A 72089-nucleotide genomic window follows, 5' to 3' on the forward strand; every position below is an offset into this window, starting at 1 on the left:
ATGATGTGATCCCGTTAATCAAATAACAACTCTTTGTCCATGGTTAGGAAACATAACCATCTTTGATTAATGAGCTAGTCAAGAAGAGGCATACTAGTGACACTCTGTTTGTCTATGTATTCACACATGTATTATGTTTCCGGTTAATACAATTCTAGCATGAATAATAAACTTTTATCATGATATAAGGAAATAAATAATAACTTTATTATTGCCTCTAGGGCATATTTCCTTCAGTTCCTGGACGTCCAAATTGCCCACATGATAGTAACAATTTTCGCTTGATCCGCTTCATCAAATCTAGAATCACACAAGATGTCCCTAGACCACGTTTCTGTATGGAGCTCTGGTAGTTTGACAGACAAAATTTCCCTCGCCTCCTTCTAGAATAGCTTAGCATGAGCGCATGTAATGAAAGCATGATACATGTCCTCGTCTGCATCAAGGCAGACTTTGCAACGTGCCAATACAGCAATGTGTCGGTGGTTTAAAGCGCTCTCAATGGGGGAGAATTCCCCTTAGCACTCGCCACCAAAACACTCTCACCTTTGGCACAACTTTTAGCTTCCAAAGTCTTGTCCACAACTGTTTTTGCTGCTCTGAGGATTCCGTAACCGTCCCTTCCCTTTGAGCAGAATGCTCGTTCAAGGTCATAAGAGAACGGTACGCTGATTTCACAGTGTAGATGCCCGACTTTTCAGCATTCCATGCCCAGTAATCCTCTCCCCCCTCCGCCCTCAACGGGATATTGAGAATAGCATCAGCTTCGGGGGCGATGAAATAGTGCCTCACTAATTCCACCTTCCATAAACCTCGATCTCCATCGATCAGCTCAGACACAACAATAATGTTGGTGTTACCGATGTGAGCAGTTGGCCGTAAGGAGAGTAGGCCTGGCACCCAACTATCATTCCAAATGGACACCAAGGTGCCATCTCCAATTCGTTTCACAAGGCCGGCTCCCAATGCTTGCTTGCCCGCACATATAGCTCACCATGTGGCCGAGGCACACTTTGGGACAGTTGCAGCCATGAAGTCACTTTGCGGGAAGTATTTTCCCTTAAGTACACGAGCACAGAGAGAGTCCGGGTTCATAATCAGATTCCACCCATGCTTTCCGAGCAGGGCTAGGTTGAACAATTCTAGATTACGAAACCCCATCCCTCCAGCAACCTTGGGTTCAGCAAGTGAAGGCCAATCGATCCAATGGAGTGATCTGCGATCGATTGAGCTACTCCACCAATATCTAGCCATAACTGAAGAAAGGCCTTTGTAGACCTTCTTAGTGAGTTTGAAGCAACTCATAGAGTGTGTTGGAATTGCTTGGGCCACAGCCTTCAGCCTGACCTCCCTGCCAGCACATGAAATGAGGCGTTCCACTCCTCCTTGTAGCTTGCTTCTCATCCTTTCTCTGAGAAATTCGAAAGTACCACTAGTGATACGATCCACAACAGTTGGAAGTCCCAAATATCGTTCACTGAACGCTTCGACTGAGATGTTCAGAAACTCCTTCAACAAAAGGCGCACTGGTTCGGGCGTGTTAGGACTGAAATAGATTGAGCTCTTGTCCCTATTAATACACTGACCGGAGCAGTCACCATAAATCTGTAGCACCTCATTCAGCCTGATTGCACTAGTTGCTTGTGCATTCATAAAAATAAAACTATCGTCCACAAATAGTAGGTGATTTACCCAAGGGGATTGATAGCTTACTCGAATACCTCGATCGATATTGGCCCCTCCATAAAACTTTAGCAAGGAAGTGAAACCTTCTGCACAAAGGAGGAACAAATACGGTGAGACGGGATCCCCTTGACGAAAACCTCTTGAAGGTGTGAAATGTGGCAGCAATCCTCCGTTCACCCGTATAGTGAATCGAACAGACGTGACACACTTCATAATAAGTCTAACAAATTGTGAGCTAAATACGGTCTCCGTGTGCGGTGGGTATATCTGAAATAATGACATACTTACGGGCTACGTGCGTACGGTATCCCCCTCCTCGAATACTCAGCTGCCGGAAACAAGGTCGCCGCCTACCTCCTCCCTCTGCCCCCCACGGCCGGAAAGGAGCTCCGGGCCCCGACCCCGCGCCCCGTCTCTGTGCCGCCGCCGTCGACGACGCCTCTGTGCAGCCGCCGCCGGCCTCTGCACCCGACTCCAACCTGTGCCCCCGCCGTCAACCTCCTCTCCAGACATCCAGCGGCAAGGTGAGGCCATATCTACCTATCTATGTAAAGCACTATATTGGGTTTGTCAATGGGCAAAATGTTGGTTTATGCATGGATATAATGTACACATATTGGATCTGTTAAGTTCCACAATTTTTTTGCTTGGGATGCGGTGAAAAATAGGGATGTGATAAATGTGCAGATACTAGATTTGCGAATGTCTGTTAAGATACTGGATTTGTTTGCTGTAAAGTGTAGACCGTCAGAAAGTTCATACGATTCCTGAAACTGCTGGAGCTAATTACCCAATCTATGCGCACTGTAATTGCTTAATATTCCAGTTTTTTTCCTAGAGAGGGTGTGAGACTGCGAGGGCATGTGCGGTTGGGCACTGCAATCTGTCTGCAGCTTAGCCCCAGAGCCATTGAGCCAAGTACTCCCAACTCATTATGAATTAAAAGATGAGTAGCCCTGCCTCATATCGGGGACATTAACAATGAACTGTCAAGTCTGATCACAGCTTCTTTTACAAAGCAGAGATGTTGAGGTTATACATAGCAGTTCTTGACAGATAGAAGTTTTAAGCTAGGCATATATTCATCGGAAGGAGTAACTCTTACCTTCTTACCTCCCATGTGAAAAGAGGAGGTAAGAGGACCATGTTAAAATTGGTTGCTTGTTTATATTTCTCATCTAGGTATATCTTATCCATGTAAACAAGGGATTTCCCGCGCGTGCACGCACACACACACACACGGAGGAAGACAGGCATCTTCCTGAAGAAGTGTACACAAGGTCTTGTAGTTTTGCTCTTTTATTCTTGAAGCACATCCAAGCCCAAGATAATTTTATAGATGATGAGATTTGTTAGTCTGGTATGTTTGCATTGATCATTGAGGGGCAACTGAGGCCCACTTACGATCTGGATGGTCCTGGCATTTGGAATGCTGATACCACCGTGGGGTGATTGTAAAGTTTTATTACATATAGGTATTGCACATGCACACTGGTAGGTTCCTGACTTCCTGTATATACTCTTTTCTATGGTATACCGGTGTGTGTGCCTTGACCCTTTTTGCATCGAATAATTGCCTGGAAAGTAATTCCATTATTGCCGTAGCCAAACAATAAAGCTTTTAGATCTACATGTTTAAGTAAAGTAATTGTTTTTTCTGTTCATTGACTATCGCAGAGTAAAGGAATATGCCTTCACTGCAAAAAGCTCTGCCTCCAGAACTTGCTGATAATGCACTCAGAGTAAGGCTCCTTTCACACCTTTGTACTCCCTCCGGTCCTTTTCACTCCGCATATTAGATTTGTGTCAAGTCAAACTTAGCAAAGTTTGACCAAATTTATATTAAAAAGTATCAACATCTACGACACCAAATATATATACTATGAAACTATATTTCATAATGAATCTAACAATATAAATTTGGGCTTGTGAATGTTGATGCTTTTTTCTATAAGTTTGGTCAAAGTAAAGATACTTTGACTTTGGACAAAACTTATATGCAGACTAAAAAGGACCGGAGGGAGTAATAGACAGGAACTGACCCTCAACATGAGTTGTACATGGTAGTCACTTCTGAAATTTCACTTCTCGAGTCAGAGTAGCACCATCCATGACTTTATCCTTTTAGCTTCAGCTTTTGCAAAACATATCTGGTACTCCCCGTGCTGCCCAACTCTCAGTATTATGTTTATAACAAGAAATTTTCATGAAAAAGGAAAAAAAATGAAATCATAGAATCTGAGTAAGAAAATGTTTAATTGCTTCTCGCCGCAACATGTCCTCTGAAACTCTTTCTTGCTTTGCAGTGCGGCGAGGGGCCTTATCAATCACATCATATACGAGTCCGAGAAGATGACAGGGCGCAAGTTCTCGGGTTAAGACAGTTCAGTTCTTGGATGTTCCTTTCCTTTTTTATTCTCGGCATACACTGTATGAATAATATATGACCAGCTGATGCTTCACCTTCTTTTTTTGCACTTTTACTGCGGTTCTTGATGTAATTGGCCCGCACATGCTTAGCGCTAGCTGATTTGGTTGATCTTTAGGTCTCTTCCAAGCGTGGAGATGAAGATCTTCAACAAATTTTAATGCTCCAGTCAGTGTGAAAACACATTTGAATTATTATTTGCTTCTGATCTTTTTGAGGGAATTTCCTTCTGATGATGCATTGAGGCAGCCAGCTTCATCATGTTTAATTTCTACGTGGACCTTTTTTTTGAGCAAACTACGGGGACATATCTCTAAGGATATCCGGACTCTGCATCAGCTTCGTCGGCCTTTTGCCAGGTGCTTACCGGCCGGCTATCACTAGTTATAGACCAGGAGGCCCATCCATCCGTTGCCATTTCGAGCCCACCACAGCCAGACTCGCACACAGCGGCACAGCGCTAGCATCTTCACCCACCCACTCTTTAGTCCCACCTCGCTTACTGGAGCAAAGCCAGACCAGCTTATATACCTTCGCGGTTCGCCAGCGGAGCAATGACGAGGGTGAAGTGTTGGTCCAGTCCTAGGGCGAGTGGCGTCAGCGTAATGAGCTGCACTTGCCAAGTGCGCGTGATTAACCCTAAACCTACGCGCTCCCTCTGCCTCTTTGGAGGTCGACGCGCGGGTATGTCCTTCCAAACGAAAGGCTTGTTTCCCTGTGTGCTTTGGCCTTGATAACATAAGCACATACGCCCTGCGCCGGCGCCACTCCCCCTATGGGGTCAATTGGATGAGTTTGCTGGGCTGGCGGTGGGCCTCGGCCCTATATATCCCCGCCCAACAAACAGTAGCCCTCCTTTTGTTATTTTTGTAATAAATTGCAAAATCATCTTCTCTACAAACGGTGCCACAGTTGTGATGCCTTCATGCAATTAACTCTAATAAAAACATTTTAATTGTTGGGCAATGCAAAAACTTCAAGTGCTAGGATTCAAGTATATTTATTAGCATAAAATAGGTAGCTTCGGGATGCAAATTAGGAATGTGCTCGTATTCAATATTCAATTTCTTTGTTTCTTAACTAACTGTTTTACTCCTTTGCTTATTTTAAGGAGTAATACTTCGTGCTTAAGAATCTAGTACTATGCCTAAATAGTTGACCGTCTCCACTAATTCTAATTCTCTCAACATGCAACTACGTCACCTAATCATGCCACCATGCATGTAAGAAGACCGGAAAACGTTTATTTCCATCCGACTTATTTCTCGCGCGCGTAAACCTCCTCCAGAGCCGTCGGATCGCTGCTGATCGTGCGGCTGTTTCTGTCTCGGTCGGGTCACGTGCAGCCCGACCAGGTGCGTTGGTTGACTCGTCGATTGATTGCAACATCGACCCCAGGTGAGATCTCGCTCTGTTTCCTTCCTCCTCTTCCATTTCGTCCTCTTCCCCACCTTCTTCCCCTCGCGCAGATCCAACCATCGTGGGATGCGACGGTCGACGCGGCTGCTAGGGAAAGGAACGGCGGCGCCGGCGGCTGGTGTGGGAGTGGAGACACGCGCATCGTCGTCGCACTCCATGGACGATGACGGCACAGATTCCAGGTTTGTCTTCTAGATCTCAACATTTTTGCCTTCCGCCATCCCAAAACACGCGATGCAGCAGTGGATCCGTGGTAGCGGTGGGGCTTGTTGCATCTGCTTGCCCGGAGGGGGCAGTGCGGGATGGGGTTGGGTTTGTCTCGTCAGATCTGCTAGACAGGAGGAGGGGGAGCGGGTCGGGGTTGGGGATGTGCTCGTCGGAGCTGCTATGCAGGAGGTTGGAGAGCGTGTTGGGGTTGGGGTTGTGCTCGTCGGAGGAGGAAGTGCTCGTCGGAGGTGTGCTTTTTGGTGTTTGAGGGGTGGTGTCCGTAGGTGTGCCCAGGTGTTAGTTGCATTGAAACGTAAGCTGGTAATCTGACTTGTTTTGCTAGTTTAAACCAAATTCAGTTTTGAATCTGAATTTCTTAGTTTTGTTGCAGTAGAGTAATTTTCAGACTAGCAGTAGAGCACACCTCATTTTTTACTCCGTCTTTTGGAGCAGAGCACACCTCAATTTCTATGGGAACTTTAACCGGAAATTGAATGTTAGTTACAGCAGAGTTTTTTTGTTAATTGCATTTTGTACGGATTCAGCCTAGCTAGCTTGCTTTTGTGTTTGTTTTGCTTGCTTGCTTGTTGATAGCCTAACATAGCTTATCCATTCATTCCATTTACTTAACTACCAATTCATCCATTGAAATCACTGCCACACTCATTTTTTCATTTTAGTTTGTGCTTCCCTGGTAGGTAATTTCATAACAATCATAGCATGCCCTCTATACTTTAGTTTTCTGCTGAACTCAACTGAAGCAAATAGGCATCACAGCACGCTGCCTGTATGTGGATGCCCTGCTGCTAAAGGCAGCGAAATGCTCTGCCTCACCCATACTAAGTTTGTTAATTAAGCGGTTTTTCCATGGCAAAAGAAATGTGAGGTCACACTATGCTAGTCTAAAACACGACTGCTCCCACCCATGAGGTTTAGGTTTTTTTTGGAACTTAACTTGAAAATTGAATGTTATGTTCGTCTAGTTAAAATTAAAGTCAGTATGTAACTGAACCTGAATTTTTTAGTTGTATTGCAGCACACCATCTTTTTTCCATTCAGATTCAGCTTTGTTTTTAGAAGTAGGGCTCTGTTATTTTAGTGGTAGTGTTGTGCTGCAATACTACAGTCACATATAGATGATGCATCCTCATGCTCTTTCTTTTTGTTCTTCTTTTTTTTGCAGAATGGACGAGGACGAATGTACTGCTGATGGGTCATTCTCAACACGTTTCTCAGCAACCCGGCTGCGTCAAGTTCCGAATCTTCAGTCTGAAACTAAGAAGCAAATTATTAGCAAAAGCAGCTTTGGGTCCCTCCTAAACATCAGTTCTTTCTCTATGCCGGCTGATTTGCTTGATTGGATAGTGATGAAAATTGACACAGAAAAGGCAATGTTTAGGTATGCATGACAAGCATAATGCACCATCATCTTTTTACCTTTGTATTTGCTTGTCGGTGGTTCCTCGTGTAGCAATTGATTTTGTTGTGTTTTTCACATTAGTATGCTGCATCTATTTTTTGCAGTCACAAGAAGAAGTCTATATTGTTCACGAAAGACATGGTGCGAAAAATTTTCAATGTACCTTCTGGGTCAAGGCCAGTGGAGCTGTTGAGGAGGAATGAGCCTCATGCGCTCCGTGAACCCTATCGAGTAGGGTCAAGGTCTCCAATGAAGCATGCTATTCAAGTGCTGGAGGCAACAGATGATCGTGATGTAGTTTCCATTAACATGACTTGGGTGCTTTTATGCATTGCTCTTGTGCTATCTCCTGGGACTGGCAACATGGTCCCCCTAGAGTATGTTGCGAGCTTGGTTGACATGGACAAGATCAATGAGTTTGCGTGGGATGGCATTTCCTGGCTGCTGCTTTCAAGGAGGTGAAGAAGTACCAAAAGAAGAGGGAGGCAGGGAAAAGTGGATTTTGGATTGGGGGTTGTCTACCCATGTTCGCGGTATGTCAAATGATCCTGTTGCTTTTGTCTATTTTCTTTCTTTTATTATTCACTCCAGTATCATTTGTAGCATCCAGAAGCTTTGCTCACAATGGCATTTTGATTGTTTTTTAGGTAATTTACATGGATTTTGTCGACGTGCCTCGTGGGTTGGTCTCTGAGCATAGATTCAACTACTCTCTTCCAAGGGCATGTTTCATTTGCAACAACGACTTCAAGTTGCTAGAAGAAATTGATAAAAACAAGCTCAGCTCAGCCTTGATAGAATTGAATTTGGAAAACGGAATGTAATACCTCTTTTCTGAACTTTCAATTATCTCAACTCTTTTTGTTTGTGCTGCCTTTATTTTTGATCTGATGACCAACCTTTTTTTGATAATCTGCAGCTTTGTCGTTTGCCAGAGACACCATATGTATCAATTGTGAGTTGCAACGAAGATGATTGCGAGAACAACAATGTGGATGGAGTTAGTGGAGGAGGAAACATTCCCGAGATACCAACCAATCCAGTCACAGATGGGAGCGAGACCGGTGGCGATGTGTGCGGCTCTCTAGATGAGTGGCTGCAGTCGCTTCCTTCTAGTCAAGACCTGGAGGTAAGCATGTTTTTTTATTTGTTTATTTTGTCTTCAATTTATTTTCAGTAAATTAGTAGTAAATAATTAGTGCATGCATTGATGATGTAAAACTCAACTTTTTTCTCTGTTTCATTCTCATTTTTCTCTTTGAAGCAGATCCCACCTCACATGCTCCCATTATATGAGAAGCACAAGAAGTTGCATGCGGCAGAAGTGAAGAATGTTCTGACATCCTTCGGCCAGATAATGCAGTCAATTTTCTGCAAGCGTGTAGCACGTATTTTGGTTGAAGCAAACTCCATTGCTGCAACTTCCAAGGCACAGGTGTCTGAAAGTGTTACTTTTGATGTTCCAACAAGCAATGCAGCAAGAGCATGTGACACCAGGGCTCCACCCCAAACTAGCCCTATAGTTCACATGGGTGCCACAGCACAAGAAGCCGAGATTGAGATGGAAGCTGCAGGTTGTCCCGACACCAACCAGAATGGACATGATCAGGACATTTTTTTGGATAAAATGCAGTGTTGCGATAAAGTTGGGAAGGAAGATGCAGAGTTTGTTCAGGATAAGGGGGACCAGGAGGAGGTGGTAGCCCCTGAATACGTGGCGGGAGATGCAAAAGTCCCATGTGTTACTGATGAAGCTTGGCGGGTGATTTTATCACAAGGTACCGTGGCTGCATTGGATTCACTTGCGTTAGAATTTGATGATGGTCCTTCATGTAGTCTGTTCAAAGAGGGAACCGAAGACTTCGAGTGGTTCAACATGGATCCTGAGACTGCAAGGAAGGTTATGGAAGAGAAAAAGGAAAAGGAAATTAATGGCGTCGCCTCTCCTGATGTTCAACAACCGCTTTCAGCAGGGCCCACCTTAGACAACAGTCCAGTGCTTGCAAGGCAGAGCAGCGGCTCAAAGCTTCCAGTGCAATATGAAGCACCATCCCCATGCTTCGACACTGATCCGAAGCTTCAAAAGTCATGTGAAACCCGGCCACCTATATATGATGCATCTCCAATTGCATTCACAGCTCCAGTTGTATCTTCAGGTTTTTTTGTCTACTCACCTTGAGTCATTTAAAAACTAGATTGTACCATGTAGTTAGTTCATCATGTTTTATGTGTTTTCTCTTTTCTTACTTTTGTCTCATGCCAGTGCAACAAGATCGTTTTGAAGCTGAGTTGCATGAGCCAGGGGAGAAGATTGTCGAGGCTAACAGTGGGAGCAGTGCTCATGTGAAGAAGGCGGTTAAGAAAAGAACGGCCCAGCCTCCTGATGGTGTTCCAAAGATGAAGAGGATCAAGATCGACCGAAAAGATGATGCTCTGTACCAGCAGTATGTGATGAGTAGGTACAAAATACCAAGAGCAAAGAAAGATCTAGTAATGTGAGTCCTTTTTCTGTTTGTTCCCCTTATCCAAATATATGGCGGGTTAGTGGCTTTTTAAAGTACTAATCTCCTGTTCCTTTCTCTTTTCTGTTGTCCCATGTTGAAATGTTTTGCAGCCCTGATTTCATTGAAATAGAGGGCTTCCACACATCACTTCAGAACTTCCATGCTTCATTAAAGCCACGAGCTGATCTTGACAGCGAGGTAATGACACTGTATCTGAAAACTTTCAACTTGGAGCAATTGTACAACAAGAAGAAGCCGAAGAAGTTTGCATTCTCAGTGTTTATGGGGGTTAGTCTGTCCTCCATATAGTGATTCTTTTTTGTCACTTTCTTGCAACATACATAAAATCATCTGGCTGTGCTATCTTGTTGCATTTTTACTCTTTTTTTCCAGAGTCAATTGGCTATGGATCCTGACTTGTTTGATCACAAGAATTGTGAAAGAGAGTTCAGAAAGGCATGTGAAAATAACCATATTTCAAAAAGCGATCTAGTAAGTTTTTTCTCTTGACTGCTATGACATTTTTTCACCTTATTTTTCTGAAGCATGTTATGTTATTTTCATTAGTGTCGTTCAGAATAAGCATTGGGCGGTGGTTGTTGTGAACTTGTTGCACAAGCAATTCAATGTTTTTGACTCGGTCAAGAACGCCACGGATGTTAACTTGCTCCATAAGGCAACCAACAATGTGGTAATGATCTTTGCTTGCTTTATCATTTTGTTTCTTTCATTCTTTTTCAAACCTGTATGCTTCAAAGAAAACAACCCATCTTTTCGTAGTTTTTGATTCTGTTTTATTGTATTGCATCCAATCAGATTGCCAACATAAAGAAAGTTGCAAGCAAAGAATCTTCATTTCATTTTGATCTTGATTTGTTTGAGAAGGTCACCCCAGATCACCCGAAGCAATTAACGCAGTAAGCTTTTTTATTTTCTAGTAATTTTTTGTGCAAATTACAAATATTTGAATTTGTGGGCGGTTAGTGTTTATTGATTTGGTTGTATCTTTCTATGTTTTTTCTTAGTTATAATTGTGGCTTCTATGCAATTCTTTTCTTGTAAAACTTCGATGGTGTTGTCATGAAGCATTTCGATGAGGTGCCAATTTCTATCCCTTTCTACAAATTGAAGCGTACTGTTGTTCTACTTAGGAGCTTACCATTTTCTTTCTATCCATTCCTAATTCTCTGCTTTTTTTCATTTCCATTTGTCACAGAGTTGCATCCCAAACCTCCGGAAACGTATTGCGGCAGATCTTATCAAGCATCCCAGCAATACCTTAGACCCTGCAGACCAGTTGAAGAAGTTGCTGGAACTTTGATTGAAGATCGAAGATCATTTTTCATCATCAACATCTAGGGGGTGGATGGAGTTCGTTCTTCCGGGGAGCTTTTGTGCCTGTCCTTAACTATCTTGTGGGTTGTACTTCACAACTTTTGTTGTAAAAAAGAATGTAGACTCAATGTAACAGACGCAAACCCTCTTGTTGGATCGGTATTCGACGTGTGTTTCATGTCTTGGATGGATGTTGATACAACACATTTTAATGAAAAATTTCTTCTGTACCCTCACTTGCTTCTTTTAGTATACCTTTTTCTTTTTTTGTTGAACTCCGAATGCAACATATGCTCATGTGATGCATATACTATCACTTTTTCGGTATTATTTTTATATAGTTTTGAGTTTATTGAAAACCAATGTCATTGGTTATAAATTCTAACTAGGTTTTACATAGAGGTTCACATTTTTTTCCTTTTTCTTCTTTTTGAAATGCTTCCAGGAAGCAGTCGAGCCCCTATAGCGAATATTTTTAGTTTCCAACTCGTCGCTTCTTCACACAAGGAGCATTTTTTTCTACTCAAGAAATTCAAGTTTTGTTGCATAAATATGTTCACCCAGTAACTCTGTTCTCCCATTGAAGCATCAGGATAGCTTTCCAAGGATGACTCTGCTCTTATTTTTTCAGTTTTGTCTCAGTGGACCATCAGTATAAGGAAGCACAAATATATGATATAGACAAATTTAATAAGACCTCATTATTTTTGTCAAACACCGATATGTAGATAGAAACAAAACTAAATTCTGTGAAATTAAACGCATTATAAGCACTGTAAATATATGTATCCTCAGTTGCCCAACACACAAATTAAGCACAAATGTTGTTCAAATAAGAGACTTCTTTTTACACATTTGAAGCAGGCTTTTTCTCATGTGGAGAAAAACTACCATGAAAAACAGTTCATTTGAGATTGCATACATTCTGGAGGGACACCAAACACTCTAGAGGAAAGCATTTTCAGTCATTTTTCTTCTCTTAATTTGTTCTTCAGAGCCTAAGATCTGTTGCTCTACTGACACCAGCCTCCATTAACATCGCAGCCCTTAGGTAGGGACAATGCTTCATTGCATGATCAGGCTCTTTACAGTAGTTGCATTTCTCAACAGCCATTGCAGCCTTCAACAACTCACATGTTACAACACTGTGATCATCTTCTTTGCAATATGAGCAGATATATGTTTTCTTCTTTGGTCCAGGTTTCCTTTTGGGCTTGGTTTCTTTCTTCTTCTCGTCTGTTTTTGCCTTCTTCTTTTGAGCATCTTCTCATTGCTCAAGTAAAGTCTTTCTTCTCTTAGACTTCTCCGTCGGTCGCCCTTTCTTCGGCACACGTGCTGGGTTTTGAAGCATGGGTACCTCCCCGGTATCATGTGCTACATGTGTGGTAGCCGCTTGTTGCTGCTGCGTGGGGCAATCTGGTTGCTTCTCCCCTGGATGTTTTGGCTGTTGTTGCTTTGGTTCAAGTGGTGTCTGTTGCTGCTGCATCTGGGGATATTTTTGCTGATGAGTTGGCCCCCTTTGATGCATTGCTGTTTGCTGGCTTCCCCCCTGTGTTGTGCTCTGATGATGATCTGGCTGGTGCTGTTGCGCTTCCTGCTGCTCTGGTAGTTCCCCTCTCCTAGCTACAAGTATAATGGGCTCAAGCGCATGAGTTGCATCATTTAGTATTTTGCAGGCAACGTCATTGCTACAAGCTTGGGAGGCCAACCATGTGAATTTTCTGCACAACGAGTTGTACTTGAGTGTATTGTTTGAAGGGAGAGCGAAATCGAGAAGATGGCCACTACCACCTGTTGGTGTTGTTGCTCGTTCTGACCACCTTTCTAGCAAGTAGCGTTGCGGTATAGCTTGGACATTGAGGTGGACCATCACTCTAATGATGTGTGCACATACGATTCCATTCATCTCAAAACAATTGCAGCTGCACTCAAATATCTCTTCTGCCAGCACAACATTCACTGTAAATATCTTGGGGTCTTCATAGTAATTTGAAAAGAGCTCAAATCTCATGCTTCCAATGTCAGGAGAAGGAACCTGGTTCATCACAAACCCTGTGGAGACAGTCACTTCTGCTTGAAACTTGCCAAACACGTTACGGGTGTAGAAACCAACTGCCTGACACTCAGTTCTGTACCGTGAGTAAAGCGGGGCTGTGGTTGCTGCTCCAATGAAAGCTTGATTGTCCTCACGGTCTAGCATAGTCTCTTGCAACACCTCATACTGTTGCACAAACCTCCAGACCGAGTCCTGAGGATTAACAAATGTCTTGAAGTAGGAGTTTAGTCCCTCTGACCTCCCCGTAGTGCTTGTAAAGGGGAAAAACACTTCCGAAAGAATGCTGGAGCCCAGGTTTCACGAGTCTTCCACATGTTGCATAGATGCCTATTATCAACCAAGTCGAAGCAATGTATCATGTGCTGCCAATTCTCTTCAAATTCATCAACCGTGTCAGAATCATTGATGCAAGTGTAGAAAGCTTGCTCAAAAACCTCATCCTTACTCATTATCCTGCCCAACTTCTCACGCGCTTTTCGTTGGACGTGCCATTTGCAGCATCTATGCACCATGTTTGGCAGCACTTGAGATATGGCAGTTTCCATGGCCTTGTCCTGGTCGGTCATAATGTTTAATGGGTGTTCATTGTTCATCGCAAGCAAAAAATGCTGGGACACCCACTTGAAAGTTTCAATCTGTTCATTTGGCAACAGTGCACAACCCAGCAACACCGTTTGCAAGTGGTTGTTCACTCCAACAATCGGAGCGAACGACATGTTGTACCGATTTGTGCAAAATGTTGTATCAAAGAAGATACAATCTTTGTACTTGGGGTACAATGCCCTTGTCCTCCCATCCACCCAAAAGAGCCCTGTGACAGAGTTGGTCTCCTTGTCAACTGTTTTTGCATAGTAGAATTGAGGGTTCTCAGCTTGCCGCCTCTCAAAGTACTGAATTGTGAAATCCATGTCTCGGAGGTTTAGGTTTTGTCGCAGCTTGGACCGAAAGTTTGAAACATCCCTCTTGACATATGGTAGTATCCTGCGGTCTCCGCCACGCACCCTTCCAAGCATTCCCATGCATGACGAAGTTGAGAAGTTTACATCATGCATAGTCATTATGAGATCCTTATCTTCTTCCGGGATTTTGCAGTGTGAGTAGTAGTAGCGGACAAGCTTCGGCTGTGGCATTAGAGGGTGTGTATGCTCTGCAACAAAATGTGATACAACCCATTTATTGCCTTTGATGCCAACAATCAGGTGAGCTTTGCAATCATGTCGCAGTAGCCGATTCTTTCGACGCTTGCTGCCGGCATCCATTTCAAACCAATTCTGTTTGCTAGACGATGCTGCTCCCATTGAGACCCCTTCAGAAGCAGTGCTACTGTTCCCTTTACTTTCCGGCTTCCCTGCATGCACACACTGGAAAACCTTCTTGATAAGTATTGGAGGACCTCTCTTCTGGCTTTTTTTAGAAGCGCAAATGCGTGTGCCAAAGCCCATCTTGAATGCATATTCATTGTAAAATTCCTTGGCATCATCAATAGAGTCAAATTCCATGCCAACATAGGGCATAAGCGGCTGAGATGAAATATCATCATCCTCTTGATCATCATCGTACATTGCAGCGGTTGAGTTGTGCCCGGCATCCGAAGACATCCCTCCATTTGTTGCAACATGTGGTTGTGCATAGCTCTCCTCACCTCCTGTCTCTTCACCAGCAGCCTAAATGTCCAACAAAACCCAATACATCAGGGATTTTAATACTAATACCATTTTTTTGTCTTCTATGCAACAGTATGTAAATGCTAAATTATATCAGTTAGTAATGACCATTTCAACAGAAGAAGGAAGAAGCAAGAAGCAATCATGCACATTTCTTAAGTTCAACACTCCATAGTGGAAACAATGGTTTTTGAATTTTTCAACAACAACAATCTCAATCTACTGAACCACTGTAATCATCTAGGCAATGAAAACTTTCCTGAACTTCTTCATTTTTTACAGAAGGAGTTAAGTCAATGAAACTAAACTTTTCTGAACTTTCGGTTTTTTTATTGCAGCAGCCTACAGTTTCTGTTTCTGTTTTTTTTTCAAATGCACACCACTGGAAACATAATAGTACTAGTACTAATGAAACTGAACATTTTTGTTGAAAATTCCTTCTGAAAATTTTTCATCGACAGTATACTGAAGCTGCATTACCAACTGAAGCTCCATTACTAACTGAATCTGCTGCATTACTACCTGAAGCTCCATTAAAATTCCTTTTCACTGAATGTGCTGAAATATGCTGCATTACTAACTGAATCTCATTTACTAACTGAAACTCCATTACTAACTGAAGCTCCATTGCAACAAATAATGGAAGCATGTGCGCTAGGGGTAAAGGAGCTGACCCAATATGCAGAGGAATTGATGGAATTGACTGTAGCTGTGGATGGTGGTTTTTCTGGGAAGAACACCGGCGGATTTCGGTAGCTGCTCGTCGCGGGTGCTTCGTAGCTCGCCAGAGGTGGATCCGTCCACCTGGATGCAGCGGATCCATGGGAGGTTGGAGCTAAGACGGAGGCGAGCATATCCCTGTAGATATGTTGCGCCATCGGGGTCGATGCAGGGGTCGGGGGAGAAGCGATGCGATGATTTGGGGTGGCGGTGCACTGCCAGATGTCCTGTTGATGTTCAATTTTGGCGGCGGAGCGGCGCCGGAGGGTGGGGGAGCGGCAGCCATCGCCGCCCGCGATCTGCGGGGGACCAGGCGAGGTGCTGTCTGTTTCCTCTTTGTTGCGTTGCAGCATGAGCGTCGTTGCAACGATTTGTCGGTGGCAACGACCGCTCCTGGCCCAGTTTCTATCTGGATCGGACGGCGGAGACGCGTCCGATCGAACGGCAATCGGGGCGACTTAAAACTGGCAGATATAAGCCGACTTTTTTGTAGCAGCCGTTAAAAAGACCAACATTAACATGCATGTTACTCACATTCTTTTTTTTGCGAGGGAAAAAAAAGAATGTGAGTAACATGCATGTTAATGTTGGTCTTTTTACATGCATGGTGGCATTATACCTTCAACAAATGATCTGCAAGTAAACATTATAAAAATGTAATAAATTATATGTAGTTTCAGTTCTCGTATTGTGAACCCAAATACTAATATTCACATTCAACAAATGTTGGTCTTTTGTTGAATGTGAGAGCATGTTACTCACATTCAACAAATGATCTACAGGTATACATTATAAAAATGTAATAAATTATATGTAGTTTCAGTTCTCATATTGTGAACCCAAATACTAATATTCCATACAACCAAATCTCATCAAAATAGTTGTAACTAATTCTCGTAGCAACACACGAGATGCCATATCTAGATTTGTAAATCCTCGGACCCTCCCTCCATGCACATATTCCAAGAGGCATAGCTCCTTCCTACCCTGCCCACAGCCCACACATATCCAATTGGGCATAACCCCTACCCTTCCCCTCACTGTCTTGTGGGGCATAGGTACCCCCTCCCAACATAGCTCCCCCTCGTACCACCTACACACACCTGCTAAACCCAATCCTGCACATACCTAATCTGGAAGCCCTAGGCTAAGCCCAGGGAACCTAGCTAGGTTAGATAGTGAGCATGCCTAAAAAAGACTAGGAAGTGTACGTCATCGGCGACCCTAAATTGAGGTCGAAAAACAAAGAACATAGTACATGAGCTTTGTAGCTTTTCATCTTCATGACTTGCTTGCGTAAACTTGGTAGACCATAATATGACTAGAAGATAAGTATCTCCCATTTAACTCTCTTCTCCCACGTCTTCGGTAAACCAAGACTATAGATCCAATCCTTTTCATACCACCCTCTCCAAGAAGCAGAAGCGAGAGCCCAATCGAGTAGATGAAGCAAGTGCTGGTGATAATTGGTAGTGTGCCTTGAAGGCTAGAAGTTTCAAGTCTATTAAAAATGTAACACTCCGGTCACAGCCACCGGGTTCTCGACCGTTACGCTTGGCGGAATCTATATTGGCTCCACAGGCCCAACACTAGTCTTTTCATACACTTTGTCCTCATTCGTGCACTCATAAGATCAACTTTCAGTTGGTCACTCATCCTCAAAAAATTTCAAGTCAATCACGATTAACTTTGATTGCTTGCGAATGGGCTGCTGAAAAAAAAGAATTCCTTATTGATATGAGTAGTCTATAATTCCTATTTAGCCAGGATGTCGAAACTAGTGGACACATGCTTGTCCCTATGCTTGACCCTATTAAGCTAGGTGCACTACTAGGAAAAGGCCTGCTAGTGGCGCACCTATTTTGGCTACTAATGGCGCACTATATGTGCGCCACTAGCATCACGCCATTAGAATTTTTTACTAATGGCGCGCCATTAGTATATCCCACGATGCACCATTAGTATGCCTCCCAGGGGGCATATTTACCCATGTGCTCTGGCTTACTAATGGCACACTAGTTGATGATGTGCCACTAGTGTGCATTTTGCAGTGCGCCACTAAAGTGCTGAGTGGTGCGCCACTAGTATGAATATTAGGGATTTTTTTTTCTTTTCTGATATTTGCATAGGTTACAAAACATATTACTGCACATAATATAGAGAGCACAACATATAAATAGCAGATTTATCGAATACAATAGAAGATTAGTCTCTGAATACAATTCATCGTATTAGTCTCCGAATTTAAAATACCGAACAAAGTTAGAACATTACAAGTATCGAGACCGCGAGTAGCGAGTTTGTCGAAAGTAATGCTGCATTCAGAGATATTTGAGAGATGTGTCCTCTCTTATCTCCGTACTACTGCTACTGCTATGCCTAAACATGACCTAAATACCCTATTTAAGGTAAAATAGCATAAAACAAAATAGACCCTGACTCTCCATTATGGAGAATGGAGATCATCCTGTCTCCAATTCTTGCGCTTCGCTTCCTTTTGCTTCCAAGAACCTTCTTACGACTGTCCATACATTTTTTCCATCCTTTGATTTGCATGTCTCCACTTCTTTTAGAAATCTGGTATGGACAGTTGAGATTCGTAGGATGACCTGGCTGTATGTTCAAAACATTAAGGCTACCTTTCTGACACATCAAATGAGGCACACAATTATCTGGGATTATCTGTTGAAAAACATAGTAATAACTTCATAGTTAGCAATGATGTACTAGTTTTAGAAGTATGCAAAAGATGCATGGATGTCGTAATAGTAAAAAAATCTTACCAGGGTATCTCCATGGTAGTTACCGTAGTTCAGCACATGCACTAGTGGCACGTATTGACCATAATGTTGAGGAGTTTGATTGTAGATATTGTAATTCTCAATGTCAGTACAAAATCCGACCAGATGATTTTTCTCCTTGTAAGTTAATTCGGAGCCATCAGTGTAGTGGGTTTTGTCTACCATCTCTCGCACATTCTTTGAAGAATGAACATAAGATGTCAATGGAAATAAGATGTCAACTATTTTGAAATGAACAGTATAAATTAGTTAATAATTAACTATGTTTGAGAAACTCACATAGCGGTAGAACTGGAGGCGTGTCAACAAGGACCCAAATGTCCATATTGTCTTGGGCGATGTCAGGATCACCAAGATCCATGGTGACAAGCATACCCTCAGCAAAACCATACATCTTGCAAAATTCTTCCCAATTTTTGCAACCAAAATGGATTACGCTCCCAGAATTATACAGATTTACTTCAAAATCCACATCGTGACGAGTCCTTAGGTGAATTTTCTTTGTTTTAGAATTTTCATGGTCTTCAAAATCCATCCTCTCCGAGACATAGTGTCTTGCATGGCATGGGATAAGCTATACTCGAATTGTAAAAGATGAAAATTACACGTTGAAATAGTTGAAGTCATGCTTAATTATGAAAATAACACTTGTCGTCGTTGTGTACCGTTTCAACTTCGAAGGTCTCCTCGAGCTTAATGCTGAAGCGTCGATCATCATCCAGGTGAGGCCTATCGCACAGACCTCGATCGTCGTGGCACCAGCCGCACTCCCCCGGGAGACTTTCGTCGTCCGATGACGACATTTCCTACGTTCATAATTCAAAACTACATCATCTCTTGCGTTGGGTCCAATAAGATAATCCACACTGTGGTGAAAACACGCCCTTCGAACTGGTTTGAGCTATTGGTGAATGGAGATGGTCTAAGATTTTCAGTAGTAAGAAGTGAAGTGGTAATTTTGAGAGCAAATGGTTAGGATGAGTGGTTCCTCTTTCCTGTTTAGCTTTACAATAGAATATTGTTAGTCATGCACACTTGTGCATTTTCAGCCAGGCCCAGTGGAGTTGGCCTAAAAACATTTCTTTCTTTAAGCCTGCTACAGCCATCTCAAGTATTTATGGTCAAGGGTTAGACGGGCCATCCAAATAGAATATGTGGTATGGGCTTTTTTAGTAGGTCATCCTACCAGATTAGGGTTTATCGATGACGAGCAACTGACATTAGTAATAACTATGAGTTGATATCACACTTCTATATGTATAACACAAGAGGGAGTTGATCCTACTTAATTAAGTACTAAGATACCCCGGCCCATGCATTAGTTGCAAGTACCCCATATGTCCTATTTTTAGCAAAGTCATGCTAAAATTCACGGAAAATTTCAGCATGACCTTTGCTGAAAATAGGACATTATGGAGTACCCGAATTTGCCGGAACGGAAGTTAATCGACATTCCGGCAAACTCAAGGGCCTCTCGAAGTACCTGCAAAATCATCACGACACGATGGTCGGAGACAAAACCCAACAAACTAGCACCACAATGTGCCTCTACTTTCACATGGATGAAAAGGCCACAGTGATGGGGAACGTAGCAGAAATTCAAAATTTTCCTACGTGTCACCAAGATCTATCTATGGAGAAGTCTACCAACGAGGGAAGGAGAGTGCATCTACATACCCTTGTAGATCGCTACACACAAGCGTTCAAGAGAACGGGGTTGATGGAGTCGTACTTGTCGTGATCCAAATCACCGACGATCCTAGTGCCGAACGGACGGCACCTCCGTGTTCAACACACGTACAGCCCGGTGACGTCTCCTACGCCTTGATCTAGCAAGGGGAGAAGGAGAGGTTGGGGAAGACTCCATCCAGAAGCAACACAACGGCGTGGTGGTGGTGGAGGAGCGTGGTACTCCAGCAGGGCTTCGCCAAGCACCGCAAGAGACGAGGAGGGAGAGGGGTAGGGCTGCGCCAAGAAGGACAGGAACTCGTGTGTCTTGCAGCCTCCAATACCTCAAGTATATATAGGGGAAGGGGAGGGGCTGCGCCCCCACCTAGGGTTCCCTCCCTAGGGGTGGCGGCAGCCCCCAGATCCCATCTGGGTGGCAGCCACAAGGGGGAGAGGGGGAGGCGCACCTGGTGTGGGCCTTAGGGCCCATCTGCCCTAGGGTTTGCCCCCCTCCCCTCTTGGAGGCGCCTTGGGCCTTGGTGGGAGGGCGCACCAGCCCACCAGGGGCTGGTCCCCTCCCACACTTGGCCCATGCAGCCCTCCGGGACTGGTGGCCCCACTTGGTGGACCACCGGGACCCTCCCGGTGGTCCCGGTACGTTACCGATAAAACCCGAAACTTTTCCGGCGACCAAAACATGACTTCCCATATATAAATCTTTACCTCCGGATCATTCTGGAACTCCTCATGACGTTCGGGATCTCATCCGGGACTCCGAACAACATTCGGTAACCACGTATATCTATTCCCTATAACCCTAGCATCATCGAAACTTAAGTGTGTAGACCCTACGGGTTCGGGAACCATGCAGACATGACCGAGATAACTCTCTGGTCAATAACCAACAGCGGGATCTGGATACCCATGTTGGCTCCCACATGTTCCACGATGATCTCATTGGATGAACCACGATGTCAAGGACTTAATCAATCCCGTATACAATTCCCTTTATCTAGCGGTACGATACTTGCCCGAGATTCGATCGTCGGTATCCCGATACCTTGTTCAATCTCGTTACCGGCAAGTCTCTTTACTCGTTCCGTAACACATCATCCCGTGATCAACTCCTTGATCACATTGTGCACATTATGATCATGTCCTACCGAGTGGGCCCAGAGATACCTCTCCGTTTACACGGAGTGACAAATCCCAGTCTCGATTTGTGCCAACCCAACAGACACTTTTGGAGATACCTGTAGTGTACCTTTATAGCCACCCAGTTACGTTGTGATGTTTGGCACACCCAAAGCACTCCTACGGTATCCGGGAGTTGCACAATCTCATGGTCTAAGGAAATGATACTTGACATTAGAAAAGCTTTAGCATACGAACTACATGATCTTGTGCTAGGCTTAGGATTGGGTCTTGTCCATCACATCATTCTCCTAATGATGTGATCCCGTTATCAACGACATCCAATGTCCATGGTCAGGAAACCATAACCATCTATTGATCAACGAGCTAGTCAACTATAGGCTTACTAGGGACATGGTGTTGTCTATGTATCCACACATGTATCTGAGTTTCCTACCAATACAATTCTAGCATGGATAATAAACGATTATCATGAACAAGGAAGTATAATAATAACTAATTTATTATTGCCTCTAGGGCATATTTCCAACAGTCTCCCACTTGCACTAGAGTCAATAATCCAGTTCATATCGCTATGTGATTAACACTCAAGGTCACATCCCCATGTGACTAACACCCAAAGAGTTCTGGGTTTGATCATGTTATGCTTGTCAGAGAGGTTTCAGTCAACGGGTCTGCAACATTCAGACCCGTATGTACTTCGCAAATTTCTATGTCATCTTGTGGATGCAACTACTACGCTACATTTGGAGCCATTTCAAATAACTGTTCTACTTGGAGCTATTCTAAATTGTTGCTCCATTATACGTATCTGGTATCTCTACTCAGAGCTATCCGGATAGGTGTTAAGCTTGCATCGACGTAACTCTTTACGTTGAACTCTTTATCACCTCCATAACCGAGAAACATATCCTTATTCCTCTAAGGATAATTTAGACCGCTCTCTAGTGATATAATCCTAGATTACCTTTGTACCCTCTTGCCAGATATGTGGCAAGGCACACATCAGGTGCGGTACTCAGCATGACACACCGTATAGAGCCTATGACAAAAGCATAGGGGACGACCTTCGTCCTTCCTCTTTCTTATGACGTGGTCGAGCTTTAAGTCTTAACTTCATACCTTACAACTCAGGCAAGAACTCCTTCTTCGACTGATCCATCTTGAACACCTTCAAGATCATGTCAAGGTATGTGCTCATTTGAAAGTACCATTAAGCGTTTTGATCTATCCTCATAGATCTTGATGCTCAACGTTCAAGTAGCTTAATCCAGGTTTTCCATTGAAAAACACTTTTCAAATAACTCTGCATGCTTTCCAAAAATTCTACGTCATTTCTGATCAACAATATGTCAACAACATATATTCATCAGAAATTCTATAGTGCTCCCACTCACTTATTTGGAAATACAGGTTTCTCATAAACTTTGCATACACCCAAAATCTTTGATCATCTCATCAAAGCATACATTCCAACTCCGAGATGCTTACTCCAGTCCTTAGAAGGATTGCTGGAGCTTTGCATACTTGTTAGCATCTTTCAGGATTGACAAAACCTTCTATTGTATCACATACAACTTTTCTTACGAAAACTTGGTTAGAAAACTTGTTTTGACATCCATCTGTAAGATTTCATAATCAAAAAATACAGCTAATGCTAACATGATTCCGACGGACTTAAGCATCACTACGGGTGAGAAATTCTTATCGTAGTCAACTCCTTGAACTTGTCGGAAAAAACATCTTAACGACAAGTTGAGCTTTCTTAATGGTGATACTTACCATCATTGTCCGTCTTCCTTTTAAAATCCATATGTACCTAACAGCCTTACGACCATCAAGTAGTTCTTCCAAAGTCTACACTTTGTTTTCATATATGGATCCTCTCTCGGATTATATGGCCTCGAGCCATTTTGGAATCCAGGTCCACCATCGCTTCTCCATAGCTCGTAGGTTCATTGTTGTCTAGCAACATGACTTCCAAGACAGGATTACGTACCACTCTGAAGTAGTACGCATCCTTGTCATCCCACAAGGTTTGGTAGTGACTTGATCTGAAGTTTCATGATCACTATCATAAGCTTCTACTTCAATTGGTGTAGGTGCCACAGGAACAACTCCCTGTGCCCTGCCACACACTAGTTGAAGAGACGGTTCAATAACCTCATCAAGTCTCCACCATCCTCCCACTCAATTCTTTCGAGAGAAACTTTTCCTCGAGAAAGGACCCGATTCTAGAAATAATCCCTTATTGCTTTCGGATCTGAGACAGGAGGTATACCCAACTGTTTTGGGTGTCCTATGAAGATGCATTTATCCGCTTTGGGTTATCAGCCTGAAACTTTTTCACATAAGCGTCGCAGCCCCAAACTTTTAAGAAATGACAGCTTAGGTTTCTCTAAACCATAGTTCATATGGTGTCATCTCATCAGAATTACGCGGTGCCCTATTTAAAGTGAATGTGGTTGTCTCTAATGCCTAACCCATAAACTATCGTGGTAATCCGATAAGAGACATCATGGTATGCATCATATCCAATAGGGTGCAGTTATGATGTTCGGACACACCATCACACTACGGTGTTCTGTGAAACAATTTCCACAATGTCTTAATTCTGTGCCAAACTCGTAATTCAGATATTCATCTCTATGATCATATCATAGATATTTTATCCTCTTGTCACGACGATCTCTCACCTTCACCCTGAAATTACTTGAACCTTTCAATAATTCAGACTCGTGATTCATCAAGTAAATATACTCAACATCTACTCAAATCATCTATGAAGTAAGAACATAACGATATCCACTACACGCCTCAGCACTCATTGGACTGCACACATCAAAACGTATTACTTCCAACAAGTTGCTTTCTAGTTCCATTTTACTGAAAACGAGGCTTTCAGTCATCTTGCCCATGTGGTATGATTTGCATGTCTCAAGTGATTCAAAATCAAGTGAGTCCGAACGGTCCATTTGCATGGAGTTTCTTCATGCATATACACCAATAGACATGGTTCGCATGTCTCAAACTTTTCAAAAACGAGTGAGCCCAAAGATCCATCAACATGGAGCTTCTTCATGCGTTTTATACCGATATGACTCAAATTGCAGTGCCACATTTGTGTGGTACTATCATTACTATCTTATACCTTTGGCATGAAAATGTGTATCACTACGATCAAGATTCAATAAACCATTCATTTTAGGTGCAAGACCATTGAAGGTATTATTCAAATAAACAGAGTAACCATTATTCTCCTTAAATGAATAACCGTATTGCGATAGACATAATCCAATCACATCTATGCTCAATGCAAACACCAATCTCGATGGTAGAGGGAGCGTGCGATGCTTGATCACATCAAGCTTGGGAAAAACTTCCAACACATATCGCCAGCTCACCTTTAGCTAGTCTCCGTTTACTCCGCAGCCTTTTATTTCGAGTTTAATAACACTTAGCAACCGAACCGGTATCTAATACCATGGTGCTACTAGGAGTACTAGTAAAGTACACATTAACACAATGTATATCCAATATACTTCTATCGACCTAGCCAGCCTTCTCATCTACCAAGTATCTAGGGTAATTCTGCTCCAGTGGCTGTTCCCCTTATTACAGAAGCACTTAGTCTCGGGTTTGGGTTCAACCTTGGGTTTCTTCACTAGAGCAGCAGCTGAATTGCCGTTTCATGAAGTACCCCTTCTTGCCCTTGCCCTTCTTGAAACTAGTGGTTTCACCAACCATCAACAATTGATGCTCCTTCTTGATTTCTACTTTTGTGGTGTCAAACATCACGAATATCTCAAGGATCATCATATATGTCCCTGATATATTATAGTTCATCATGAAGCTCTAGCAGCTTGGTGGTAATGACTTCGGAGAAACATCACTATCTCATCTGGAAGATCAACTCCCACTTGATTCAAATGATTGTTGTACTCAGACAATCTGAGCACAAGCTCAACAATTGAGCTTTTCTCCCTTAGTTTGCAGGCTAAGAAAAATCGTCGGAGGTCTTATACCTCTTGACGTGGGAACGAGCCTGAAATCCCAATTTCAGCCCTCGAAACATCTCATATGTTTTGCGACGTTTCAAAACCGTCTTCGGTGCCTCAACTCTAAACCGTTTAACTGAACTATCACGTAGTTATCAATATGTGTATGTCAGATGTTCGCAACATCCACAGACAACGTTCGAGGTTCAGCACACTGAGCGGTGCATTAAGGACATAAGCCTTCTATGAAGCAATGAGGACAATCCTTAGTTTACGGACCTAGTCCGCATAATTGCTACTATCAACTTCCAACTAAATTTTATCTAGGAACATATCTAAACAGTAGAACTGAAGCGCGAGCTACGGCATAATTTGCGAAGACCTTTTGACTATGTTCAGGATAATTAAGTTCATCTTATGAACTCCCACTCAGATAGACATCCCTCTAGTCATCTAAGTGATTACATGATCCGAGTCAACTAGGCCGTGTCCGATCATCACGTGAGACGGACTAGTCATCATCGGTGAACATCTTCATGTTGATCGTATCTACCATACGACTCATGCTCGACCTTTCAGTCTCTTGTGTTCCGAGGCCATGTCTGTACGTGCTAGGCTCGTCAAGTCAACCTAAGTGTTTCGCGTGTGTAAATCTGGCTTACACCCGTTGTATGTGAACGTAAGAATCTATCACACCCGATCATCACGTGGTGCTTCGAAATGACGAACTTTCGCAACGGTGCACAGTTAGGGGAAACACTTTCTTGAAATTTTAATGAGGGATCATCTTATTTACTACCGTCGTTCTAAGCAAATAAGATGTATAAACATGATAAACATCACATGCAATCAAATAGTGACATGATATGGCCAATATCATATTGCTCCTTTTGATCTCCATCTTCGGGGCTCCATGATCATCATCGTCACCGGCATGACACCATGATCTCCATCATCATGATCTCCATCATTGTGTCTCCATGAAGTTGTCTCGCCAACTTATTACTTCTACTACTATGGCTACCGGTTAGCAATAAAGTAAAGTAATTACATGGCGTTGTTCAATGACACGCATGTCATACAATAAATAAAGACAACTCCTATGGCTCCTGTCAGTTGTCATACTCATCGACATGCAAGTCGTGATTCCCATTACAAGAACATGATCAATCTCATACATCACATATCATTCATCACATTCTTGTTGGCCATATCACATCACATAGCATACCCTGCAAAAACAAGTTAGATGTCCTCTAATTGTTGTTTGCATGTTTTACGTGGCTGCTATGGGTTTCTAGCAAGAACGTTTCTTACCTACGCAAAAACCACAACGTGATATGCCAATTGCTATTTACCCTTCATAAGGACCCTTTTCATCGAATCCGATCCGACTAAAGTGGGAGAGACAGACACCCGCTAGCCACCTTATGCAACTAGTGCATGTCAGTCGGTGGAACCAGTCTCACGTAAGATTACGTGTAAGGTCGGTCCGGGCCGCTTCATCCCACAATGCCGCCGAATCAAGATTGGACTAGTAACGGTAAGCATATTGAACAAAATCAACGCCCACAACTACTTTGTGTTCTACTCGTGCATAGAAACTACGCATAGACCTAGCTCATGATGCCACTGATGGGGAACATAGCAGAAATTCAAAATTTTCCTACGTGTCACCAAGATCTATCTATGGAGAAGTCTACCAACGAGGGAAGGAGAGTGCATCTACATACCCTCGTAGATCGCTACAATGTGCCTCTACTTTCACATGGATGAAAAGGCCACAGTGATGGGGAACGTAGCAGAAATTCAAAATTTTCCTACGTGTCACCAAGATCTATCTATGGAGAAGTCTACCAACGAGGGAAAGAGAGTGCATCTACATACCCTCGTAGGTCGCTACCCGCAAGCGTTCAAGAGAACGGGGTTGATGGAGTCGTACTCGTCGTGATCCAAATCACCGACGATCCTAGTGCCGAACGGACGGCACCTCCGTGTTCAACACACGTACAGCCCGGTGACGTCTCCTACGCCTTGATCCAGCAAGGGGAGAAGGAGAGGTTGGGGAAGACTCCATCCAGCAGCAGCACAATGGCGTGGTGGTGGTGGAGGAGTGTGGTACTCCAGCAGGGCTTCGCCAAGCACCGCAAGAGACGAGGAGGGAGAGGGGTAGGGCTGCGCCAAGAAGGAGAGGAACTCGTGTGTCTTGCAGCCTCCAATACCTCAAGTATATATAGGGGAAGGGGAGGGGCTGCGCCCCCACCTAGGTTCCCTCCCTAGGGGTGGCGGCAGCCCCCAGATCCCATCTGGGTGGCAGCCACAAGGGGGAGAGGGGGAGGCGCACCTGGGGTGGGCCTTAGGGCCCATCTGCCCTAGGGTTTGCCCCCCTCCCCTCTTGGAGGCGCCTTGGGCCTTGGTGGGGGGCGCACCAGCCCACCATGGGCTGGTCCCCTCCCACACTTGGCCCATGCAGCCCTTCGGGACTGGTGGCCCAACTTGGTGGACCACCGGGACCCTCCCGGTGGTCCCGGTACGTCACCGATAAAACCCGAAACTTTTCCGGCGACCAAAACAAGACTTCCCATATATAAATATTTACCTCCGGATCATTCCGGAACTCCTCGTGACATCCAGGATCTCATCCGAGACTCCGAACAACATTCGGTAACCACGTATATCTATTCCCTATAACCCTAGCGTCATCGAACCTTAAGTGTGTAGACCCTACGGGTTCGGGAACCATGCAGACATGACCGAGATAACTCTCTGGTCAATAACCAACAGTGGGATCTGGATACCCATGTTGGTTCCCACATGTTCCATGATGATCTCATTGGATGAACCACAATATCAAGGACTTAATCAATCCCATATACAATTCCCTTTATCTAGCGGTACGATACTTGCCCGAGATTCGATCGTCGGTATCCCGATACCTTGTTCAATCTCGTTACTGGCAAGTCTCTTTACTCGTTCCGTAACACATCATCCCGTGATCAACTCCTTGATCACATTGTGCACATTATGATGATGTCCTACCGAGTGGGCCCAGAGATACCTCTCTGTTTACACGGAGTGACAAATCCTAGTCTCGATTCGTGCCAATCCAACAGACACTTTAGAAGATACCTGTAGTGTACCTTTATAGCCACCCAGTTACGTTGTGACGTTTGGCACACCCAAAGCACTCCTACGGTATCCGGGAGTTGCACAATCTCATGGTCTAAGGAAATGATACTTGACATTAGAAAAGCTTTAGCATACGAACTACATGATCTTGTGCTAGGCTTAGGATTGGGTCTTGTCCATCACATCATTCTCCTAATGATGTGATCCCATTATCAACGACATCCAATGTCCATGGTCAGGAAATCGTAACCATCTATTGATCAACGAGCTAGTCAACTAGAGGCTTACTAGGGACATGGTGTTGTCTATGTATCCACACATGTATCTGAGTTTTCTATCAATACAATTCTAGCATGGATAATAAACGATTATCATGAACAAGGAAATATAATAATAACTAATTTATTATTGCCTCTAGGGCATATTTCCAACACACAGACCATATGGTCCTCTGCTTCCATATGGACAAAAATTAGTCACTGCCAAACAGTACTACAAACAAAATTCAGAAGCATCAAACGCCGAGAGTCTAACAAATGCAAACTCCCAAGTCTAACAAATGCAAACTCCCTAGTATTCGAGACAACCAACAGAACATAGGGACAATTGGAAAATATAACCCAGGATTCACTTCCTGCAAAACAAATGTTCTCTCCAAGTCACAGAAAACACGGTTATGAATAACCTTTTTTAAGGGCGTGGAGACGGTGTACACAAGGGAAGAAAACTCGTGACTGGTCTAAAGGAAAAATGTCCAATTATGTCTTAGCACTACCACATTGCAATTTTTTATATACAAGCTTAGAAGTGCATTTTTAGCGGTGTGGTCCATTGTTGGGTAGCTTCAAACCTATACCCCCCCCCCCCCGCCCCTAGTGTGTATAACATGTTTGGCAACTGGTTGAGTTGTATTGATAAAAAAAATCTTTCCATAACCTTGTGGGGGCGGAAGCCTTGTGTTGGGCTTTGTGGCTTTGATGTGGTTTTTAACAAAAAGAGTATTTCATCTCGTGTGTAAGTTATTCAGGCATGTACACGTTGGCTCCGTGTGTGGTTTATCATGCAAAGGTACGTGGTCTATCACGACTTTTTTTCTTTTGTAAAACCCTACTTTTGAGTTCACTTGGACATGTTGGTTGTGTGCATGTTATGCAGAGTTTGGGCTCAGTGCGGTTGTATTAGCTTGATATAACGATTGAATGAAATTCCATTTATTGGAAAAAGTAAGACAATCTACATGGGACAACAAAAGAAACATTGACACAATCTCAGGACATAATACATCAGATTTTCCACTTTACTAATTAGTGCATTGTAGCAAGAACTCAAACACCACATAATTGATGTGTTAAACAGTACCTTGGGGAAGAGGAGAGGGGAGGGGCACCTGCACAGGGGCCGGGTAGTGACGGACGGCGGCGAGGTTGCACGAGCGACGAACGGCGGAGGCGAAGCCGCTCGGCGAAACAGAAGGCAGTGGCGACGACGAGATGGGGTCGGTCGGAGGAAGAAGACGTGCTCCGGCGGGCCTCCTCCTCCTGGTGGACGCGGGCCTCCTCCTCCTAGTGCTCCGGCGGTGGAGCGGGCGCGGGGGTCGTTGGGTGCGGGGGAGGCGGCGGGGGCGGCGGCGGCGCGGGGGCGGCGGTGGCACAGTACGGGTCGGGGCAGTGGGCGGGTGAGATGTGATCGATTGGGGAAGATAGAAAGGGGACTGGGGATTTTAGTGGGGGAGGGTTAGCAATGGCGCACCACCTAGCGGTGCACCATTAGTAATGTTTTTTTGATAGCAATGGCGCACCTCCTGGCGGTGCGCCATTAGTAATCTTTTTTGGATAGCAATGGCGCATCCCATAGAGGTGCGCCATTAGTAATCTTTTTTTGGATAGCAATGGCGCACCCCCTAGCGGTGCGCCATTAGTAATTTTTTTAGGATTTTTTGTTGCCTAGCGGAGGGCCGGCAATGGTGTCTTGAACCCTAGGTCTCGCTCGGGGGGAGGGAGGGGTGGGTGGTGCGCTCGACCGATTCCGTTCGGGGGAACCGAGCGAGGAGACAGGGGAGGGTGCGGGGGGTCGTCGGCGGCAGTGGAGCGGGGGAGGGTGCGGGGGGTCGTCGGCGGCGGTGGAGCGGGGAGGGTGCAGGGGGTGCTCGGCGGCGAGGGGGATCTGGCGAGGGGGGATAGCGATCGAGATGGAGGGGGTCGAGATCGAGCGTCCTCATGAATATTCAATATTTTTTTCATATTGAATATGAAAAAATATCATCAAATTTGAAAAAATAGTCATGAATTCAAAAGGTGCCCATGAATTAAATTTAAAAATATTCATGAGTTCAAAAAATATTAACAAATTCAATACTTTTTGTGAATTAGAAATTCAACACCATAATAAACATAAATAAATATTCATGAGGACACTAGAACAGAAAAAAATGATAGTAGTGGTGCACGGGGTGTGTGGTGCGCCATTACTAGTTAAAACTAGTAATGGCGCACTGTGCCCTGGTGCGCCATTAGTATTTTTGGAAAAATAAAAAAATGTTAGTAGTGGGGCACCATGGGCGTGGTGCGCCATTAGTGTCTATCACACTAATGGCGCACCAGCACATGGTGCGCCACTGCTATATAGTAGTGGCGCACCACATGTCTCGTGCGCCATTAGTGTCCATCTTATCTATAGCCCTTTTCCTAGTAGTGATGGTCTACGAATCTGAATGTAATTTTTATTATTTCTGGTTGTACTATTGATGTCTACTACACAATCTTCTTCTTCTAGACGTTGTTAGGCCTCCAAGTACAGAGGTTTGTAGGACAGTAGCAAATTTCCCTCAAGTGGATGACCTAAGGTTTATCAATCCGTAGGAGGCGTAGGATGAAGATGGTCTCTCTCAATCAACCCTGCAACCAAATAACAAAGAGTCTCTTGTGTCCCCAACACACCCAATACAATGGTAAATTGTATAGGTGCACTAGTTCAGTGAAGAGATGGTGATACAAGTGCAATATGGATAGTAGATAATAGTTTTTGTAATATGAAAATATAAAAACAGCAAGGTAACTAATAATAAAAGTGAGCGTAAACAGTATTGCAATGTGTGAAATAAGGCTTAGGGTTCATACTTTCGCTAGTGTAAGTTCCCTCAACAACAATAGCATAATTGGATCACATAACTATCCCTCAACATTCAACAAAGAGTCACTCCAAAGTCACTAATAGCGGAGAACGAACAAAGAGATTATGGTAGGGTACGAAACCACCTCAAAGTTATTCTTTCCAATCAATCCGTTGGGCTATTCCTATAAGTGTCACAAATAACCCTAGAGTTCGTACTAGAATAACACCTTAAGACACAAATCAACCAAAACCCTATTGGAAATATGCCCTAGAGGCAATAATAAAAGGATTATTATTATATTTCCTTGTTCATGATAATTGTCTTTTATTCATGCTATAATTGTGTTATCCGGAAATCGTAATACATGTGTGAATACATAGACACCAACATGTCCCTAGTAAGCCTCTAGTTGACTAGCTCGTTGATCAATAGATAGTCATGGTTTCCTGACTATGGACATTGGATGTCATTGATAACGGGATCACATCATTAGGAGAATGATGTGATGGACAAGGCCCAATCCTAAACATAGCACAAGATCGTATAGTTCGTTTGCTAGAGTTTTCCAATGTCAAGTATCTTTTCCTTAGACCATGAGATCGTGTAACTCCCGGATACCATAGGAGTGCTCTGGGTATACCAAACGTCACAACGTAACTGGGTGACTATAAAGGTATACTACGAGTATCTCCAAAAGTGTATATTGGGTTGACACGGATCAAGACTGGGATTTGTCACTCCGTATGACGGAGAGGTATCACTGGGCCCACTCGGTAATGCATCATCATAATGAGCTCAAAGTGACCAAGTGTCTGGTCACGGGATCATGCATTACGGAACGAGTAAAGTGACTTGCCGGTAACGAGATTGAACGAGGTATTGGGATACCGACGATCGAATCTCGGGCAAGTAACATATCGATTGACGAAGGGAATTGTATACGGGGTTGCATGAATCCTCGACATCGTGGTTCATCCGATGAGATCATCGAGGAGCATGTGGGAGCCAACATGGGTATCCAGATCCCGCTGTTGGTTATTGACCAGAGAGCCATCTCGGTCATGTCTACATGTCTCCCGAACCCGTAGGGTCTACACACTTAAGGTTCGGTGACGCTAGGGTTGTAGGGATATGTATATGCAGTAACCCGTATGTTGTTCGGAGTCCCGGATGAGATCCCGGACGTCACGAGGAGTTCCGGAATGGTCCGGGGGTAAAGAATTATATATAGGAAGTGTTATTTCGGCCGTCGGGACAAGTTTCGGGGTCACCGGCATTGTACCGGGACCACCGGAAGGGTCCCGGGGATCCACCGGGTGGGGCCACCTATCCCGGAGGGCCCCATGGGCTGAAGTGGGAAGGGATCCAGCCCAAAGTGGGCTGGGGCGCCACTTCCCATAGGGCCCATGCGCCTAGGGTGGGGGAAACCCTAAAGGGGGGCGCCCCCTTGCTTGGGGGGCAAGCCCCCCACCCCTTGGCCGCCGCCCCCCTAGGAGATTGCATCTCCTAGGGCCGGCGCCCCCCCTAGGCCCCCGTATATATAGTGGGGGGGATGGAGGACCTCTTACCTTTTGCCTTTGGTGCCTCCCTCTCCCTCTCCAACACCTCCTCCTCCTCCATAGAGCTTGGCGAAGCCCTGCCAGAGTACTGCAGCTCCATCACCACCACGCCGTCGTGCTGCTGCTGGTGCCATCTTCCTCAACCTCTCCTTCCCCCTTGCTGGATCAAGAAGGAGGAGACGTTACACTGACCGTACGTGTGTTGAACGCGGAGGTGCCGTCCGTTCGGCGCTAGGATCTCCGGTGATTTGGATCACGTCGAGTACGACTTCCTCATCCCCGTTCTTTGAACGCTTCCGCGCGTGATCTACAAAGGTATGTAGATGCAATCCAATCACTCGTTGCTAGATGAACTCCTAGATGGATCTTGGTGAAACCGTAGGAAAAATTTTGTTTTCTGCAACGTTCCCCAACAGTGGCATCTTGAGCTAGGTCTATGCGTAGTTCTCTTGCACGAGTAGAACACAATTTGTTGTGGGCGTTGATGTTGTCAACTTTCTTACCGCTACTAGTCTTATCTTGCTTCAACGGTATTGTGGGATGAAGCGGCCCGGACCAACCTTACACGTACGCTTACGTGAGACCGGTTCCACCGACTGACATGCACTAGTTGCATAAGGTGGCTGGCGGGTGTCTGTCTCTCCCACTTTAGTTGGAGCGGATTCGATGAAAAGGGTCCTTATGAAGGGTAAATAGAAGATGACAAATCACGTTGTGGCTTTCACGTAGGTAAGAAAACGTTCTTGCTAGAACCCTATTTCAGCCACGTAAAACTTGCAACAACAATTAGAGGACGTCTAACTTGTTTTTGCAGCAAGTGCTTTGTGATATGATATGGCCAAAGTTGTGATGAATGATGAATGATATATATGTGATGTATGAGATGTTCATGCTATTGTAATAGGAATCACGACTTGCATGTCGATGAGTATGACAACCGGCAGGAGCCATAGGAGTTGTCTTTATTTTTTTGTATGACCTGCGTGTCATTGAGAAACGCCATGTAAATTACTTTACTTTATTGCTAAACGTGTTAGCCATAGTAGTAGAAGTAATAGTTGGCAAGCAACTACATGGAGACACGATGATGGAGATCATGGTGTCATGCCGGTGACAAGATGATCATGGAGCCCCAAGATGGAGATCAAAGGAGCTATGTGATATTGGCCATATCATGTCACTATTATTATTTGATTGCATGTGATGTTTATCATGTTTTTGCATCTTGTTTACTTAGAACGACGGTAGTAAATAAGATGATCCCTCATAATAATTTCAAGAAAGTGTTCCCCCTAACTGTGCACTGTTGCGACAGTTCATTATTTCGAAGCACCACGTGATGATCGGGTGTTAGATTCTAACGTTCACATACAACGGGTGTAAGACAGATTTACACATGCAAACACTTAGGTTGACTTGACGAGCCTAGCATGTACAGACATGGCCTCGGAACACAGAAGACCGAAAGGTCGAGCATGAGTCGTATAGAAGATACGATCAACATGAAGATGTTCACCGAAGTTGACTAGTCCATCTCACGTGATGATCGGACACGGCCTAGTTAACTCGGATCATGTTATACTTAGATGACTAGAGGGATGTCTATCTGAGTGGGAGTTCATTGAATATTTTGATTAGATGAACTTAATTATCATGAACTTAGTCTAATTTTTTTTACAATATGTCATGTAGATCAAATGGCCAACGTAGTCCTCAACTTCAACGCGTTCCTAGAGAAAACCAAGCTGAAAGACGATGGCAACAACTACACAGACTGGGTCCGAAACCTGAGGATCATCCTCATAGCTGCCAAGAAAGAATATGTACTACAAGCACCGCTAGGTGACGCACCCGTCCCACAGAACCAAGACGTTATGAACGCTTGGCAGACACGTGCTGATGACTACTCCCTCGTTCAGTGCGGCATGCTTTACAGCTTAGAGCCGGGGCTCCAAAAGCGTTTTGAGAGACATGGAGCATATGAGATGTTCGAAGAGCTGAAGATGGTTTTTCAAGCTCATGCCCGGGTCGAGAGATATGAAGTCTCCGACAAGTTCTTCAGCTGTAAGATGGAGGAAAACAGTTCTGTCAGTGAACACATACTCACTATGTCTGGGTTACATAACCGCTTGACTCAGCTAGGAGTTAATCTCCCGGATGACGCGGTCATTGACAGAATCCTCCAGTCGCTTCCACCGAGCTACAAGAGCTTTGTGATGAACTTCAATATGCAGGGGATGGAAAAGACCATTCCTGAGGTATTTTCAATGCTGAAATCAGCAGAGGTAGAAGTCAAAAAGGAACATCAAGTGTTGATGGTCAATAAAACCACCAAGTTCAAGAAGGGCAAGGGTAAAAAGAACTTCAAGAAGGACGGCAAGGGAGTTGCCGCGCCCGGCAAGCAAGCTGCCGGGAAGAAGCCAAAGAATGGACCCAAGCCCGAGACTGAGTGCTTTTATTGCAAGGGAAGTGGTCACTGGAAACGGAACTGCCCCAAATACTTAGCAGACAAGAAGGCCGGCAAAACAAAATGTATATGTGATATACATGTAATTGATGTGTACCTTACCAGTACTCGTAGTAGCTCCTGGTTATTTGATACCGGTGCGGTTGCTCACATTTGTAACTCAAAACAGGAGTTGCGGAATAAGCGGAGACTGGCGAAGGACGAGGTGACGATGCACGTCGGGAATGGTTCCAAGGTCAATGTGATCGCCGTCGGCACTCTACCTCTACATTTACCTTCGGGATTGGTTCTAAACCTTAATAATTGTTATTTAGTGCCAGCTTTGAGCATGAACATTGTATCAGGATCTCGTTTAATTCGAGATGGCTACTCATTTAAATCTGAGAATAATGGTTGTTCTATTTATATGAGAGATATGTTTTATGGTCATGCTCCAATGGTGAATGGTTTATTCTTAATGAATCTCGAGTGTAATACTACACATGTTCATAATGTGAGTACCAAAAGATGTAAGATTGATAATGATAGTCCCACATACTTGTGGCACTGCCGCCTTGGTCACATAGGTGTCAAATGCATGAAGAAGCTCCATGCTGATGGAATTTTAGAGTCTCTTGATTACGAATCATTTGACACGTGCAAACCATGCCTCATGGGTAAAATGACCAAGACTCCGTTCTCAGGAACAATGGAGCGAGCAACCAACTTATTGGAAATCATACATACTGATGTGTGCGGTCCAATGAGTGTTGAGGCTCGCGGTGGCTATCGTTATGTTCTCACCCTCACTGATGACTTGAGTAGATATGGGTATATCTACTTAATGAAACACAAGTCTGAGACTTTTGAAAAGTTCAAGGAATTTCAGAGTGAGGTTGAGAATCAACGTGACAGGAAAATCAAGTTCCTGCGATCAGATCGTGGAGGAGAATACTTGAGTCATGAGTTTGGCACACACTCAAGAAAATGTGGAATAGTTTCACAACTCACGCCGCGTGGAACACCTCAGCGTAATGGTGTGTCCGAACGTCGTAATCGCACTCTATTAGATATGGTGCGATCTATGATGTCTCTTACCGATTTACCGCTATCTTTTTGGGGCTATGCTTTAGAGACTGCCGCATTCACTTTAAATAGGGCTCCGTCGAAATCCGTTGAGACGACACCGTATGAATTATGGTTTGGGAAGAAACCTAAGTTGTCATTTCTAAAAGTTTGGGGATGCGATGCTTATGTCAAGAAACTTCAACCTGAAAAGCTCGAACCCAAGTCGGAAAAATGCGTCTTCATAGGATACCCTAAAGAAACTATTGGGTATACCTTCTACCTCAGATCCGAAGGCAAGATCTTTGTTGCCAAGAATGGATCCTTTCTAGAGAAAGAGTTTCTCTCAAAAGAAGTAAGTGGGAGGAAAGTATAACTTGATGAAGTATTACCTCTTGAACCGGAAAATGGCGCAACTCAAGAAAATGTTCCTGAGGTGCCTGCACCGACTAGAGAGGAAGTTAATGATGATGATCATGAAACTTCAGATCAAGTTGCTACTGAACTTCGTAGGTCCACAAGGACACGTTCCGCACCAGAGTGGTACGGCAACCCTATCTTGGAAATCATGTTGTTAGACAACGGTGAACCTTCGAACTATGAAGAAGCGATTGCGGGCTCGGATTCCGACAAATGGCTAGAAGCCATGAAATCCAAGATAGGATCCATGTATGAAAACGAAGTATGGACTTTGACTGACTTGCCTGATGATCGGCGAGCCATAAAAAATAAATGGATCTTTAAGAAGAAGACAGACGCGGATGGAAATGTGACCATCTATAAAGCTCGGCTTGTCACTAAGGGTTATCGACAAGTTCAAGGGGTTGACTACGATGAGACTTTCTCACCGGTAGCGAAGCTGAAGTCCGTCCGAATCATGTTAGCTATTGCCGCATTCTATGATTATGAGATATGGCAAATGGACGTCAAAACGGCATTCCTTAATGGTTTCCTTAAGGGAGAATTGTATATGATGCAGCCGTAAGGTTTTGTCGATCCTAAGAATGCTGACAAGGTGTGCAAGCTCCAACACTCGATTTATGGGCTGGTGCAAGCATCTCGGAGTTGGAACATTCGCTTTGATGAGATGATCAAAGTGTTTGGGTTTATGCAGACTTATGGAGAAGCATGCGTTTACAAGAAAGTGAGTGGGAGCTCTGTGGCATTTCTCATATTATATGTAGATGACATACTTTTGATGGGAAATGATATAGAGCTTTTGGACAGCATTAAGGCCTACTTGAATAAGAGTTTTTCAATGAAGGACCTTGGAGAAGCTGCTTATATATTAGGCATCAAGATCTATAGAGATAGATCAAGACGCCTCATAGGTCTTTCACAAAGCACATACCTTGATAAGATATTGAAGAAGTTCAATATGGATCAGTCTAAGAAGGGGTTCTTGCCTGTGTTGCAAGGTGTGAAATTGAGCTCAGCTCAATGCCCGACCACGGCAGAAGATATAGAAGAGATGAGTGTCATCCCCTATGCCTCAACCATATGGTCTATTATGTATGCCATGCTGTGTACCAGACCTGATGTAAACCTTGCCGTAAGTTTGGTAGGAAGGTACCAAAGTAATCCCGGCACGGAACACTGGACAGTGGTCAAGAATATCCTGAAGTACCTGAAAAGGACTAAGGAAATGTTTCTCGTTTATGGAGGTGACGAAGAGCTCATCGTAAAGGGTTACGTTGACGCTAGGTTCGACACAGATCTGGATGACTCTAAGTCACAAACCGGATACGTGTATATTTTGAATGGTGGGGCAGTAAGCTAGTGCAGTTGCAAGCAAAGCGTCGTGGCGGGATCTACATGTGAAGCGGAGTACATGGCAGCCTCAGAGGCAGCGCATGAAGCAATTTGGGTGAAGGAGTTCATCACCGACCTAGGCGTCATACCCAATGCGTCGGGGCCGATCAAGCTCTTCTGTGACAACACTGGAGCTATTGCTCTTGCCAAGGAGCCCAGGTTTCACAAGAAGACAAGGCACATCAAGCGTCACTTCAACTCCATTCGTGAAAATGTTCAAGATGGAGACATAGATATTTGTAAAGTACATACGGACCTGAATGTAGCAGATCCGTTGACTAAACCTCTCCCTAGAGCAAAACATGATCAACACCAGAATTCCATGGGTGTTCGATTCATCACAATGTAACTAGATTATTGACTCTAGTGCAAGTGGGAGACTGTTGGAAATATGCCCTAGAGGCAATAATAAAAGGATTATTATTATATTTCCTTGTTCATGATAATTGTCTTTTATTCATGCTATAATTGTGTTATCCGAAATCGTAATACATGTGTGAATACATAGACACCAACATGTCCCTAGTAAGCCTCTATTTGACTAGCTCATTGATCAATAGATAGTCATGGTTTGTCACTACGGGTATACCAAACGTCACAACGTAACTGGGTGACTATAAAGGTATACTACGGGTATCTCCAAAAGTGTATGTTGGGTTGACACGGATCAAGACTGGGATTTGTCACTCCGTATGACGGAGAGGTATCACTGGGCCCACTCGGTAATGCATCATCATAATGAGCTCAAAGTGACCAAGTGTCTGGTCACAGGATCATGCATTACGGTACGAGTAAAGTGACTTGCCGGTAACGAGATTGAACGAGGTATTGGGATACCGACGATCGAATCTCGGGCAAGTAACATATCGATTGACGAAGGGAATTGTATATGGGGTTGCGTGAATCCTCGACATCGTGGTTCATCCGATGAGATTATCGAGGAGCATGTGGGAGCCAACATGGGTATCCAGATCGTGCTGTTGGTTATTGACCAGAGAGCCGTCTCGGTCATGTCTACATGTCTCCCGAACCCGTAAGGTCTACACACTTAAGGTTCGGTGATGCTAGGGTTGTAGGGATATGTATATGCAGTAACCCGAACATTGTTCGGAGTCCCGGATGAGATCCCGGACGTCACGAGGAGTTCCGGAATGGTCCGGAGGTAAAGAATTATATATAGTAAGTGCTATTTCGGCCGTCGGGACAAGTTTCGGGGTCACCGGCATTGTACCGGGACCACCGGAAGGGTCCCGGGGGTCCACCGGGTGGGGCCACCTATCCCGAAGGGCCCCACGGGCTGAAGTGGGAAGGGATCTAGCCCAAAGTGGGCTGGGGCGCCACTTCCCCTAGGGCCCATGCGCCTAGGGTGGGGGAAACCCTAAAGGGGGGGGTGCCCCCTTGCTTGGGGGGCAAGCCCCCCACCCCTTGGCCGCCGCCCCCCTAGGAGATTGCATCTCCTAGGGCCGGCGCCCCCCTAGGCCCCCCTATATATAGTGGGGGGGATGGAGGACCTCTTACCTTTTGCCTTTGGTGCCTCCCTCTCCCTCTCCAACACCTCCTCCTCCTCCATAGAGCTTGGCGAAGCCCAACCGGAGTACTGCAGCTCCATCACCACCATGCCGTCGTGCTGCTGCTGGTGCCATCTTCCTCAACCTCTCCTTCCCCCTTGCTGGATCAAGAAGGAGGAGACGTTATGCTGACCGTACCTGTGTTGAACGCGGAGGTGCCGTCCGTTCGGCGCTAGGATCTCTGGTGATTTGGATCACGTCGAGTACGACTTCCTCATCCCCGTTCTTTGAACGCTTCCGCGCGTGATCTACAAAGGTATGTAGATGCAATCCAATCACTCGTTGCTAGATGAACTCCAAGATGGATCTTGGTGAAACCGTAGGAAAATTTTTGTTTTCTGCAACGTTCCCCAACAAACCCTAATGTCACCTAGATACTCCAATATCACCTCAAGTATCTATGGGTATGATTATACGATATGCGTCACACAATCTCAGATTCATCTATTCAACCAACACATAGAACCTCAAAGAGTGCCCCAAAGTTTCTACCGGAAAATCACGATGAAAACGTGTGCCAACCCCTATGCATAGGTTCATGGGCGGAACCCGCAAGTTGATCACCAAAACATACATCAAGTGAATCACGTGGTATCCCATTGTCACGATAGATACGCACGACAAGACATACATCAAGTGTTCTCAAATCTTTAAAGACTCAATCCGATAAGATAACTTCAAAGGGGAAACTCAATTCATTACAAGAGAGTAGAGGGGGGAAAAACATCATAGGATCCAAATATAATAGCAAAGCTCGCGATACATCAAGATCGTATCACCTCAAGAACACGGGAGAGAGAGAGAGAGAGATCAAACACATAGCTACTGGTACATACCCTCAGCCCTGAGGGAGAACTACTCCCTCCCCGTCATGGAGAGCACCGGGATGATGAAGATGGCCACCGGAGAGGTATTTCCCCCTCCGGCAGGGTGCCGGAACGGGTCTAGATTGGCTTTCGGTGGTTATGGAGGTTTCTGGCGGCGGAACTCCCGATCTATTGTGCTCTCTGGAAGTTTTAGGGTATATGGAGATATATAGGTGGAAGAGATACGTCAGGGGAGCCACGAGGGGCCCATGAGGGTGGAGGGCGCGCCCTAGGGGGGTGGGCGTGCCCCCCTACCTCGTGGCCTCCTCGAAGCTTCCATTACGTGCACTTCAAGTCTTGTGGGCTTCTTTCCTTCCAAAAATGAGTTCCGTGAAGTTTCAGGTCAATTGGACTCCGTTTGATTTTCCTGTTCTTCGAAACCCTAAAACAAGGTAAAAACAGAAACTGGCACTGGGCTCTGGGTTAATAGGTTAGTCCCAAAAATGATATAAAAGTGTATAATAAAGCCCATAAACATCCAAAACAGTAGATAATATAGCATGGAGCGATCAAAAATTATAGATACGTTGGAGACTGTTGGTGTACTAGAGTAGGGGTACCCTAGTATCCCGAACTTGTGCACGGGCAGTCGCAGCATCCCGCGGCAAGGCTTGCCGGGTGACCGCCAAGGTCCTCCGTGGTTCCTTTGGAGCCATTCAAGGACAAAGCATCCAAGCCAAGGAGACAAGACCCCGGCAAGAGGAGATTGCCGGGAAGGCCACCCAAGGCATCTCAAGGAACTTGCCGCGACGCGCCACGCGTCCCGGCAAGGCCCGGTGAGCGACAAGCTCCCGGACGCGACAAGACAACGACCGCGGCAAGGAGCTTGCCGCGGCAAGCCACCACTCTGTGCCCGCGCTCCAGCACATCCACCAACGTGTCGCTCTGGGACCCTTCCAGGCGTATGTGGCGGGAGGCTGTGCAGCCAGCGGTGTGCGGTGGCAAGCGGCACTGACAAGATTGCCATCGTGGCGAGCGGTGGCGTTCCTGACGGTCCCTTTTTGCACTATTTAGGCGACACAGACGGGCATTTAATGCCCTTGTCCCCTGCCGTCAGGGTTAGGTATGATACACTGTAGCAGGTAGTTGTACCAACTGCAACACCTTTCCATTTTTACCCTTGTCTATGTTGCCACCTGTCGGTGACCCCTTGAGCATATAAAAGGAGGCCCATGCGCAACGTAGAAGGGGAGGAAGAGATATCTCACACTCGGCCTCGTTAGCTGCTGGGGTGTACTATAGCACTCTGCGCTCCCGAGCAAGAACTCAATACAAACCACAAAGCAGGAGTAGGGTTTTACGCATCCGTGCGCCCCGAACCTGGGTAAACTGCTCGTGTGCTTCGCCTCGATCCGCTCTTCGTGCGACCCTCGCCCCCGCCGAACCGAAAGGGACTCGGTCCGCCGGTCCCATAGGTGCTCGTGGATTAGTCCCCTGACATCTTTGGCGCGCCAGGTAGGGGGCGTCGAGGTTGTGTGAACCAGATCTGGCGTTCACACGAGCTAGATCTTCGTCATCTTCATCGACATGCCGCCGAAGAAGAAGGCTTCGGAGGCGGCTGCTCCGTCCGCGCCGAACCCACCACCAGCAGAGCAAACGGCTGATGGGGCAGACGCCGGCGGAAGAACCGGCGTCGACGAGGCAGCTCACGGTGCTGCCAGGTCCAAGGACAAGGCTGCGCTGCCCATCGGCGGCGTAGCCGGCTCCCACAACGACCGGGCGCACTCCAAGACCTCGGCGTCCGTACATGCACCGCGCCCATCTCAGGAGGCGCGGGACCGGCAGCGTAATGGTGCTCACAGTACCGTGCGTTTGCTGGACCAAGATCGAGCTGGTGGATCTCAGAGTGCTCAAGACCAACATGCACGCCAACATGCTGGCACGAGCGAGGCACGGTCGCCTGGATGGGATACTGCTCCTTCTAACATAGTTAGAAGTCCGAGCATATCCCACTCCTCGCACCGTTCACCACCGCCACCCGCCACTCCAGCAGAAGCTTTGGCGTGAGCTCAACTGCTCCTGGACTACCCTCCAACGGCAGACAAGATCGACGACTGGAGGGCCACCATTCAGAGTCTCATCGGCTTTGCCAACGGCGACACTCAACGGCAGCCGAGCACGTCGCAGCCACGGCAAGTCAGCCAGGCACGAGCCGGTGGCGACAAGACCGGTGGGGGTGCAACCACTGTGCACTCTCCGCCCCGAAGGCCAAGATCGCCGACTCGCCGGATCCACCTCGACAGCGACTCCACCGCGTCATCAGATCCACGAGCTCGTCGCGATCAGCGCCAAGTTCTTCACGAATGACAGCAAGAAGACGCTCGTACTCGCATCGAGCGCCGAAGAGAAGCGCGACGTCAATCGGACCAGCGCACTGGGTCCTCTGTCGACATGCATGCGCCCGGGGAACCAGGCGACTTGCCGTACGCGGTAGGTTGCCTTGCATTTACTCATGAGCTGCGGCAAGTCCAGTGGCCCAGCACGAAGAATTTCAAGCCAGACGTACCAGAGAAGTACGATGGCAAGTCGCATCCGTCGGAGTTCCTCAGCATCTACACCATCGCGGTGCAGGCTGCTGGGGGGCGGGACGACAAGATCCTTGCCAACTACTTCCCGCTGGTGCTCAAGCCCAACGTCAGGTCCTGGCTCATGCACTTGCCGGACAACTCCATATCCTCCTGGGCAGACCTATGCCATCAGTTTGTCGGCGCCTTTATAGGCGGCCACAAACCTCATGGCCAAGAGAGTGACCTTCATCTGCTCGCCCAGAAGGAAGGAGAGCCCCTGCGCAAGTACATTCAGAGATTTAGCCGTGTACAGCACAACATCCCAAATGTCCACCCTACCGCGGTCATCAGCGCGTTCCATCAGAACGTGCGTAACCGCAGGATGCGGGAGGAGATGGCGATGTGCAGGATCAGAGGCGTCACTGAGCTGTATGCCCTGGCCAACAAGTGTGCGCGTGCTGAGGAAGGGAGGAAACTACCCGGAGAGAATACAGGAGCAGGAGGATCTGACAACGAGGATGCTGCCCCGGCAAAGAAAAACCGGCGGCGGAACAACGGGAAGAAGAAAGGCAAAGATGTGCTAGTCATTGAGCAGTCCGGCAACGAAGGTGGCGCCAAGAAAGCCAAAGCTGGTAGCTCCGGCAAGGAGATTGCCGCATGCACCAACTGCCAGGCTGTGGCGGTCGCCGACAAGCAGGACGGCACCGACAAGCAGTACTGCAAGATCCACCGCACCAAGGGCCATGACCTCCAGAGCTGCAAGAAGGTCGAGCATCTTGTCCAGCAGCAAATGGCTGAATACGAGCGACGCGACAAGGAGAGGGCCCAAGGAGGCACTGGAGAATCCGGCAAGAAGCGCGCCGGCCAGGGAGGACGCCGCGGCAAGGCCAAGCAGCGGCAAGGAGACAGACCTCCCCGTGGCCGCGACAAAGATGAAGATGACGACGACGACGAAGACATGGATGATGTCGAGACCAGTGAGCAGGAGTTCCAGAAAACCACAGAGGTCTTGTGCATTGACGGTGGTGCTTCTCTGCATACTTCGCACCGCCAACTCAAGCAGTGGGTGCTGGAAGTCAATGCGGCGGAACCACCTGTCGACTCATGCAAGCCTCTGAAATGGTCCAGCACGCCTATCATCTTTGATATTGAGGACCACCCTGATCGCACAACTGCGGTCGGGTGCTTGCCGATGTTGGTTTCACCAACTATCCGCAACCTCAAGGTCACTAAGATGTTAGTTGACGGCGGGGCCAGCTTGAACCTGATCTCCTCCGCTGTACTCCAGAAACTCCAGATCCCTGACAGCGAGCTTGAAGAGACCGGCACATTCCAAGGAATCAACCCGGGAAGGAGCAAGCCGAAGGGGAAGGTCACGTTGCCAGTAACATTTGGCAGCGAGGTGAACTTCAGGACTGAGAGGGTCACTTTTGATGTTGCCGATTTTCCATTGCCATACAATGGGATACTCGGCCGTCCAGCACTCGCCAAGTTCATGGCAGCCTCTCACTACGCATACAACATGCTGAAGATGCCAGGCCCGATAAGCGTCATCTTTGTCCCTGGCGACAAGAAGGATGCTCTTATCTGCGCCGACAAGATCTACCGGGAAGCGGCAGCCGCAACAGATCACAAGTCACCTGCCGTTGAAGCTCCCGGGGGGAAGAAGAAGACCAAGTCCGGCAAGAGTTCTGATGCCCACTCCAGCAAGCGCACCTCTTCAGAGTGCTGCGCTGCCGTCGAGGACGCACCATCGAGCTCCACTGGCAAGTGTAAGAAGACAATGGCAGCTCCGCCAGAGACCAAGAAGGTGTCCGCCAAGGAGGACGGCACTGGTGGTACCTTCACCATCGGTGCCACTCTCGACCCTAAATAGGAAAGCGCGCTCATTGCTTTCCTGCGGGCGAACGTCGACGTGTTTGCGTGGCAACCGTCTGACATCCCCGGTGTTCCCAGGAAAGTAATTGAGCACCATCTTGTCGTTTGTCCTCATGTGCAGCCCGTCAAGCAGAAGGTCAGGAAGCAAGCAGTGGAGCGCCAAGAATTCATCGCAGAAGAGATCAAGAAGTTGGAAGCAGCCGACCTTATCAGAGGAGTGCTCCATCCTACATGGTTGGCCAATCCTGTAGTCGTGCGCAAGGCGAACGGGAAATGGAGACTTTGTATCGACTTTACCGATGTTAACAAAGCTTGTCCCAAAGACCCATTTCCTTTGCCGCGCATTGACCAGATTGTTGACTCCACGGCCGGATGTGATTTGCTTTCATTTCTTGACGCATACTCAGGATACCATCAGATCTTCATGGTAGAAGAGGATGAGGAGAAGACCGCATTCATCACTCCATGTGGCAAGTACTGTTTCATACGGATGCCTTTCGGTTTAAAAAATGCTGGTTCAACATTTGCAAGAGTAGTCCATGTCGCTCTTGAGCCACAAATACACAGAAATGTGGAAGCCTACATGGATGACATAGTGGTCAAGAGCAAGGACAAGGCAACTCTGATTCAAGATTTAGACGAGACCTTTGCAAATCTGCGCAAGATCAGCCTCAAGCTCAACCCCGAGAAGTGCGTGTTTGGAGTCCCCTCCGGCAAGCTTCTCGGGTTCTTCGTGTCTCAGCGGGGAATCGAAGCCAATCCCGAAAAGATCAAGGCCATTGAGCAGATTGAAGCACCAAAGCGCGTCAAAGATGTACAAAGACTTGCCGGTTGCGTGGCTGCTCTCAGCAGGTTTATCTCTAGGTCTGCTGAGCGCGCCCTGCCATTTTTCAAAATATTGAAAAAGGCAGGTCCGATGAAATGGACTCTGGAAGCGGAGGCTGCGCTGCAAGACTTGAAGAGATACCTGTCCTCCGCTCCAACACTTGTTGCACCTAAGCCACAAGGGAAGTTGTTGCTGTATATAGCGACAACCAATCAAGTGGTTAGTGCTGCGTTAGTAGCAGAGAGGGAGGCAGATGACGAGCCAGCAACCGCGGCAGGCGCATCCAGCGACAAGCAGGGGGCTTCCCCGACAAGCTCTGGTCCCGACAAGGATGGATCTGCGCAGACGCGCGAGGAGATACAGAAGAGAATGGTACAGCGCCCAGTTTACTTTGTCAGTTCCCTTCTGCAGGGGGCTAGGTCAAGGTACTCTGGTGTGCATAAATTGCTTTTCGGCCTTCTCATGGCCTCGAGAAAGCTGCGCCATTACTTCCAAGCACATGAGATCACAGTTGTCACTCGTTTTCCGCTGAAGAGGATACTACAGAATCCAGAAGCGACAGGCAGGATTGTTGAGTGGGCACTGGAACTGTCAAGCTTTGGCCTCAAGTTTGAGAGTACTTCAACTATCCAAAGCAAAGCATTGGCAGAATTCATAGCAGAATGGACGCCAACACCAGATGAAGAAATTCCAGAAACGAGCATCCCCGTCGAGGAAGCAGGCAAGGAGTGGCTGATGTACTTTGATGGTGCCTTTTCGCTGCAAGGCGCCGGCGCTGGTGTGCTGCTTGTCGCACCCACCGGAGAGCACCTCAAGTACGTAGTCCAGATGCACTTTCCCAAGGAGCAAGCAAGAAACAATATTGCAGAGTATGAAGGCTTGCTTGCCGGTCTCAGGATCGCGGCAGACCTTGGGATCAAGAAGCTCATTGTCAGGGGTGACTCGGAGCTTGTCGTCCGCCAAGTGGACAAGAGCTATCAGAGTCCGTTGATGGAAGCCTACGTCGACGAAGTGAGAAAGCTAGAAGAGCACTTTGACGGCCTATAGATGGAGCATGTTCCAAGAGCTCAGAACGCCATTGCCGATGGCCTATCAAAGTGCGCCGCACTTAAGTTACCTGTGGAACCAGGGATCTTTGTGCTCAAGCTGACTCAACCGTCTGTAACGCCATCAACTGGACAGAGCAAGAAGAGGAAGTTGATTTCTGGTGACTATTTGCCGGCAGAGCTTCCCGAAGCCGCCGCCAAGAAGGTCCCCGAGATCAATGCCAAGAGTGCTGAGGAGCAGTCTGCTCCAGCAAGCCCTAGGGTTTGTTCCGTTGAAGCAGAAACTCCCGACAAGTTTTGCTCCGGCAAGCTTGCCAGGGAACGTCAAGCTCCGGCAGAGCTGCAGGTTCTCGCTGTAGAAGCGGATGTTCCCGCAGTAGCAGATTTGCCTTTAGTCCTTGTTGTCGAGCCACAAGCTCCAGCATGGGCGCAGCAGATTGTCCGTTTCCTTCAAACAGGAGAACTTCCCGAAGAGCAAGAAGAAGCGGAAAGAGTAGCCCGGCAGTCAAGTATGTACCAGTTTGTCGACAAGACACTGTACAGAAGAAGACTCAACGGTGTGAAATTGAAGTGTATTCACCGGGAAGATGGACAAAAGTTGTTGGCAGAGATACATGGAGGCATATGTGGTCACCACATTGGCGCAAGAGCACTTGCCGGCAAAGCATTCCGGCAAGGTTTCTTTTGGCCGAAAGCCCTCCAGGATGCAACTGCACAAGTAACCAAGTGTGAAGCGTGTCAGTTCCATTCCAAGCAGATACACCAACCAGCTCAAGCTCTCCAGACGATCCCTTTATCCTGGCCATTTTCGGTCTGGGGGCTCGACATCCTCGGCCCCTTTCCCCGAGAAGTCGGGGGCTTTGAGTACTTGTACGTTGCAATCGACAAGTTCACAAAGTGGCCGGAAGTGGAAGCAGTGAGGAAGGTGACAGCACAGTCAGCAGTCAAGTTCTTCAGGTCGATTGTATGCCGCTTCGGGATCCCTAACAGGATAATCACCGACAATGGTACGCAATTCACGAGCCGCACCTTCATGCAGTACGTCCAAGATCTTGGCGCCAAGGTCTGCTTCGCTTCTGCTGCTCACCCGAGAAGCAACGGTCAAGCGGAGAAGGCAAATGCTGAAGTGCTGCATGGGCTCAAGACCAGAACTTTCGACAAGCTGCACAAGTGCGGAAGAAACTGGATCGAGGAGCTGCCGGTGGTTCTTTGGTCGATCAGGACGACGCCAAATTGAGCCACTGGCCAGACACCTTTCACTCTAGTCTATGGAGCAGAGGCAGTTCTCCCCACGGAACTCGTATACGGGTCACCTCGAGTGCTCGCTTATGATGAGCTTGAGCAAGAGCAGCTGCGACAAGATGACACGCTACTCCTTGAGGAAGACCGTCTTCAGGCTGCTGTACGAGCTGCTCGCTACCAGCAAGCTTTGCGCCGCTACCATAGCCGCAAAGTTAACGCCAGAAGTCTCGAGGAAGGCGACCTTGTCCTTCGGCGTGTTCAGTCCGCCAAGAATTCCAACAAGTTGACGCCGAAGTGGGAAGGCCCTTACCGGGTGAAACGAGTCACTAGGCCTGGCGCTGTCCGCCTTGAGACCGAAATAGCATTCCGGTGAGCAATTCCTGGAACATTGAGCATCTTCGTAAGTTTTACCCGTAAGGCGCGGTTGCCAGAACCTATTCCGGCAACCACCTTTTGTACAAGTCTTGCCGCTGTTGCATGTAATCCTTTGTACAAAGCCGGGCGCAGACCCCGTGCATAAGTAAAGCTCATATGCACCGCACATCTTGTCAATTTCATGCTTTCTATTTTTTGCATATGTGATCTGACACTTTGTGCAGCACCTACTCCCCGGTAAGCAATAACGAGCCGTAAGGCTCCATATCTTTATTTTCTCTTCTTTCTTTTTTCTCAAGGAAAGCAAGGTTCCCTCGCCCACAAGTTTGCCGGGGGGGGGGGAAAGGAGAAGATAATGGTATGGACCAGGCGTCGTTCAAGAAATTTTCGCCTTACCGGGAAGCAAACAACAGAAAAGCTAAGTTGCCAAAGTTTGAGCAATCAGATTTTTTAAATTTTTAAGTTATCTCCCTTGAACGACCGCACTTTGTATGGAAAACCTGTGCGGGGAGGAACCAACTCGTAGCTAGTTGCGCCCTTATTTTGTTTCGAGTCCGCTCAACAACTTAAGTGAGCTGCGACTAGTTGCGACAAGGTTTCTTGTCGGTAATGGCACCGCCAGCAGGCTGCTGACGTCCCGCACTCAGCGCCCGCGGCTAAGGTGCCTGCACCGGCAAGTTCCCTAAAAGCGTAGGGCAAAAACATACAAAGGGAGGAATCAAGTAAAGGGAATAACGTTGCAATCATTACACCAGAATAGAGTTATATTACAAGGTAGCTTGTCGCGGCTCTAACCGATTGTTCTCATAACATGACCAGCAGCGACAAGAAAAGAAGAAAACAGGCGGCCTAGTCTACGCGATCGCCCTCAATCCTCTTGATCCCGCTCACCTTGTCCACAATGGGTGCGGCAAGGGTCTTGAGCGCCTCCAAATTAGCATCCGGTGGCAGGGTCTTGAGGACGTTGGTGAGGTTGAGGCCCGGGTTGCGGAAGGCCACCTTCATCAACACCTTTTGAAGAGCTCCCGCGCAGATCTTGCGCGACTCGTTGGCCAGCCGCTTTGGGATCTTCTCCCGGAGCCGCTGGAGGGCCATCGCCATGCCTTTGAAGAACAAGGTGAGCTTGGCGCTGGGTTGGAGGTTCTCATCAGATGGATACCCGAGATCCTCCACCCCCAGCTGCGCCAGCTCCCTGTCGATATCTGCGGCAGCATTCACGAGACCCCCCGTCCAGTGCTCCACATTTTCCCTAAAAGCATTCTGGGTGGCGGCAGCACTGCCAGCAGCGCCTTGTCGGCCTTGATCTCCTCCTTCAAGGCCGCCTCCTGCTCCCTGGCGCCGTCCAGCGTCTTGGTCAAAGTGGTCAACTTCAACTCAAGATCTGCGTTGGAGTCCTTGGCGGCGCTAAGCTCTTTGCCCTTCTCGGCGAGATGAACCTACAGCTCCGAGTTGCTATGGGAGTCCTTCTCCCGCTCATGCTTGAGCGCGGCAAGCTCTTCACCACTTGCCTTGAGATCGGCCTCCAGCTGCGCCACCTTCATCTCCAGCTCCTTCTTGGCGGCCTTGGCGGCTGCGGCAGCATCCTCCGCTTGCTTGAGGGCTCCGCCGAATGTTCGCTCGCGCGCAGCAAGCTCCTCCTCGTGGGCGTCAAGGTTGACCTTCTGCTACACCAGCTCGCCCTCCTGCGCAGACAGCTTTTCAGCGGCAAGCCGCCGTTGCTCTTCGACTTCAGCCTTCTCGAGGAAGAAGGCCTTCTGCTCTTCGGCGAGTTGCTCCCGCTCCTCCGCCAGGGACCGGAGAGCTTCCTGGTTGAGACCCCGGAGCTCCTCCGCGCGCTTCTCGATGTCCGCTCCCGCCTTCACGACAAGCGCCTCGCGGGATTCCAGCTTGGCTTGCCGCGCGCGGTAGAGCGACAACAGCTTCCGCAGCAGCCGCTCCTCCTCAGGCTCACCGCTGCTGCTGCTCGGTGCGTCAACCAGCGTCAGCCCAGCGGAGGCGAGCACCTCTCCGTCGAAGCTCTCTCCCTCAACCGGCGCCCTGGAGCTTGACGCCCAGGGGAGGTTGATGAAGACGCCATCGCCGGCTTTCAAGTAGACGCCTGGCTGGGGCTCTTCGGAGCCTGGCGCTGCGGCAGCGGCGGACGGGTCGGCGGTCGACGTAGCGCCTGGCGCTCCTGCGGCCTCAGAGCCGTCAGTGCGACCGCCAGACCCCCCGCCTGTTTCTACGGCGGTAGCTTTGGCGGCCTCTGCGCCGGCGGGATCGTCAGCACCGGCTGCTTCTTCGGTGGCAGCGGCGTCATCGGCGGTAACCTCGATCTCCATCGGCTCCGCAGCAGATGGGTCTGACGGCTGGAAAAGGGAGAAGAGTCAAGCAAATATCCAAAAAAGAAGATCAAAAGAAGAAGAACCCAAGAGCTTTGTGATGAACTTCAATATGCAGGGGATGGAAAAGACCATTCCTGAAGTATTTGCTATGCTAAAATCAGCAGAGGTAGAAGTCAGGAAGGAACATCAAGTGTTGATGATCAATAAAACCACTAAGTTCAAGAAAGGCAAGGGTAAAAAGAGCTTCAAGAAGGACGGCAAGGAGGTTGCCGCGCCCGGCAAGCAAGCTGCCGGGAAGAAGCCAAAGAATGGACCCAAGCCCGAGACTGAGTGCTTTTATTGCAAGGGAAGCGGTCACTGGAAGCGGAACTGCCCTAAGTACTTAGCGGATAAGAAGGCCGGCAAAACCAAAGGTATATGTGATATACATGTAATTGATGTGTACCTTACTAGTGCCCGTAGTGGCTCCTGGGTATTTGATACCGGTGCAGTTGCTCTCATTTGTAACTCAAAACAGGGGCTGCAGAATAAGCGGAAACTGGCAAAGGACGAGGTGACGATGCGCGTCGGGAATGGTTCCAAGGTCAATGTGATCGCCGTCGGCACGCTACCTCTGCATCTCCCTTCGGGATTAGTTTTAAACCTTAATAATTGTTATTTAGTGCCAGCTTTGAGCATGAACATTGTATCGGGATCTCGTTTAATTCGAGATGGCTACTCTTTTAAATCTGAGAATAATGGTTGTTCCATTTTTATGAGAGATATGTTTTATGGTCATGCTCCTATGGTGAATGGTTTATTCTTTATGAATCTCGAACGTGATGCTACACATGTTCATAATGTGAGTACCAAAAGAAGTAAAGTTGATAATGATAGTCCCACATACTTGTGGCACTGCCGCCTTGGTCACATAGGTGTCAAACGCATGAAGAAGCTTCATGCTGATGGACTTTTAGAGTCTCTTGATTATGAATCATTTGACACGTGTGAACCATGCCTTATGGGTAAAATGACCAAGACTCCGTTCTCAGGAACAATGGAGCGAGCAACCGACTTATTGGAAATCATACATACCGATGTGTGCGGTCCAATGAGTGTTGAGGCTCGCGGTGGCTATCGTTATGTTCTCACCCTCACTGATGATTTAAGTAGGTATGGGTATATCTACTTAATGAAACACAAGTCTGAAACCTTTGAAAAGTTTAAGGAATTTCAGAGTGAAGTTGAAAATCAACGTGACAGGAAAATCAAGTTTCTGCGATCAGATCGTGGAGGAGAATACTTGAGTCACGAGTTTGGCACACACTTAAGAAAATGTGGAATAGTTTCACAACTCACGCCGCCTGGAACACCTCAGCGTAATGGTGTGTCCGAACGTCGTAATCGCACTCTGTTAGATATGGTGCGATCTATGATGTCTCTTACCGATTTACCGCTTTCTTTTTGGGGCTATGCTTTAGAGACTGCCGCATTCACTTTAAATAGGGCTCCGTCGAAATCTGTTAAGACGACACCGTATGAATTATGGTTTGGGAAGAAACCTAAGTTGTCGTTTCTAAAAGTTTGGGGATGCGATGCTTATGTCAAGAAACTTCAACCTGAAAAGCTCGAACCCAAATCGGAAAAATGCGTCTTCATAGGGTACCCAAAAGAAACTATTGGGTACACCTTCTACCTCAGATCCAAAGGCAAGATCTTTGTTGCCAAGAATGGGTCCTTTCTGGAGAAAGAATTTCTCTCGAAAGAAGTAAGTGGGAGGAAAGTAGAGCTTGATGAAGTATTACCTCTTGAACCGGAAAATGGCGCAACTCAAGAAAATGTTCCTGAGGTGCCAGCACCGACTAGAGAGGAAGTTAATGATAATGATCAAGATACTTCTGATCAAGCTCCTACTGAAATTCGAAGGTCCACAAGGACACGTTCCGCACCAGAGTGGTACGGCAACCCTGTCTTGGAAATCATGTTGTTAGACAACGGTGAACCTTCGAACTATGAAGAAGCGATGGCGGGACCGGATTCCGACAAATGGCTAGAAGCCATGAAATCCGAGATAGGATCCATGTATGAAAATGAAGTATGGACTTTGACTGACTTGCCCGTTGAGCGGCGAGCCATAGAAAATAAATGGATCTTTAAGAAGAAGACAGACGCGGATGGTAATGTGACCATCTATAAAGCTCGGCTTGTCGCTAAGGGTTATCGACAAGTTCAAGGGGTTGACTACGATGAGACTTTCTCACCGGTAGCGAAGCTGAAGTCCGTCCGAATCATGTTAGCAATTGCCGCATTTTATGATTATGAAATTTGGCAAATGGACGTCAAAACGGCATTCCTTAATGGTTTCCTTAAGGAAGAATTGTATATGATACAGCCGGAAGGTTTTTGTCGATCCTAAGAATGCTGACAAAGTGTGCAAGCTCCAACGCTCGATTTATGGGCTGGTGCAAGCATCTCGGAGTTGGAACATTCGCTTTGATGAGATGATCAAAGCGTTTGGGTTTACACAGACTTATGGAGAAGCCTGCGTTTACAAGAAAGTGAGTGGGAGCTCTGTAGCATTTCTCATATTATATGTAGATGACATACTTTTGATGGGAAATGATATAGAACTCTTGGACAGCATCAAGGCCTACTTGAATAAGAGTTTTTCAATGAAGGACCTTGGAGAAGCTGCTTATATATTAGGCATCAAGATCTATAGGGATAGATCAAGACGCCTCATAGGTCTTTCACAAATCACATATCTTGATAAGATTTTGAAGAAGTTCAAAATGGATCAGTCCAAGAAAGGGTTCTTGCCTGTTTTGCAAGGTGTGAAATTGAGCTCAGCTCAATGTCCGACCACGGCAGCAGAGATAGAAGAGATGAGTGTCATCCCCTATGCCTCAGCCATAGGATCTATTATGTATGCCATGCTGTGTACCAGACCTGATGTAAACCTTGCCGTAAGTTTGGTAGGAAGGTACCAAAGTAATCCCGGCAAGGAACACTGGACAGCGGTCAAGAATATCCTGAAGTACCTGTAAAGGACTAAGGAAATGTTTCTCGTTTATGGAGGTGACGAAGAGCTCGTCGTAAAGGGTTACGTCGACGCTAGCTTCGACACAGATCTGGATGACTCTAAGTCACAAACCGGATACGTGTATATTTTGAATGGTGGGGCAGTAAGCTGGTGCAGTTGCAAGCAAAGCGTCGTGGCGGGATCTACATGTGAAGCGGAGTACATGGCAGCCTCGGAGGCAGCACATGAAGCAATATGGGTGAAGGAGTTCATCACCGACCTAGGAGTCATACCCAATGCGTCGGGGCTGATCAAGCTCTTCTGTGACAACACTGGAGCTATTGCACTTGCCAAGGAGCCCAGGTTTCACAAGAAGACAAGGCACATCAAGCGTCACTTCAACTCCATTCGTGAAAATGTTCAAGATGGAGACATAGAGATTTGTAAAGTACATACGGACCTGAATGTAGCAGATCCGTTGACTAAGCCTCTCCCTAGAGCAAAACATGATCAACACCAGAATTCCATGGGTGTTCGATTCATCACAATGTAACTAGATTATTGACTCTAGTGCAAGTGGGAGACTGTTGGAAATATGCCCTAGAGGCAATAATAAAAGCATTATTATTATATTTCCTTGTTCATGGTAATTGTCTTTATTCATGCTATAATTGTGTTATCCGGAAATCGTAATGCATGTGTGAATAACAGACACCAACATGTCCCTAGTGAGCCTCTAGTTGACTAGCTCGTTGATCAACAGATAGTCATGGTTTCCTGACTATGGACACTGGATGTCATTGATAACGAGATAACATCATTAGGAGAATGATGTGATGGACGAGATCCAATCCTAAACATAGCACAAGATCGTATAGTTCGTTTGCTAGAGTTTTGCAATGTCAAAGTATCTTTTCCTTAGACCATGAGATCGTGTAACTCCCGGATACCGTAGGAGTGCTTTGGGTATGCCAAACGTCACAACGTAACTGGGTGACTATAAAGGTAGACTACGGGTATCTCCGAAAGTGTCTGTTGGGTGACATGGATCAAGACTGGGATTTGTCACTCCGTATGACGGAGAGGTATCACTGGGCCCACTCGGTAATGCATCATCATAATGAGCTCAGAGTGACCAAGTGTCTGGTCACGGGATCATGCATTACGGTACGAGTAAAGTGACTTGCCGGTAACGAGATTGAACGAGGTATTGGGATACCGACGATCGAATCTCGGGCAAGTAACATATCAATAGACAAAGGGAATAGCGTACGGGGTTGATAGAATCCTCGACATCGTGGTTCATCCGATGAGATCATCGTGGAGCATGTGGGAGCCAACATGGGTATCCAGATCCCGCTGTTGGTTATTGACCGGAGAGTCGTCTCGGTCATGTCTGCTTGTCTCTCGAACCCGTAGGGTCTACACACTTAAGGTTCGGTTACGCTAGGGTTGTAGGGATATGTATATGCAGTAACCCGAATGTTGTTCGGAGTCCCGGATGAGATCCCGGATGTCACGAGGAGTTCCGGAATGGTCCGGAGGTAAAGATTTATATATAGGAAGTCCTGTTTCGGGCATCGGGACAAGTTTCGGGGTTATCGGTATTGTACCGGGACCACCGGAAGGGTCCCGGGGGTCCACCGGGTGGGTCCACCTGTCCCGGGGGGGCACATGGGCTGTAAGGGGGTGCGCCTTGGCCTAATGGGCCAAGGGCACCAGCCCCACTAGGCCCATGCGCCTAGGGTTTCCAAGGGGGAGGAGTCCTACTAGTGGAAGGCACCTCCTAGGTGCCTTGGGGGGGAGGGAAATCCCCCTTGGCCGCCGCACCCCCTAGGAGATTGGATCTCCTAGGGCCGGCCACCCCCCCTCGGCACCCCTATATATAGTGGGGGAGAGGAGGGACTTCATACCTTGAGTCCTTGGCCTTTGGTTGCCTCCTTCTCCCTCCTCAACACCTCCTCCACCTCCTTATTGCTTAGCGAAGCTCTGCCGGAGTACTGCAGCTCCATCAACACCACGCCGTCATGCTACTGCTGGTGCCATCTCCCTCAACCTCTCCTCCCTCCCTTGCTGGATCAAGAAGGAGGAGACGTGGCTGTTTCCGTACGTGTGTTGAACGCGGAGGTGCCGTCCGTTCGGTGCTAGGATCTCCGGTGATTCGAATCACGTCGTGTTCGACTACATCATCCCCGTTCTTTGAACGCTTCCGCTCGCGATCTACAAAGGTATGTAGATGCATCTAATCACTCGTTGCTAGATGAACTCCTAGATGATCTTGGTGAAACGAGTAGGAAAATTTTTGTTTTCTGCAACGTTCCCCAACAGAAACATCATAGGATCCAAATATAATAGCAAAGCTCGCGATACATCAAGATCGTATCACCTCAAGAACACGAGAGAGAGAGAGAGAGAGAGAGAGAGAGAGATCAAACACATAGCTACTGGTACATACCCTCAGCCCCGAGGGAGAACTACTCCCTCCTCGTCATGGAGAGCATCGGGATGATGAAGATGGCCACCGGAGAGGGATTGCCCCCTCGAGAGGGATTACCCCCTCCGGCAGGGTGCCGGAACGGGTCTAGATTGGCTTTCGGTGGCTACGGAGGCTTCTGGCGGCGGAACTCCCGATATATTGTGCTCTCTGGAAGTTTTAGGGTATATGGAGATATATAGGCGGAAGAGATACGTCAGGGGAGCCACGAGGGGCCCACGGGGGTGGAGGGCGCACCCCCCTACCTCGTGGCCTCCTTGAAGCTTCCCTTACGTGCACTTCAAGTCTTCTGGGCTTCTTTCCTTCCAAAAATGAGTTCCGTGAAGTTTCAGGTCAATTGGACTCTGTTTGATTTTCCTTTTCTTCGAAATCCTAAAACAAGGTAAAAACAGAAACTGACATTGGGCTCTGGGTTAATAGGTTAGTCCCAAAAATGATATAAAAGTGTATAATAAAGCCCATAAATATCCAAAACAGCAGATAATGTAGCATGGAGCAATCAAAAATTATTGATACGTTGGAGACGTATCAACTATCATGATTGAAGATGAATCATAGTTTGGCGTTATTAGGTGCTCGCCTAGGCGTGCTTAAGCGCTGGGCGTTGGCATATCGCCTCGCTTTGGCCCTAATGACCCACAAGTACATGGGATCTATCGTAGTCCTTTCGATAAGTAAGAGTGTCGAACCCAACGAGGAGCAGAAGGAAATGATAAGCGGTTTTCAGCAAGGTATTCTCTGCAAGTACTGAAATAAGTGGTAACAGATAGTTTTGTGATAAGATAAATTGTAACGAGCAACAAGTAACAAAAGTAAATAAAGTGCATCAAGGTGGCCCAATCCTTTTTGTAGCAAAGGACTAGCCGGAACAAACTCTTATAATAGGAAAAGCGCTCCCGAGAACGCATGGGAATATCGTCAAGCTAGTTTTCATCACGTTCATATGATTCGCGTTCGATACTTTGATAATTTAATATGTGGGTGGACCGGTGCTTGGGTGCTGTTCTTACTTGAACAAGCATCCCACTTATGATTAACCTCTATTGCAAGCATCCGCAACTACAACAAAAGTATTAAGGTAAACCTAACCATAGCATGAAACATATGGATCCAAATCAGCCCCTTACGAAGCAACGCATAAACTAGGGTTTAAGCTTCTGTCACTCTAGCAACCCATCATATATTTATTACTTCCCAATGCCTTCCTCTAGGCCCAAATAATGGTGAAGTGTTATGTAGTCGGCGTTTACATAACACCACTAGAGGCTAGACAGCATACATCTTATCAAAATATCGAAGGAATACCAAATTCACATGACTACTAATAGCAAGACTTCTCCCTTGTCCTTAGGAACAAACGTAACTACTCACAAAGAATATTCATGTTCATAATCAGAGGGGTAATAATATGCATATAGGATCTGAACATATGATCTTCCACCAAATAAACCAACTAGCATCAACTACAAGGAGTAATCAACACTACTAGCAACCTACTAGCACCAATCTCGGACTTTGAGACAAGAATTGGATACAAGAGATGAACTAGGGTTTGGAGATGAGATGGTGCTGGTGAAGATGTTGATGGAGATTGCCCTCTCCCGATGAGAGGAGCATTGGTGATGACGATGGTGATGATTTCCCCCTCCCGGAGGGAAGTATCCCCGGCAGAACAGCTCTGCCGGAGCTCTAGATTGGTTCCGCCAAGGTTCCGCCTCGTGGCGGCGGAGTCTGGTCCAGAAAAGTTCCTTCTGATTTTTTTCTCATCGAAAGACTTCATATAGCAGAAGATGGACGTCGGAGACCCACCAGGGGGCCCACGAGGTAGGGGTGCTCCCTAGGAGGGGGGCGCGCCCCCCACCCTCGTGAGCAGGGGGTGGGCCCCCTGGCCTTCATCTTTGGCGAGGATTTTTCTTTATTTATTTTAAGATGTACCGTGGAGTTTCAGGACTTTTGGAGTTGCGCAGAATAGGTCTCTGATATTTGCTCCTTTTCCAGCCCAGAATTCCAGCTGTCGGCATTCTCCCTCCTTATGTAAACCTTGTAAAATAAGAGAGAATAGCCATAAGTATTGTGACATAAAGTTAAATAACAGTCCATAATGCAATAAATATCGATATAAAAGCATGATGCAAAATGGACGTATGAACTCCCCCAAGCTTAGACCTCGCTTGTCCTCAAGCGAAAAGCCAATAACAATAAATATGTCCTCATGTTTAGAGGTAGAGGCGTCGATAAAAATAAAATACGGACATGAAGGCATCATGATTATTCTCATAATAGCAACATATATAGATTTTGTCATATGATTACTTATGTTCAAGTGATGATCTATTCACAATGCAAAAGTATAAATCATAAACCTTATTGGGCTCCGACAAACTATAATCTCAGTCATTGAAGCAATTGCAATTTATCATAACATCGGAAAGAGTCTATGTCAGAGCTAAAAAGCAAGTCCACATACTCAACTATCATTTAGTCCTTCATAATTGCTAACACTCACGCAATACTTGTGGTTATGAAGTTTTAATCGGACACAGAGAAAGATAGGGGCTTATAGTTTTGCCCCACAACCTTTTACCTCAAGGGTAATGTCAACAATAATAATTCATGCTCCCCTATATCGAATTAGATATATATATCATGTTCTTTCCAACATGCTAAGCTTGGCAAAGGATAAAATGAAAAAGGAAAGGTGAAGATCACCGTGACTCTTGCATAAGGTAGAAGATAATAATAAAAGATAGGCCCTTCACAGAGGGAAGCAGAGATTGCCATGCGCTTTTATGGTTGGATGCACAAAATCTCAATGTGAAAGAACGTCACTTTATATTGCCCCTTGTGATATGAACCTTTATTATGCAGTCCGTCGCTTTTATTACTTCCACATCACAAGATTGTATAAAGCTTATTTCTCCCACACCAATCAATCATACATATTTAGAGCAATTTTTATTGCTTTGCACCGATGACAACTTACTTGAAGGATCTTACTCAATCCATAGGTAGATATGGTGGACTCTCATGGCAAAACTGGTTTAAGGGTATTTGGAAGCACAAGTAGTATTTCTACTTGGTGCTGAGAATTTGGCTAGCATGAGGGGGAAAGGCAAGCTCAACAAGTTAGAGGATCCATGACAACATACTTTATCTCAGATATAAGAAAGACATAACTCATTACGTTGTCTTCCTTGTCCAACATCAACCCTTTAGCATGTCATATTTTAATGAGCGCTCCCAATCATAAAAGATGTCAATGATAATATATCTATATGTGAAAACCTCTCTTTCCTTATTACTTCCTATTAATTGCAACAATGACCAAAGCTATGTCTGCCAACTCCCAACAACTTTTAATGATCATACTCTTTCTATGTGAAGTCATTACTCTCAATAAGATCAATATGAACTTTGTGTTTCTTTTTATTCTTTTTCTCTTTTCTTTTATTCACCCAAAATCATGGCAAAATAATCAAGCCCTTGACTCAACACTAATCTTTATTATATATAGCTCACAGACTCGATTACAAAGAGAGATCATAAAGCAAAACTCAAAACTAGATCATGCCATAAACTTTATTCTACTAGATCAAGATACTACTATTAGGATCAAACTAAGAAAAACGGTAAAGATAGGAGTTGTGATTGTGATACGATACCGGGGCACCTCCCCCAAGCTTGGCAGTTGCCAAGGGGAGTGCCCATACCCATGTGATTATATCTCCTTCTTTGTTGTCGGTTTAATATTCTTGGCGATGATTCCCCTCAGGATGCGGTTCTCCTCCTCGAGCTTATTGACTTGCTGTTTGAGGTCCATTATTTCCTTACGAAGCTTTCCTGTGACAGCTAAAGCTCCTTGCACCCAAGGGTGTTGCATAGCTACAGGAGAACAAGTGACACTCCTCTTCATATTTTCATAAGAAAGAAATCTAACATTAGAAGGGATAACCGAATTTGGAATAGTTGAGCTCTGTAGTTCCCCCATCGTGAACCCAGCTCGGAGGCGAGAGGTGACTTCTTGATCCTCCATGGCATCTACTCTCATCAAGTCAGCCTCCATCTCTTCCTCCGTTGCTGGCCCAAAGTGGTCAGCATCGCTGTTTGCCCTTGGTTCCGGTGCCAGATTAGATACCCGGCTCTCCCCGATTGACTCTTGAGAAGACATATTGCTCTAATCTATAGCAGCAACAACTCGAAAACAAAAACAGAGGACATTTGCGTGATACGGGAGTCAAAACCTTCGGGAGAATATATAATGAATTTTTACCGACCAAAATACGTATCGTGCAAGAAAACGGAGTCTGGAAGGCACACGAGGTGCTCACGAGGTAGGGGGGCGCGCCCAGAGGGGTAGGGCGCCCCCACCACCCTCGTGGGGCCCTCGTGTCCTTCCCGTACTGCTACTTATTTTTCTATTTTTCTAAATATTCCAAAACGGAGAAATATTGCCTTAAAAATTGTTTTGGAGTCGATTTACTTACCGTACCACATACCTATTCCTTTTCGGAGTCTGAAATGGTCTGGAAGGTGTCCCTTATGTATTCCTCTGGGGTTACGGTTTCAATAATATTGGTTTCAACATTTATGGGATTACCTGAGATATAATGTTTGATTCTTTGACCGTTTACCACCTTCGGATTTGTGCCTTCGGAGTTGTTGATCTTTATGGCACCAGAACGATAGACCTCTTCGATAACATAGGGGCCTTCCCATTTAGAGAGAAGTTTTCCTGCAAAAAATCTTAAATGAGAGTTGTATAGCAATACACAATCACCTACATTAAACTCACGCTTTTGTATGCTTTTGTCATACCATCTTTTAACTTTTTCTTTAAATAACTTGCCATTTTCATAAGCTTGGGTTCTCCATTCGTCAAGTGAGCTAATATCAAATAACCTCTTTTCACCGGCAAGTTTGAAATCATAGTTGAGCTCTTTAATAGCCCAATATGCCTTATGTTCTAGTTCGAGAGGCAAGTGACATGCTTTTCCATAAACCATTTTATACGGAGACATGCCCATAGGATTTTTATATGCAGTTCTATAAGCCCATAATGCATCATTAAGTTTCTTAGACCAATTCTTTCTAGACCTATTAACAGTCTTTTGCAAAATTAATTTGAGCTCCCTATTGCTCAATTCTACTTGACCACTAGACTATGGCTGATAAGGAGATACAATTCTATGATTAACATCATACTTAGCAAGCATTTTACGGAAAGCACCATGAATAAAGTGTGAACCACCATCAGTCATTAAATATCTAGGGACTCCAAACCTCGGAAAAATAACTTCTTTAAGCATTTTAATAGAAGTGTTATGATCAGCACTACTAGTTGGAATAGCTTCTACCCACTTAGTAACATAATCAACAGCCACTAGAATATGTGTGTATCCATTAGAGGCAGGAAAAGGCCCCATATAATCAAAGCCCCAAACATCAAACGGTTCAATAATAAGAGAATAATTCATAGGCATTTCTTGACATCTACTAATATTACTAATTCTTTGACATTCATCACAAGACAAGACAAACTTACGGGCATCCTTGAAGAGAGTAGGCCAATAAAAACCAGATTGCAATACCTTATGTGCAATTCTATCTCCAGCGTGGTGTCCTCCATAAGCCTCGGAATGACACTTGCGTAGGATCTGTTCCTGTTCATGCTCAGGTACACAACGTCTAATAACACCATCTACTCCTTCTTTATAAAGATGTGGGTCATCCCAAAAGTAATGTCTCAAGTCATAGAAAACCTTTTTCTTTTGCTGGTATGTGAAGCTAGGTGGTATAAACTTAGCAACAATATAATTAGCATAATCAACATACCATGGAGTACTACGAGAAGTACTTATAACATTTAATTGTTCATCAGGAAAGCTATCATTAATAGGTAGTGGGTCATCAAGAACATTCTCTAACCTAGACAAGTTGTCTGCAACGGGGTTCTCAGCTCCCTTTCTATCAACAATATGCAAATCAAATTCTTGTAGCAAGAGAACCCATCTAATAAGTCTAGGTTTAGCATCTTTCTTTTCCATAAGGTATTTAATAGCAGCATGATCAGTGTGAATAGTTACTTTAGAATCAACAATATAAGGTCTGAACTTATCACAAGCAAATAAAACTGCTAAAAGCTCTTTTTCAGTAGTAGCATAATTTCTTTGAGCATTGTCTAGAGTCTTACTAGCATAATGAATAACATTTAATTTCTTATCAACTCTTTGCCCTAGAACAGCACCTACAACATAATCACTAGCATCACACATAATTTCAAAGGGTAAATTCCAATCAGGTGGCTGAACAACAGGTGCAGAGACTAATGCTTTCTTAAGTATTTCAAATGCTTCTACACAATCATCATCAAAGACAAATGGTATATCTTTTTGCAATAAATTAGTCAGAGGCCGAGAAATTCTTGAGAAGTCCTTAATGAACCTTGTGTAAAATCTGGCGTGACCAAGGAAACTTCTTATACCTTTGATGTCCTTGGGACATGGCATCTTTTCGATAGCATCGACCTTGGCTTTATCAACTTCAATACCTCTTTCAGAAACTTTATGCCCCAAGACAATACCTTCATTAACCATAAAGTGGCACTTTTCCCAATTCAAGACAAGATTAGTTTCTTCACATCTCTGCAAAACTCGGTCAAGATTGCTCAAGCAATCATCAAAAGAGGAACCATAGACGGAAAAATCGTACATGAAAACCTCACAAATCTTTTCACAAAAGTCAGAGAATATAGCCATCATGCATCTTTGAAAGGTAGCAGGTGCATTACATAAACCAAAAGGCATACGTCTATAAGCAAAAGTACCAAAAGGGCATGTAAAAGTAGTCTTTGATTGATCTCTAGCCGACACATGTATTTGAGAGAAACCAGAATAACCATCTAGAAAGCAATAGTGTGTATGTTTGCATAATCTTTCTAGCATTTGATCAATAAAAGTCAAGGGGTAATGATCTTTCTTAAAAGTTTTATTTAATTTACGGAAATCAATTACCATCCTATAACATGTGATAATTCTTTGTGGAATCAATTCATCTTTATCATTGGGAACAACAGTAATACCTCCCTTCTTAGGGACACAATGGACAGGACTTACCCACTGACTATCAGCAACGGGATAAATTATACCTGCCTCCAGAAGCTTGAGTATTTATTTTCTTACCACTTCTTTCATTTTAGGATTCAAACGTCATTGAGGATCACGAACTGGTTTGGCATCTGCTTCCAAATTTATTTTATGTTGACATAGAGTGGGACTAATGCCCTTAAGATCATCAAGAGTATATGCAATAGCAGCATGATGCTTCCTCAGAGTTTTCAATAATCTTTCTTCTCCATGCTATGAAAGGTTAGCACTAATAATAACAGGATATATCTTCTTTTCATCAAGATAAGCATATTTAAGATTATCAGGCAACAGTTTGAGCTCAAACACGGGATCACCCTTGGGTGGAGGAGGATCCCCTAAAATTTCAACAGGCAAATTGTGTTGCAGAATAGGTTCCTGTTTAAAGAATACTTCATCTATTTCCCTTCTTTCATTCATGAACATATCATTTTCATGGTCTAGCAAATAGTGTTCTAAAGGATCACTAGGAGGTACGTCAATAGAAGCAAGACCAATAATCTCATCCTTACTAGGTAATTCTTCCTCACAATGTTGTTTACTAAATTTAGAGAAATTAAACTCATGAACCATATCATCCAAGCCAATAGTAACAACATTCTTTTCGCAATCTATCCTAGCATTAACAGTGTTCAAGAAGGGTCTACCAAATATAATGGGACAAAAGCTATCTTGCGGAGAAGTAAGAACAAGAAAATCAGCAGGATATTTAGTTTTCCCACACAAGGCTTCAACATCTCTAACAATTCCCATCGCTGAAATAGTATCTCTATTGGCAAGTTTAATTGTGACATCAATATCTTCTAATTCAGCAGGTGCAATTTCACGCTTGATTTCTTTATACAAGTCATAAGGTATAACACTAGCACTAGCACCAATATCACATAAGCCATGATAACAATGATCTCCTATTTTAACAGAAATAACAGGCACGCCTACCACAGGTCTATGTTTATCTTTAGCACAAGGTTTAGCAATTCTAGCAGTTTCACCTTCAAACTGAATAACATGCCCATCAATATTATCAGACAAGAGATCTTTAACAATAGCAATATTAGGTTCTACTTTAACTTGCTCAGGAGGTGTATAAGTTCTAATATTACTTTTACGAACAACAGTTGAAGCTTTAGCATGATCCTTTACTCTAACAGGGAAAGGTGGTTTCTCAACATAAGAAGTAGGAACAATGGGATCATTATAAGTGACAGTCTTTTCTTCAACTTTAATAGGTGCAGCTACTTTTACTTCTATGGGAGGATGATATTTAAACCACTTCTCCTTAGGGAGATCAACATAAGTAGCAAAAGATTCACAGAAAGAAGCTACTATCTCAGAGTCAAGTCCATATTTAGTGCTAAACTTACGGAAAATATCGGTGTCCATAAAAGATTTAACACAATCAAACTTAGGTGTTATACCTGACTCTTTACCTTCGTCGAGGTCCCAATCTTCAGAGTTGCATTTAATTCTATCCAATAAATTCCATCTGAATTCAATAGTCTTCATCATAAAAGAGCCAGCACAAGAAGTATCGAGCATGGTTTGATTATTATGAGAAAGCCGAGCATAAAAACTTTGCATAATTATTTCTCTCGAGAGCTCATGATTGGGGCATGAATATAACAGATTTAAGCCTTCCCCGAGATTGAGCGATGCTTTCTCCTTTGCGAGGCTAGAAATTATATATATAATTGCGATCACGATGAACAAGATGCATAGGGTAATACTTTTGATGAAATTCCAATTTTAATCTTTTATAGTTCCATGATCTCATATCATCACATAGCCTATACCATATCAATGCGTCTCCCTTCAAAGATAAAGGGAAGACCTTCTTCTTAGCAACATCATCGGGTACACCTGCAAGCTTAAATAATCCACAAACTTCATCCACATATATTAAGTGCTCATTAGGATGCTTTGTTCCATATCCTGTAAAAGGGTTAGCTAGCAGTTTTTCCATCATACCCGAAGGAAATTCAAAAGGAGTTTCATTTTCAATAGGTTCAGTAGGTTGAGGAGCAACTCTTTGCTCTACTGGACGGGGCCCGAACAAGCCCCTCAGAGAATTACTTTCCATAGTAGCAAGTGACAGTAAATTTCAGCACGCTATATAAATTTTTCCTTACCAATTTCCACCTACCAAAGGCGCTACACTCCCCGGCAACAGCGCCAAAAAAGAGTCTTGATGACCCACAAGTATAGGGGATCTATTGTAGTCCTTTCTATAAGTAAGAGTGTCGAACCCAACGAGGAGCAGAAGGAAATGATAAGCGGTTTTCAGCAAGGTGTTCTCTGCAAGTACTGAAATAAGTGGTAACAGATAGTTTTGTGATAAGATAAATTGTAACGAGCAACAAGTAACAAAAGTAAATAAAGTGCAGCAAGGTGGCCCAATCCTTTTTGTAGCAAAGGACAAGCCGGAACAAACTCTTATAATAGGAAAAGCGCTCCCGAGGACACATGGGAATATCGTCAAGCTAGTTTTCATCACGTTCATATGATTCGCGTTCGATACTTTGATAATTTGATATGTGGGTGGACCGGTGCTTGGGTGCTGTTCTTACTTGAACAAGCATCCCACTTATGATTAACCTCTATTGCAAGCATCCGCAACTAAACAAAAGTATTAAGGTAAACCTAACCATAGCATGAAACATATGGATCCAAATCAGCCCCTTACGAAGCAACGCATAAACTAGGGTTTAAGCTTCTGTCACTCTAGCAACCCATCATCTATTTATTACTTCCCAATGCCTTCCTCTAGGCCCAAATAATGGTGAAGTGTTATGTAGTCAACGTTCACATAACACCACTAGAGGCTAGACAACATACATCTTATCAAAATATCGAACGAATACCAAATTCACATGACTACTAATAGCAAGACTTCTCCCTTGTCCTCAGGAACAAACGTAACTACTCACAAAGCATATTCATGTTCATAATCAGAGGGGTAATAATATGCATATAGGATCTGAACATATGATCTTCCACCAAATAAACCAACTAGCATCAACTACAAGGAGTAATCAACACTACTAGCAACCTACTAGCACCAATCCCGGACTTTGAGACAAGAATTGGATACAAGAGATGAACTAGGGTTTGGAGATGAGATGGTGCTAGTGAAGATGTTGATGGAGATTTCCCTCTCCCGATGAGAGGAGCGTTGGTGATGACGATGGTGATGATTTCCCCCTCCCGGAGGGAAGTATCCCCGGCAGAACAGCTCTGCCGGAGCTCTAGATTGGTTCCGCCAAGGTTCCGCCTCGTGGCGGCGGAGTCTCGTCCAGAAAAGTTCCTTCTGATTTTTTTCTCATCAAAAGACTTCATATAGCAGCAGATGGACGTCGGAGACCCACCAGGGGGCCCACGAGGTAGGGGGCGCGCCCTAGGAGGGGGGGCGCCCCCCACCCTCATGAGCAGGGTGTGGGCCCCCTGGCCTTCATCTTTGTCGAGGATTTTTCTTTATTTATTTTAAGATGTTCCGTGGAGTTTCAGGACTTTTGGAGTTGCGCAGAATAGGTCTCTAATATTTTGCTCCTTTTCCAGCCCAGAATTCCAGCTGCCGGCATTCTCCCTCCTTATGTAAACCTTGTAAAATAAGAGAGAATAGCCATAAGTATTTTGACATAAAGTGAAATAACAGTCCATAATGCAATAAATATCGATATAAAAGCATGATGCAAAATGGACGTATCAGGCCCTAGGCACTCAAAAAAGCGTCTGGCAATGTCCTCCGACGAGGAATCACATTTCTCGGGCAAGAAATCAATCTCCCAGGTGAGGATTAGACCTCCCATACGAGGATTCATCCTCGTCGAAGAGGATTCAATCACTTTGATGAAAAATCGACTGATTCCGGCGAGGAATCGAGCTTATCCAACAAGAAATTGAGCTTCACTTACTGAAAGGATCGATATGGCTGACTAGAGGGGGGGTGAATAGGCAAGTAACAATTTTTAACTTTTCTTTACCAAATTAAACTTTGCATCAAAATAGGTTGTCTAGATGTGCAACTAGGTGAGCAACCTATATGATGCACTAACAACAAACAAACAAGCAAGCAAGAGAAGTAACACTAAAGAGCTTGCACAAGTGAAGGTAAGAAATAACCAAGAGTGGATCCGGTGAAGACAAGGATGTGTTACCGAAGTTCCTTCCTTTTGAGGGGAAGTACGTCTCCGTTAGAGCGGTGTGGAGGCACAATGCTCCCCAAGAAGCCACTAGGGCCACCGTATTCTCCTCACGCCCTCACACAATGCGAGATGCCGTGATTACACTATTGGTGCCCTTGAAGGCGACGACCGGACCTTTACAAACAAGGTTGGGGAAATCTTCACAACTTAATCGGAGGCTCCCAACAATACCACGAAGCTTCACCACAATGGACTATGGCTCCGTGGTGACCTCAACCATCTAGGGTGCTCAAACACCCAAGAGTAACAAGATCCGCTAGGGATAGGTGGGGGAATCAAAAACTCTTGGTGGAAGTGTAGATCGGGGCCTTCTCAACCACTCCCGAGCAAATCAACAAGTTTGATTGGCTAGAGAGATAGATCGGGCGAAAATGGAGCTTGGAGCATTAATGGAGCTTGAGGGGGAAGAGGTAGGTCAACGGGGAAGAAGGGGACACCCTTTTATAGTGGGGGCAACAATCCAACCGTTGCCCCACTAAACAGCCCCGCAGAGGGCGGTAGTAGCGCTTGGGTGGGCAGTACTACTGCTGATCCAGCGGTACCGCCGTTCCACCTAGTGGTACTGCCGTGCAAAGGAGAGAAGCAGGGACCTGGACCCAGAGCGGTACTACCGCGGTGGTAGGGGCGGTACTACCGCTGAGAAGCGGTACTACCGCCTCTACTGCCGCAAAACCTGACACGAGAAAAAGAGCCCTCGAGTCGAGGCGGTAGGAACCTGGCAAGCCAGCGGTAGTACAGCTGTCGAGTCACCGGCGGTACTACCGCTGCGGAGCGGTACTGCCGCTTGTGAACCCTCAGCGGTACTACCGCTGGGTAGCAACATACTACTGCTGGGACCCAGACAAGACACACAAGTACATAAAAGATCTCTCCATCGAAGCGGAAGGTCTCGGAGGGAGAGAAGCGGAAGTGTACATGTTGATTCCACCCAAGCAATACCACAGCGGACCCCCTCTTGATAGTACGGTGCCCTCTACACAACTAGACCACCGAAAGAGAAACGAAAGAGCTACACCGTCTTGAATGACACTTCAAAGGGAAGAAATCATCTCGTGCCAAGGATGAATCTCTGAAATGCTCAAAGCACATGATTAGTCCGCAAACACATTGTCATCAATCACCAAAACCACATCGAGAGAGATATGCCTCAACAATCTCCCCCTTTTTGGTGGATTGATGACAACTAGGGATTTGCACAAGGAAAATATATAAAAGTAAGAATACTTAGAACTACAAAATATAGACGGGCTCCCCCTGAATATGTGCACCTAGTTAGTGGAGCCTTTGGAATGCAAGACACACACATTCGGATCATCACTCCCACTATATTTTATAGTCCAACAATTCTAAGCACATGATATATGAGAGAAGGGTATAAAACACGATAAGCATGCAACTCATAAGATACTACAGTACTGAAAGACATAAGTAATAAGGTAGCGATAGGGAGCATATGTCTCACACCATATGTCTAGAACTTAGGTCTCACTGACACCAAACCAAACCAAGCAAAGACAACTAGAAAACACAAGACACAAAGACACGCTCGCAACACAGCAACAACCCAAATCCCTAAACTCTCTCCCCCTTTGGCATCGAGACACCAAAAGGGAAAAGAGCGTTGCTACGGCTCCAGGTGATGGAAAGCTAAGGATCTCTAACATCACATCTCATCGTGATCATCTGCATCTCCGTCGTTGGTTGGAAACTGCTCGGCGTCTGAATCAGTCCAAGGGCAATGCTGGTGAATCCATTCCTCCTCTTCAGTGATCTGTCCCTCAGAACCGCTGACAACGGTCGCACCCAGGTGACGCATGAGCTCCTTGTGGCGCACCCTGGCCTGCTTCTCAGCCACATGAGTCATGTACTGACCATGAGACTCCATGCAGAAAAGCTTCTTCATCTTGCGTTTAAGCTTCTTTGCCCAAGAAGGTTCTGCACTAGCGGGCCCAAAGTCCTCCTTGTGATCATCAGTTGCAGCCTCACCCTCAGCCTCCATGGCAGCAGCAGCAGTAGATGGACCCCTGGGTTTAGGCGCTGGGGTGCCCCAATTGTCCTACTTCCTCAGACGCTTGATCCCATGAGAAACCAAGTCTCCAGTTTCCAACATCACTCTGGGATAAACACGTACCCAGGGCTTCTCGATGAGCCTCATGATGAATGGACCATATATCGGGCACTTGCGCTCAGAAACGGTAGAGAGAAGTTCAGACCACATAACATGAGAAATGTCCAGGCTCTCTCCAGTGTTTGCTTCCTTCTCATGCTGGCAGAAAAGAAGCATGTCCACGAGATAGGAGTGGACCTGATCCAAATTCCCGATGTGAGGGAAGAGAGTCTCACGGAAGACACGATGAAGAATGTCCAGAAACGTAGACAGCTCATAGGTTTCCTTCTTAGTCACTGGGTGAACCTTCACAGTGCAGTTGGGCCAAAGGGCTTGCTTGTGAGTGGATGTAGCATTGCGGTGAGGGCGGAAGCCTACTGGAGTCTCAAGCCCTTGATCTTCCACATCAAGTAACTCCATGAAGGCCTTCCACTTGACGGAAAGAAACTTGCCATTGGTCATCCAAGTCAGAGTCCTGTCGGCATTAGTTCCAAGATGAACGGTAGCAAAGAATTGAGCCACCAAATCTGCACCGAAATCCTTGTTGAACTGCATGATCCTGAGAATGTTCAGTTGAGTACACATCTGAAGGGCTTCGCCAAAGTACTCAGGGTCCTTCTCCATGGCATCAGTGTCGATGGAGCAAACATCAACATAGAGATTCTTCTTGGCCTTGATCACATCAAAATAGACAGCAAACTGAAAGCAGTTCCAGAACGGGCAGTTGACCAAAGTGGGATCTTGGTTCGCTTCATAAGGGTTGCGGTGACGCTTTTCCCAAAACTCCTTGGCAGTCATCTCAGTCATAGTCTTTCCCTTTGGCTTGTTGGCGGATCTCTTCGACTGCTGAGGTGGTGGAGGAGCACTTGCGGATGCGCCTGCTGGTGGCGGTTGAGTTCTAGAGGAACCACCTGCTGGCTTAGAGGTGCGGTAGCGCTTTGACGTTGCACGCCCGGAGTTGACACGGCGGACCTGCTACTCAGGATGATCATCACCTGGAACCAAACACAAGAACACGCAAAACAACCAGAAAGAACGAGCATAAGCCAACAAACACAACAAAAGGATCAAGGTATGGCAGGAACATGATGGAACTTGGCAGGCAGCGGTAGTACCATGACATGCACGCGGCAGTACCGCTCCAAAGAGAGCGGTAGTGCCGCTCGAGGCGGGGAAACAACAGTTCCCTACTACCGTGGTCAGATCCGGCACTATCGTCCTGCCAAATTCAAAAATATTCCTACCAAACTCTAATCTAGATAGTCTAGTTGCCTTCTCCAACCTACTCAAGCCTAGTTTTAGCCAAAAATCTAGAGATGCAACCACCATTGCCCCTAAGACGCAAGATCTGAAAGCGAGACAAAAGGAGAGAAGGAACGGGGGCAATACCGGCATCCATGGCAAGAGAACGAGGTGGGGATCGACTCCACCGAAGGAAATGGAGAGGGACGCCCCGGAGACGAAGATCCGCCGGAGCCCTCCCGCGGCGATGCTTGGTTGGAGAGAGGAAGAGGAACGAGGGGGCGAAGCGAATGGGTATGGGGGAGAAGAAACCACCCCCTGCCCCGATATAACCCATGGTCCCGTCCCTCAGCGGTAGTACCGCGCTGGGGGCGGTAGTACCGCTTATAAGCGGTAGTACCGCGCACCACCAGCGGTAGTACCGCCCAGCACGCCACGGCAACTAAACAACACGACTTAGCTCGAAAGAAAAACAAAAAGGCAAGAAGAAGAGAGAACACACCAGCAAGAGGCCAAGACACACCTCTTCAAGAGAGGGCGGTGGCCGAGGCCACCTATGTTTGAGTCAAGAGGTATGGCGCCGCAAAGATTTTAACCTTGGGCCCATGACCAAAACTCGTCTTTGAAGCACAAGTACCATCAACAATGGCTAATGTGAAATACTTGATCAATTTATGCATAATGGGGGGAGGGAGAGTTCATTGAGAGAACAACACTCCCCCTATGTCCATGCCTACATCTAAACTAGACACCAAATTGAGTGTGGTGGGGTGTGCAAGGGTTCAAGTCACATTGCTCGAATCAATGATATTTAGCTCATGCCTTAACTCGCGAAATCTTGCTTCATCCAAGGGCTTCGTGAAAATATCTGCAAGGTTATCATGAGTGTTGACATAGTTGAGCTTGATCTCTCCTCGCCTAATGTGATCCCGGATGAAGTGATACCGAATCTCAATATGCTTCGTCTTGAAGTGTTGCACCGGGTTGAGAGAGATCTTGATGGCACTTTCATTGTCACACTAAAGATGCACTTTGTCACAAATGACACCGTAATCCTTTAAAGTTTGCCTCATCCATAAGAGTTG

At 45.8% G+C, this 72089-nt stretch overlaps 2 protein-coding genes across 3 annotated transcripts; both read left to right on the forward strand.

The window, feature by feature from the left end:
• The first annotated feature begins 1952 nt into the window (after window positions 1–1952).
• Window positions 1953–4341, forward strand: LOC123130280 (uncharacterized). Of its 2 annotated transcripts, XM_044550212.1 has the most exons (4): window positions 1953–2210; window positions 3364–3428; window positions 3690–3749; window positions 3993–4341. In XM_044550212.1, the coding sequence occupies exons 1-4, from the start codon at window positions 1962–1964 to the stop codon at window positions 4063–4065; spliced, it is 447 nt and encodes a 148-aa protein (XP_044406147.1). In that variant the 5' UTR covers window positions 1953–1961; the 3' UTR covers window positions 4066–4341. The 2 variants fall into 2 exon arrangements, with proteins under 2 accessions (XP_044406147.1, XP_044406148.1); XM_044550213.1 differs by lacking the exon at window positions 3690–3749.
• A 4090-nt stretch (window positions 4342–8431) lies between these two features.
• Window positions 8432–11052, forward strand: LOC123130281 (uncharacterized). Its single transcript, XM_044550214.1, has 8 exons — window positions 8432–9316; window positions 9424–9655; window positions 9775–9952; window positions 10058–10156; window positions 10242–10355; window positions 10481–10581; window positions 10690–10762; window positions 10881–11052. The coding sequence occupies exons 1-7, from the start codon at window positions 8440–8442 to the stop codon at window positions 10724–10726; spliced, it is 1638 nt and encodes a 545-aa protein (XP_044406149.1). The 5' UTR covers window positions 8432–8439; the 3' UTR covers window positions 10727–10762; window positions 10881–11052.
• Window positions 11053–72089: the final 61037 nt, after the last annotated feature.

This window comes from Triticum aestivum, chromosome 6A (genome assembly GCF_018294505.1).
Source record: "Triticum aestivum cultivar Chinese Spring chromosome 6A, IWGSC CS RefSeq v2.1, whole genome shotgun sequence".
Lineage (NCBI taxonomy): Eukaryota > Viridiplantae > Streptophyta > Magnoliopsida > Poales > Poaceae > Triticum > Triticum aestivum.

Coding starts and splice junctions, on each gene's coding strand:
- LOC123130280 (XM_044550212.1), top strand. CDS start 1,962: ATGACATACTTACGGGCTACGTGCGTACGGTATCCCCCTCCTCGAATA. Junction 2,211..3,363: donor TCCAGACATCCAGCGGCAAG/GTGAGGCCATAT, acceptor TGACTATCGCAG/AGTAAAGGAATATGCCTTCA. Junction 3,429..3,689: donor TTGCTGATAATGCACTCAGA/GTAAGGCTCCTT, acceptor ACTTATATGCAG/ACTAAAAAGGACCGGAGGGA.
- LOC123130281 (XM_044550214.1), top strand. CDS start 8,440: ATGCTCCCATTATATGAGAAGCACAAGAAGTTGCATGCGGCAGAAGTG. Junction 9,317..9,423: donor AGCTCCAGTTGTATCTTCAG/GTTTTTTTGTCT, acceptor GTCTCATGCCAG/TGCAACAAGATCGTTTTGAA. Junction 10,356..10,480: donor ATAAGGCAACCAACAATGTG/GTAATGATCTTT, acceptor GCATCCAATCAG/ATTGCCAACATAAAGAAAGT.